Raw genomic sequence first — 63110 nt, 5'->3', positions numbered from 1 at the left:
CAATTCACTTAAATATCAAACATAAACATAATAATAGTTATAGGGCAGTAAATGTTGAAATAATACCTATTATATGAAGTGTATAAAATAACAGTGGCATTACATGGTACCGTGTATTACATATAGCTCAATTACACGACATAAATGAGTGAGGTAAACTGGAGTGAGATGTAATGAGCGCGGTGACTGTGGGTGCATATCTCTTTTGACACATGCATCCACACTCCTCATATAGAGGCGCAGCCATGCAGACAAAAGTCCAGTCATTCCTCCTCCGTTTCATCTCCTCCCTCCTGTGTCTGTCTCCTCTCTTTCTCGCTTCCCCTCCTTCCCTCCCTCTCCACAGAGCAGGGCCAATTAGAGAACATCCCATGTTTCTTCTTGGCTCAACCAAGACACTCTCCAGGGCTGCTAATTAAACACAAGCCTTCCCCCTTTCTGTCTCTTCCTTCCTTTCTCTCTCTCTCTCTCTTACTCTTTCTCCCGGCTCTGTCACCTCTCTCCATCTGCCTCACATCCCCTCTCTCCATCTCCCACCCGCCCTCCCTCCCTGCCAGCAACCTCTTTCCATCAATTTGCTCATGCTTGCCTCTTTTCACAACTCTCGCCCGGCTCTTCATCCCCTGCCCTCTTTGCCTATTTGTCATGGTCGAGGTTTGATATTCACATTGGGACAGTCCTCAGAGTCAATCTGTACAAAGCGCTGGACTTGTTATTCTCCTCTGCTGGTGTTAACCATGCGCCCTGTGACCTGGGCCGTGTACACTTTAGGAGAATGTCCAGATCTGACAGTGCTGCTGCCTCTTAACAATGTTCCTCTGCAGCATACTGCAGCCCGCTGTCCGCAGCTGAGCCCGCTGACTCTGACAACCCAGCCCTGTTAATGGGTCAGTCATAGTTACTCCCGGTACTCCTGCTTTCTCTTGCCGCCTCATTTTCTCCCCTCTGTCTCCCTGCACCACTTCCTGTCAGGGCGCAGCATGAAGGAAATATATGCAGCTTGATAGAAACATTCACCTGGCTTGGCAACATGTCAGCTATTCCTACAAATCCTGGCAAAGAAAAACAGGAAAATGTCCCAGCCACATTTTCATTCACGGGATTTCATCCAGGAAAACTTGATTAGTCGTAGGTATCATCCAGCCGTGATGTTTATTCCCATTACGTGCATCTATTTGTTCTTTTTTTGGCTGCCATGCAGATTCATGTAACGACCAGGGAGCTAGTTAGCAGTCTTTCTTGTTATCTCCTATTTTTTTTCCCTCTTATATCTACACAACTTTGAAGGAAACTTCAGAATACACAAATGCTTTGTTACTGCATCGTTTTCCTCCCCTCGATCACAGGAAATTAGACCCCGTTGAGCACTATTTCTGTGTTAAAGGCTCCCCTGATGGCATCAGTAAAGAGAAAAAATATCTCACAAGCATATCTTTCATTTCCAAGGCAAAATAGGAGCAACAAGAGATTCCTGCCAACTGAAAAAGGAACAGCTTTAGCTGCTCATTCTGAGTCATGTGCTGAAACTAGTGTCTTGTTTTGCACTGAAGGATCTATCAGGGTAATGTCTGAGGATAGACTGGCTCCAGGAAACAGGAAATATTAGAATACAAAAACAAGGTGGTGTGATCCATCTTCTGCTGTTTATACCCACTGGTTCACATGCAGATGCAGAATTAACATAATGGTGGCCAGCAGCAGGTGTTGCTCCATAGATCCGAGTGGTCATAAGATGGTTGTATCTGCTAGACAAGATTTGGCAAGAAGCTCTTCTGATGGAGTGAACGGGCAGCTTACGTTTCCACAGCCATGCAAGCAGCTTAGAGGCTGCACAGTAGTTGAGCCAAAAGCTAATCAGCATGTAAACATGCTCTCAGTGATAATGTGAACATGCTGATACTAAGAAGTTGTGATGTTTGTCATGATCACAGGCTTTGTTGCACAAATGAGTCATCATATATACAGGTTGGGAGTGGGATTCATCATTGGGATTCAACCACTGGGTACCATGGACGGCTTTAACACATTTAAGGGCACTCCATCCCAAAGTTGTCAAGATATTTCCCTAAATGCCCAAAATGTCAATCTTCTGCTGCTAAGAGTCGAGGAAACACTGTCAGTGTCTTAAATAAATGTGCAAATTTATACTTATTATATTTTTTTATATTGTTTAACAACTGCATCTTTAGTTATCAAAGTTTGCTGCCACTCTTGTCAAGTAGATAAACACATCCCAGAGGGCTGGGAGTGCAGGGGGAGTGGAGAGAGAGAGAGAGAGAGAGAGAGAGAGAGAGAGAGAGAGAGAGAGAGATTGCTTTGCGTCTCACTTTGTCAACAATTGATTGATAAGAGGTTTTGTTTTCATGACGCCACCCAGATCAGCCGACTCGCTCGCCCTCCCTTCAATCCCCAGTCCCTGGAGCAAAACTAATCCTAACTAAACTCCCGGGATTCCTCCCAGTTCCCATCCCACTCCGCTCGCTTTCTTACTCCCCCATGTTCCGTCATTCCTGAATTGGCACTAATCCTCCCCCCTTCTCTCTTTTTCATCTCCTCTTTCCTCCCCTTTGTGTTTTTATGATCTGTCGTTACCGGAGCAAAACTAATCTTCCCCCCCGCTCTTTCTCTTCATGCTATGGCTGGAGTCCTCCTTACGCCAGCTCCCACTTCTTCCCTCTGACACCCAGCTGTTATTCACCTCGGACCATAAATGTATTTACCTCTCTCCCCGCCACAGTGCATCTCTCCTACCCTCCACGGGCAGAGTCGTATTGACAGGTAAGCCTAAGGGGAAAAAAACGGCTCAGGTGAAATCGGCCGTCATGTATGTGATGGTCCTCCCAGAAAGCTCTTACAAATAGTCTTCATCTGACACTTTGTATTCAAAAGCTGTACCAGAAGGAGGAAGATGTACCATGTAATAGCGTTCCTCCACCTTTCAAAGAGGAGGCAGTGAGAGTGCAGCACGAATAAAAGCAGAAGCAAAGACTTTTTTTCGCAGAAGTACCTGAAGCCTCGCCGGATTCAGACATCTTCTGACGTCTCTTTCATACACCAAGGAACACTCATAGGGTCCTGTCATGTGCGCACACACACAAATACTCGTGTGCTTGTATTGAAAGAGGCCGTGCAATTTCCACTTTATCTCAACGTCCACCGAGGAGGAGTGGACGCACGGGGAGAGCGCGAGGCTGTCGGCTCATTCTTCGCGGCTCTGCCTCAAATGCGTATATCTGCTGTGGCCGCATAATTACAGAGTTATCAGAGCCTTTCTTGGGCTCTCGGCTGCCGACAGCATATGAAAAGACCCCAATTAAGCAATTATCTTTAAAGGTAGAGTCTAATTCAGTCATTTGAGCTGCAAAGAAGCATTGAGAAGGAGAACACAGCGGCTGACAGCTAATTCGGAGAGTGGGGCTGAAAACGTTGAGGTTCAGATAAAAAAACAAAAAAAAACGGAAGAGGGCTTGTCAACACGCAACGCTCGGATAAAAGCGAAATGTCACACTCTCTCAGTCCAGGAGAGATAACAGGTTTTATACGCATGCTGTGGACGTTCAAGCCACTTTATCGTACATGTGCATTCTTTGTCTTTTCACCACACTGCAGCGCTTAGTAGCAGAGTTCAGGTCACTTCAATCCCTGGATGTGCCACTGAGCAGCTGAGGACGTCTTCTGCTCTTTGCGATTTGCAGTAACGACTCAATAATACACCCTGTTCTCCGGCCGGGCACCTCCTGGCTCTGCTGTTTAACAGTGGCTAAATGCTGTTCTCATTAGTTCCTCACACTTTCACTCTCCGTCTTTGTCACTCAGGCTGATGTGAGAAGTCCTCCTACTAAACACCGGCCTCTCGCCGTTAATGATCCTCACAAATCACCACACCACTCCACACACACGCCACTCGACGCCCAGTGAATCAGAAGAATAAATTGCTGCCAATGGCCGCGTTTTTACACCCATCTGCCATTTTGGATGTAATGATTAAGGACGCAATAATTTGAACCCCTGAAAAATAGTCCCTCTGTATATTTCTGACATTTCTCTTTTGCTTGAATCTTTTGATTCTCAACTCAGTCGTGCTGAGATGTACTCGGTGAGAAAAACACATTTGCTGCTGTAGTCTGCTTTGTTATGTCCGGAGCTTTCCCGAGCGTCTCTGCGTCTGTATCAATCTCAATTGTCTGCATTATGCCGTTTGTCAATGTGTCTACACTACTGGGGCAAAGTGAAGTGATGGACGACTTAACTACCCGTCTTATCGCCTCTTGAGCTTGCGGTATGTGGAGAAGGTTGTGACAATTACAGTTCGGACTTTTTGGAACTTTCTGGTATCATGCTTCAGTTTTTTATCACTAGTGTAGTGCCCGTTCAAAGCCGGCTGTATTAGAACGGCCTGTGATAATTCTGTTTGCAGCAAATGAATAACTGACCTGCAGTAATTGAGATGTGGCTGCAGTAGTTACTCCATACAGTGTGTATAATATACTACATGGTGAAGAGACTGAATGTCTGTACCTTTCACTGCTGGACCTATAGAGCTTGAGCTGTACTGAATCTCCTCCTCAACAACAGAGCTCTAGCTCATTCTAACAATAATCAGCACAATGATACCCAGACATATTGTGATGCATTATTCATTTTTGTCTGTGTCTGATTACCCGCTACAATTTGACAACTATCACACCCAAATGTGTTTGGATTATAAAGAGTGAGGAGTGAAAAGGGGGAAACGGCTCATCCACTGCCCATCTATCATGCAGAGAGGGTCTTTTTGCAGCAGCGCGGGAAGGGGGGGTAAACATTCCTGATTCATCGGGGGTGTAGTTCATAAACACTAAGCTCCAGTTTGACACAATGTCTATCCCTCTGGGAGGATAAGTAGTCTCAGGAGTGGTCAATAAGTCAGACAGTGCCACATAATCCACGGAAATAAATGCACGGCGCCGAGGCAATTCATAACGTGTGAGTTGAGCGAGGTCATTTAACTATTTCCATTGATTGCTGTTGTTATTGAAGTGCATTGCTGTCAAGGGGTCTGAATGAAGAGGCTCCCTGAGACTCAACCTGCTGATCGATAGCACAGTCTCCAGGTCCAGACGGCATCTCACACATCAAGGCCATGTGGAAGTCCTGCCCCAGCCCCCCCCCCCCCCCCCTCCCGCCGGGTCGATACCCTGTGCACAATCACACGCACTCCATTGGCTCCCGACCTCTCATCAACAGGTGCACTTTAATATGCCTCATTTATAAGAGTGAGTCCCTGAATCGGCCCACATTGAGTCGCCTTGTTCTACATAAAGAGAGCAGTCAGACGCTTCGACCGCCACTCGCCGGCGCAAGAAATACACTAATGTTTAAAAGAGCCGTAAGAAGGATCTGCCAAGGTTGAAAATCAAGATAAAGTGCCCGGTCGATTCCCGAACTTGATTCATAACCTTCCTCTCGCGATGGAATATGCGAGTCGGGGCCACAGTCTTTGAGGCGGATTTCAATTTGAACGAAAGTCCCTTTAAATAGAGTCTCAGGACATAATCCAAAAATACTGTTGGATGATGTCTCCGTCGGCCTTGAGGTGAGCTCCGGGGAGTGATGGAGAGGAAACTGAGTGACTAAAACGCTGTGTCATGTGTTTACAGTGCAGCATTATAAGTACAGGCAGCTTGACCCCTGCGGCTCTTATCGACAGCCATTACTGATTTCTTTTCTGCTTTAGGCCCAAGCGTGCCGCGAGCAATCCCGACAGGGCCGACTCCTGAAAGAACTGCCAATCTCCACGTCCTCTTCAATAGACAGACTCACGGAACAACTCTTACACAAACTAAAGCCCAATGAGCGAGTGAGATCAATGCAGCACAGCGCCCCTGGACCAAACACCTTCAAAATCGGTATCGCCAGAGGTGCGAGTCCCTCCTGAGACCAGATCGATGGCTGCCCGGCTGACTCCATTAGAGGCCCCTTGTTATCAACAGAAGTGATTGGTAGGGGCGGATGAATTAATGGCCGTGCAGGCGCTGCCTCAGCCTTTCACCTTGTGCCGTAAGTTTCAGCTGCACTTAGGTGGATGAACTCATTTGAGATCTGAGATGGAACGGCTGCTTGTTTACTGACGAAGCTTTGACTCGGTGGAAACAAGGACACGGTGAGAATTTGAAGGTAAAGATGAGTAGCATTCAAAACACCACATCGAGCCGGAGAGACTGGAGCGTGGATACACCGGCCGGGTCCAGACTCAAATTCTAAAATGATACCCGGGTGCTGACATGTTGGCTGGGCTAATTATTAGATATTTTTACACTGCACATGCCTGAAATCAGGGAAACCAACTGGGCTCAGGTCGGGATAAGACACAAAAGAGAAGTATGCCTTTTGGATTCAGGTCGGCATCGTTTAGTTTTCCCTGATTTGGGCAGAGAATTTCATCCAGAGCCGAACTCAAGGAGAGACTCTGCAGTCGGCACAACCTCAACCATTTTCCACTTTTCTGCCAAATCGGCTGCCGTTTGACGAGCACTCTGATGGGGTGGGGGGGGGGGGGGGGGGGGGGATCACGTCTGATTAATTGCCTGAACAATCACCAATCTGGCTGTCGAACGCTCAGGTGGATCTTCCGGTAGGTTCCAAACATTTTAGCCGGCTGATTTCACACATGGCTGCTACAAAAACATCTCGAGTAAACTGTAGTGAGCTTGTGTTAGAATAAATAAAGCAGAATTGATTGTGCACGAATAAAAGAAAATTGTTGGATCAATTAAAAAAGTTAAGTTATACCAACAGGATCAATAATTTCCATTATTCAATTTGTGTTACCAATTGAAATAGTAGTTTCAGGTTTGTACAATAATCATTTATGTTTTCTGTGTTGTCTTGCTCGACTATGCAGGGACATAAAATGGAACAGTTGCAGAATGTCTGAAGCCCCTATTATTGTAATTTGACTTTCTATTCATAATAGAGAAAATAGTAATAATGATTTTTCTTTGGGTTTTATTTCTTCCTTCTTGTTGAGGACTCATTTATCATGTTTGACTAAACTTTATTGATCCTGTTACTAGCCAAAACAGACCCGAGGTTCAGAGCCGACTTTCAGCCACATCGTTCGGGCGCTCGTTGACTTTCGACTCTTGTTTTTTTTTTTTGTGGTTATCCCCTTCTCTCCATTTTATGACACCGCCACGGTTCAACAGCGTTAATGCGATATTAAACACGGCTCCTTGGAAGTTTAATTTATGTCCTCATTTGCTCTTGCAGAACTAATTACCTGTAAAATTGGAAACTGTTAAACACTCGACTGGATGTATGATTATTTTAAATCGTACCTGAGAAAAACAGTATGATTGATTGATTATAACAAAAGGTGTGTTAGTCTTACAAGCTATTTCAGACAGTAATTAACGGTGAAAGTTGAGCAATACTTTAAATCTGTAATTACGTAGCTTAATATAGATTACAAGTTGATTTATTATGTTCTTAGGAGACAGTGACCTGAACAGCCGACTCATATCATGTTTTAATACAGCACTTAATTACATTTAATAAAACTTGTCTTATTCTGTGAGACATTCGGACACTTACGTATATATTTTTCTCTCTTATACATCAAAGTACACCAAATGTACACAGTATTCAAGTCCATTGAGAAAAACTAAGCAGCGATAGTTCGTTACAACAAGCCGTCACAACGAGTGACATTCACTCTTCTTTCCGATCATTTTGCATGAGAACACATGACATGTCAGAAACACCCAGTGGGGAATTTTCATAGATTGTATTAGAAGTTGAAAGGGGTTATTTTCCACCTTCCTGTCGTCTGTAATGTGCTCAGCAGTGCGCCTCTGCCTCTGGACAGATCCCCACCAGCTTTAATTTAATATACGACGCTCGTTCTTGCCAGATTTGCCCTTGTGGCCTCAAGGTCTCACATCCTGCGTCTCAGTGGCCGGTGGATCATTTCATATTTTCCGTGACAGTATCAGTCTGAGGCAAATCAGTGAATCACATTAACTGAATTATACATTTTTCCCGAAATGTATTATTCAAAGATTAATTTATCACAGGCAGTTTGTTGTTTCACACAATATTAACCTCAGAATGAATCGCCGGGGTTTTGTATACTTTGATAGATTAGGTCAATAAATTATTTGGTCGCCCGTCCGGAGATGTATTTTTAGCACACGGGTCTCTGGACAGTCTAATGGAGCAATTTGGAGCTCTTTGTTCCATCAGCTGTCTTTCAAACAGCCGCTCCCTCTCCTCGCGCACTCTGGATCAAACTTGGCTTCCTTTTAGGAGGCGTCCCGCTGCGCCGGCGACACTAGACGTAAATACCCCCTCTCGCCAGAGCACTCTCCCATCTTTGTCTGACCTTCTTTCTCTCGCCTCTCTTATCCCTCTCGCTGGCTCTCCCTCATTTCTTTTCCATTCACATCTCTCTCCTACCTGCTCCTGTAAAGACCTTCTGCTCGGCTCGGCTCGGCTCTCTTTGAATCTCCACTCTTTTTATTCCCTGAAATGTAAAACTTTCCTCTTATTTCTCTCCTCTCTGAGCACATCTTCACACCACCACCATCATCATTCTCCATCACACTTTCCTCTCACGGCTTCTACTTTGGCTTTATTCATATACATGGTTAAACTCTAATGACACTTTTGGAGATAGAATGTCAATTTCCATTGGCAATATTGAAAAGGTAATACAGATCCAAACCATGATTCGATGGCATGTTGCATACATTTACATAATGTACTGCATGTTCTGGGTCCAGACCATTAAACTAACCGTCACGTCTCAAAGTCAAATGTCTTTTTAGGCTATTCACTTTTAAATCTGAACGTGAATTTTATTTTGCATTTAGAACATTGTATTCATCAGTAAATTCAAAGAGAACGGTCAAAAATTTAAGTATATTTTTGGTTTTGTTCTTTGGGTGGATGGAGCGATGGAAGGGGGGGGGGGATATTGTTTCTATTGCTTTTATTGTGTAAAGCACTTTAACTTCAAAACTGTCACATTTATTGATCGGGGGGGAATTAGGTCATCTCCTATCAACACTAACCACAGTAGACATCACACTAAAAGGCCAGCAAGGCTCAGGTTAATTCAGACAATAGAATTTGACGTGTGAATATAAAGAAAAGAAAAATGAGATGTCATCACACATTCTCCAGCAGGTGTGTTTTGTTTGAATCTTCAAAAGAATTTATGAGAATTACGCATAGAAGTGACCTCAGAGGGATTCAGTTCATTCTCAACTAAAAGTCTCATCCTTCCTCAGCAGAACTGAAGATTCATCTTTGATGAACTGGATGACTGGGAAACCTCAGACATGCAGGATATGATCTGGCTTTTCACCGCCAGGTTAAATCAATGAGTGGTTCTGAAACCAGTTGTTTGTCATGAGACCAGTATTATATAGTATTTCAAAAGGAAAGCAATGATTGTAGAAAAGAGACATAAAAGTTATTTTTTATCTTCCAACCCCGATGTGACAGGAACTGGGACGGGAACCAATAATCTCTGGGTAATGTTATTTCCAAAGCTCAACTTTACCAGTGTTGCTACAGTTCCCTCAGAGTTTGATATTTTTACAATGGTGCACATGGGGAGAAATACTTGTCAGTTGTCAAAGGGGGCAATGACCGAGGTGGTAGGACAACCATTAACATTATTATTTGTGTAACCCTTTAAGAGATTGAAAACCCTGTTTGACAGCAGAAATACAGAAACATATAAGCAAGCATTTAAACTCAGGCTTAAAAGTTAACTCAAGCAAACATGTCAAATATTCCCAAATTCACCGCATTGATTCTTTGTTTCAGCAAAATAAGCCATTTGAAGTCTGGAATCTGGCAGTTTCACCATTATCTACATTTTATTGGCCAAATAAAATGAATGGTTTGTTTAAGACAATGATCCAGATCTTAATAATGAAAATAAGTGAGTTTCAGCTCAAACCTCGACCACACTTCCCCCTTAAACTTGCGGTCATCTGATCTCTGAACACCATTAAACCTCTTCTTTGAAACTGAGCACTGATGTTGGTAATAACATTATAAGCGAAGAATGCTGACTGGTAGATATTCAATAGAAGGTCATCGCCCTGATAAACTGGTTCAGCATCTTGCTGCAATAAGCTATTCTGTAAATACTGTTCCAGATTCAGGCTCATTTACCTTGAGGATTCCTATAGGAACCAACATTTCAGCACAATTCATAAGATTCTTCTGGCAGATGCTCAAGCAATTGCTTTTCTTATTCCACCTTAAGGCATCTTTCTCTGCCCGAGGCACAGATCTCTGGATCTCAGCAGGAAGCTCAGATTGCTGACCATCACAGACTTGTGATTATACCTGGGCAACGTTTTCCAGAAATTGTCAAGAAACCTCCCTGTGACTTGCAGATTATTTTCTTTCCTCCATTACCAATGACTTTCCAAAGTTGTGTGGATAATATCTACGAAGCCGACTGTTGCAACGAGCTGTTTGCAGCGATTCGGTCTGAATGCATGTGGGACACAGACTAACAGATACAGATCAGAGCAGCAAAACATCACAGAAATGTGACAAACAGAAGCTGCTGATTCTGTCGTAATAACACTCAGCGAGCAGCCTCTGTGTTTACATTGTGATCAATGCAGCATATATGAAAAAAAAGGAAAAAAGAGCCAGTTGAATTATTGTAGTCTCCCTGTTTATCCTAGTTGTGCTGCACTGCCCTCCACAGTCCGATGTGTGAAACTGCATCACAGCGGATCCATCGTTGAGGCTCCGTTTGTCACATCCTGCTCTTTGGAGAATTTCATTATTGCGTTGAATCTGTGATGGATTAATTTAGTCTCAATTTGATTATTATGCACTGACCAGGAGAATTAGGTCTAATGAAACTCAGCATGATGATAATTAAAAGTTCTTTGATTTTAATTTAATATGAACATAAAAGACAACAATCCCTTCCAGGGTTTGGCTGCTTAAATGAAAACGACTGATTGCTAAACATTTGTGTAACAAGGTCATTTTCATTATACGAGGATTTCGTCATGACTGCGGTCATATTTCTGTCAGTTCAGGATTTAAAATTCTTACAAGGGAATAGACTTCTTTTTATCAGAGGCTCTTAGGGAAGAAAAGTCAATTTAGGAAGAGCTGAATCCTCTTAAAATGAACAACAAATCCTCTGAATGATCCGGTCTGTTCATTAAAACCTCTGTTCAGCAATAATCCACAGCATGTATAAATGCTAAATTGGTGGCAGATGCTGCGTCTGCCTCTCCCATTATGACATCCCAGTGTAACGACTCGCCCATTCAGTAAAATATTGTGTCCATTGCGCTCACAAAGACGTTTACCCGTAAACGAGACCCAGATTACACATGGAGGAATAGGAATTGAATTACAGGCGACTAATAAAGTAAAACAAGAGGCCGGTCACAGTGCCAGACAACAGATGCCATATCGCTGAGCCACTGGAAAACCACCAACTGTACACACCATAATATCACATATTCACAGAGTGTGCCATCTGGCCCAGACGCCTGCACATTTTGTCAGATCACAGCTTTATAGCAGCAGGGCTCATCCCATTATACTACAATAGGTAGAGTGAGGAGATGTGTGTGTCCCAACACCCGATTATCATACACATGGAAACTTTACAGCAGTTAGAGCCGACACTTATTCCTCTAACACACGTTGAGTCAAACAGAAGCTTTGAATTAACTGGAAGTCGTTGACAGAAAACCATGTCAGTGTAGATATATAACAGGGCTTATGCAGGTTTCAATAACCTTTTAATATAATAAATGGAATTCAAGATTTATGTAAAGTTCAACAGATATTAATGAATAGAGCCCCAGAATTACACTTCCCCATAATTGAAGATGCAGTGAGTTAGTAGAGAATAAGCCTGAAATGCCACATTATCCCTCAAACTGCAGGCAGAGACAGTGGAGTAGGTATCGAGTCCTTCCCACAGCTAGGCTCAGTGTTATCAGGTCAATTCAGACTCAGTTTGTAGACTCAGTTCCACGTGAGTCTTGTTTGTAGTTTTACAGCGTTCAAATATCTGGATAGTTTAAAGCATGGATTGGAGTAGCATTAAAGAAATACCTCCCTAAACATATTTAAGACCTAATATCCTAACGTACTTAAACAGTTGTATTAGAAAACATTTAGCATTTAAACAAGGTTTAAATTAAATTTCTGAGCGGTATAAGCACAAAAAGATGTTAAATGAGCCTGATTGATTTCCCTCCGCGTTTGCCTTGTGCACATCACATTTGCATGAAATGAAAGCCATACAACAATGTGACAGGTTTCAACTGGCGGAGGAGGTGCACATCATTGTCTTTGTGGTTTTATCAAATGTCTGGTGTGACACCGTTACGTGCAGTTAACAGGAGGTTTGTCGTCGGCTGTTGGAAAGGACATTAAAATCACCTGATGCTACCCAAATGTGAGCTTCCTTTATTTTACATTTGACAGAGACAGGAAACAGATGAGAAATAAGAGCGTAGTCAGAAGAAGTTCATGTTGTTTTCTGGTTGATTTTTTTTTTTTTTACCAAAACACGACATGATTGGATAAAAGCTAAGAGAGTAAAGTGAAGATATGTGTAGATATTCCAGCACCGACTATTCAAGAAACATTTAGCAAAAACAGACGAGTACATTTTTTTTTTTTTTTTCATTTCAATGCAGCTGCAACATGTTACAAAGCAAAGTGAGGCATGATCAACTCTACACTTCATCTGTAGTAATCCAGTAGTCTGGTGTTAACAGACCGGGTCATTCCTCTTTGTACACACTAAATCCAAAGATATCAGATTTCAGTTGTTTTAGAGAATACATCACGACTTTGCCCATATATAGATTTTATGACCCTGAAATAGAAAAGCAGCTCTTGGGCTACACGTGTCTCAGACTCAACAAAATGTACAACGTCACTGAAGAACTTTAAGGCAAAAATCATCACATGACAGCAGAGCAGCTCAGTGAGTGGAAGTAAGGCATCAGTACTTACAGGTGGGTGCAAGTATTCAAAAGGAGGAATGTCACAGACAAAGTGCCTCAAACGATCTCATACAACACCAGACAAATAAATGCGGCAGCATTTCCAACATCTGTGATCTCCACTTATTCTATAAGAGCATTGTAGGGTCGCGTTTGCCATTAGAGCCGCCAACTGCCGGTATGTTTTCTTTTTAAGTATTTATCTTATGAGTCGAGTGGACCGGCGTAACCACACAGTAGCAGTGAACTCCAAATACTGTCGAGACACACGTCTGCACTTAGGAGATTTTAAAGGTTTACATTTATTTCAGAGTTGTCAAAACATTCATAAATACCGAGCAGCTGACAATCACCCATCAACTAAAGTGTGTTTTTCATAGGCCTCAATCTGATGAACGCTCTTCCGGAAAAAGTGATCAGAACTAGTTTCTAGGTGACAACTATAGATTCAGCCTTTCATGTGTATTACAAATTGTTAAATGCTGATTGACAGCGTCATTTAAACGGAGCAGCAATATGTAAAACCCCAGTTTGACATTTCAAAAGATGAGTGAAACTGAATTTAGGATCCAACTTTCCTACCTGGCTTGTGCTGTGACCGGAGCTTTACCCAGAATGCACTCTGTTAGAATAACTCACATGTTTGATTCCCCACATCTTTTAACAATTGTTCTAAAAAGCTCAAATGTCCAGGCAGGTTTGGCAAGTTGGACAGACAGATTCAGTCGAAGGGACAGTGTTGGCTGATCTGAATGGTTCAGGCAAACAGTGTGTTGCTGTTAACACGTGCAAAAGTCTTTTCCCCCACGAGAATGGTGATGATTTTGTTCCTTCAAGGCAAACTCCGTTCCACAGCCATTGTTCATAAGTGTGAAAGTCCTTATCCAGGTCCACCGTGATCAGGCCCATATTACAAGTCACCTACCACAAGAGACCTTGGTAGTCTGACAGCATGATCCCTATTTTGATGCGTTGATCTGTAGCACTTAAGTGGGGCTGATCTTCTGAGGACCCAGAGCATCGCTCACTTATGCCTTTTGGTTGGGCAGAGGGCGCCGGAACAGCAAGATGTGCGGCTCTGGAGGCGGAAGAAAAAGAGAGAGGCAATATGTCAGCAGAGATAATCATACTCGTAACATCTGTGATGCTCTCTCAGTGGGGAAACTCGACTCTTGGAACGGCCAGTACACTTTTTTTGGTTTTAATGGAAGGTGTGACTTCACATCTGTTGTCCATATGCTTGTGGGTTCCAAACCTATTCAAATGTTATCCAATAACTGACACACCTCTTCAACAAGGTGTAAAAGTGCACGTTTGAATGCAAGACACCCGACATGAGTCATTAAAGGATTTATTTTTTCATAAAACAAAAAAGCCAATCATTTGCTCAGCTGATCAAACTAGACAAAATAGTCCTCCAGCCAACGTGACAAATATAAATAGCAATGTTAGGATCTTGGAACTGTGGCATTCATTTCCTTTTTTCCTGAGTAGCCTAAAGATCAGTTGAATAAAAAACACATTATCAAACATAATGAATAGCTCTAGTCTTCTATACTGTGTCATGTGCCTAGTTTCAGTTTATAATAAGTCAACTATATCTCTTAGAACATACAGAAACATTGTATAGATATGTGACAGAAGAAACTTTAACCCTGTGTCATCCTTTACTTTGGTAAAGATTAAAATCCATTTTCACATATTATTGGAGCCAAAAAACTAGTGACAACTCATTTATTACAGTATTATACTTTAGGGAAATTATATTAAAACACTTTTAATCCTACAGTTTCAGATTACAGGTTGAACCCTTCAGGTCTCTTTGCAGTTTGTTGATGTTGTAACTTGTTAAAACTTTAGTGCAAAACAAATCACGATGATATTTACCAACAACACCACAAACATTCTGGTGATGTCTGCTACTAGCTCCAGAATTATAATAATCTTTATTTTTAAAGCACCTTTTAAAAACACAATAACTAGGTGCTTTACATGTTAAAAATGGGAGGAAGACAATTGGAGGCGGAAAATACTAACCGAATTAACGGGTATGAGCAAAATTAAATCAGTCCATGTCCCTAAATTTATCAAACATTATTTAAAGTTAAAAAATAAACTAATATTAGGGTTAGGAAAAATCAGACCTATAAAAAGGCATTTGAAAAGAGATTTTCTCATTGAGATTGTTCCAAAGCGGTGGGGGCTCTAACAGGAAATGCAGCCTGGTCAAAAGTTGACCTACAAACTCAGTTTCATATCAAAATGAAATATTATGGGGAGCTTATTATTCCTGGTACATCTTCAGCTAGGTTGTTATGATGCGCTCGGTGTCCCAGCATCGAGAGGACATACCTGGCTGGTGAATCATGTAGTGCACCCATCCTTGGCTCTGTTGGACACCCAGGTTCCTCCACTCGGTCTCAGACATCAAGTGGGTTTTGGGAACACGCTTTGCGATGTCTTTGGGCAGCATTACATGTCTGTGGAGGGATCACACAGATATTTAACAGAAATGTAAAAGCAGTGAATCATAAACCATGACAGTTTGAGTACAATGTTACCTCGGATGTACTTATATTTGTTGTGGAATAACAGTGACACACCGACAAGGATAAAGTACATGTGGTACTCACCTGTACTCATATTTCTCATCGTCGTACTTGTCCGAGTAGTAGATCTGTTTGTAAGACATGATGGAATCTGGTGGAGAGGGTTGTATTCAGCGTTAGTCAACGTTCACAGTCACACACGTAAAACACACATTAGCTACACAGTTTAGCGTGACAGCGAGCTTCAGGTCGTCATGCTAGGCGAGTTGTGCTAAGCTAACGTCGCTAAAGTTAGCCCGAGAAGAACGAGAGTTTTTATCTCGTGACAACTTCGGCGGGTGTAAACAGTTAAATCGGACGTTTTCCGCGGACGCGCGACACGAACACGCTTGTGGAGAAGTTACCTGGTGAGTTGACAGCTTCTCCCGGCGCGGTTACAGTGAAGTTATTCCAGCTTTTTGACGCGCTGCAGATGCGGGACGTTTCCGCCTCCTTTGTTTCCCTCTCGAATGTCGGCGAGCCCGCTTCTCACCGTTCAAATACACTCTGCCTCACCCCATTGGCCAATGGAAGTCAGACGCTCTCCTGCCATTGGTCAGTACGGTCAGTCGCAGGAAATTTACGCCATCGCCACACCGCCTTGCGATTGGCTGGAGAAATAATCCACAGGTTTTTTGATATGGAGCCACGAGGCCAAAATCGAATAGGACACAGTTGAATGTTATTGCACCAGTCAAACAGATAGATGGATAAACAGACAGAGAGAGAGAGAGAGAGAGAAAGAGAAAGAGAAAGAGACAGACAGACAGATAGATAAACAGACAAACATAGAGAGAGAGAGGGAAACTGACAGGGCTGTGGATAGATATACAGACAGACAGGCAGAGATAGAGAGCGAAAGAGACAGACAGACAGATAGATAAACAGACAAACAGAGAGTGAGAAAAAGTCAAAGAGATGGATAGATAAACAGACAGACAAACAGGCAGAGAGAGAGAGAAAGAGACAGACAGACAGACAGATAGATAAACAGACAAACAGAGAGAGAAACAGACAGAGAGATGGATAGATAAACAGACAAACAGAGAGAGAGAAACAGACAGAGAGATGGATAGATAGACAGACAGACGGGGAGAGAGAGAGATATAGATACTTTAGATAGATAGACATGAAAAACCCGAACAACAAGTATGCACTAGTTGTTTGCATTTAAAGACAATGTAAGGAGGTAGGAAGGAACATGACATTCAAAATACAATATGTATATTACATGTGCAAATTCACAGTTACTGCAGGAGTGAGCTGAGAGTTTCGTTGTGGGGAGGAACTCTATATCAGGGTTTTAAGAGTTCACCTTTTGACAGAGGTGAAGAGTTGCGGCCTGTTATTGTTATTGAAAGTTTAACAAAAAAGTTAGTGTCATGTTGATTCATTTTGACCTCAGGCATTTTCCTTGTTGCAACACCTAGTCTGCAACACTATAATGTCCTACCTTATTTTTTAATTTAAGTATATTAACCTGATTAAACTTTACTAAATGTATGTATTTATTCATATATTAACTTGCCTATTTATTTATTTTAATCAAATAGTGTTGTCACTTATATTTAAAAGAAAATAACCAACTGAAACCTTCTGGTTAAGCACATCATTTTAATGGCAGTGATTTGTGTGGGTTGTCATTGCATACATGTAGAGACATGAGAGTATTCACCCCTCATGCGCCTGTAAAAAAAAGTTGCTGGGCACCTCTACACCTCCATCATGACAGTTTCAGTTCATTAAACATGGTGCTCTTGGGGCCCCAGCGAAGTTGCCTGCTACATCTGATTGCTGTCAGCGTATCCAGTCATGTGCGGACATGTAGGTTTCAAGTCTCAAGGTGTATTTGTCATATGCAGTTAACACAGAGTCGACAGTACACAATGTGAGGTAGTTGGACAAGAAGAAACCACTCAGCTCAGCAGTGGAATAGTTACATTAAAATCAAGGTAGAAAGAGCTTACTATAACAAAGAAAGTCAAATACAATACAATTCAAAACTCAAGGTGCAGTGTGACATTCGTTGCAAAAGAAGCAACAACTTGAACTGTATTGAGTGTGTGTGGATAGTAAATGCACATGTGTATGTACAGTTATTATGTCTCAATTGTTTGTCCAAAGAAAGTGCAAACAGGCAGGAAACAGGTGGTTGTCCGTCTTGTGAGTTTAGGAACACGGTGGCCTGAAGGTAAAGAAACGTGTACATGTGAATATCAAAGAACAGACTAATAATAGAGAAGGAGTCAGGTGATGAAATGGACGTCCACACAGGAGCAACAGGAGCGGAGGGGATGTCCATGTGGTAAAGTCCCTCAGTGTAAATATAACTCTGCGGACGTGTCAGTGTGTGGCTGGTGCAGGCTGCCTCTCCCTGCAGTATATATATAACATGTGTGTCTGTGTGTGTCTGTGTGTGTGTGTGTGTGTGTGCATGGGTCACACATGAAGCTGCATTATCAACACACGCAGGCCTCCGTCACCTGCAGCTGTCAATCAACCAGAGCCTTGGTCTCTTTACCCTGACGCGACACTTCTCCCCCGATTGGTCCAGCCTCGCTGCGGGGGCGGGCGCCGCGGGGGCTTCGCCGAGCTCCCATTGGACGAGACGGCGCATTGGTCGACGTGACGCAGCGTGGAATTCCCAAAGTTCCCAAGTTCAGCGGAAGAGAGAAGCGGAGAAATAACCCAAACAAGAAAGAGGCGACGCGGAGGGAAACGAAGGGCGAAGCAGCTCCGGTAAATAGAACCGTGTGTGTTGTGCATGTGACGCGAGGGGGAGCGGTTGTTGTTTGGGGTCGAGGTGCTGGCGGCGGGGGCCCGAGTGGGAACGCGGAAGAGTGGGAGTGCGAGATCGAGCCCCGTCCACCATCCTTTGTTTACCATCACGTCTCAGCTTTGAACACCCACCACAGACCATCATATCTGACCCTTCTCGCTGCAGTCGAACAGACGAGCGTCAGGTGAGTGAGACTCGTCCCCGCATCACGGGGCTTCTCGCCATGTTTTGGTGGTTTGAACGAACAACGGGGCTCTGGATCAATGGAGGATCCCTTTTGGGGGCTGGAAGTGAATGTGATCAGCTGGTGTCTGGTTCAATCTGACCGGAGCTGCTGTGTAACTGCGCAGCTCGATCGTGTGGGCGCCACCATATTGTTGCATAACACAGGCAGTCTGCTCCTAATTCCGTGGGTGCGACGATTCACTTCCCAAATTGTCCCTCGAATGCATAATCCCTTCCTCCTAGACTGTCTTCTATGTAACAACCAGCAACATACTGCAGGTGAGAAGACAGAATGTGACTCTCGCGTGTAAGACAATGCATATGCTGCTTGTTTTGTCTATAATAACCAAGCTACTGTCAGATGAATGCATGCAGGAGATAGTTGTGTTCCCAACTATGCATGTGTCGTATGCATCAGGCGTGTTCACCCTGTTTCTGTCTGCAGAATATCACTGAGCCGGATCTGCAACCGTGCTGTGCCGAAGTGAGCCTGCAGGCGGCGATGTCTGACCACAGCAGCAGCACAGGGAGCAGTTCGTCCTCCACCAACAGCTGGACGCTCCTCTCCCCCGAGGTAAGACCCCAGATCCAGGGCACACATCAGAGGGGAGATCCGTGGGTCTGGATGTAGCTGTGGAGCGTTGGTTGTATGACCCTGTCTCGTGTAACATGTCTGAACCTGCAGCCTTGAGACTCCCCCACGCTGATGACATCACAGCAAAAGTTGTGGCCGATTGATTAGACTCTGTCTAGGTCCAATGTACAATCATGATATGTGTGTGTATTCATTAATCTGAAAGCCACTGACTTTTTGTTGTTGTTGTTAATTTATGGTGTATGTGTTAAATCAAATGATTCAGGACAAATTTATTGATATTAACCAAAAGATCCTCCTCAGAATATATATTAAAAGATTATTTCAAAATGAGGCTAATACAGCAGACCTTCAAGAAACTTCTACCCTCAAGGTGGTTATAGTGCTCAGTTTTTGTTGTAATATGTGGTGCGGTCGCATTTCGATATGTAAGACAGAGGGTTAATAGTTTCTATGAGTTCCATTTTTTAGAGTAAAGGACTCAACAAGAAACATTTGAATCCAGTAATATGAGTGTTTACTTCACAATGTAGAATTATATAGGAGCATGTATAGCGTTTCATTTGACAGTAAGTCAAACAAACTGTAGTTTGTAGCAGAAGTTGACAGAAATCCTTGTGAAGGTAATCTGATTACCTATCGTTAATCAAGACAACAACATGACACGTCACAAGTTACAAAATAAAACTGTGATCTACTAGAATTATCACTACATCCCTCAGTCCGGGCATTTATGTGCGTAGGCGAGCTCGCGCCCTTTTAACGGTTGTGCTGGTAAATGTCAAGGTCAGCATTGCCAATACGTGTGTACTATAGGTGTTAATGTTAATGCTTGTAGGAAGCCTGACCTTTCTGGGTCGTCTTTCTCCACAGGATGCTGCTGTTGAGAATGTCGGGCCAGTGGACGACGGCACCGAGAGCCTGGGCGACGTCGCCAGTCTGTCCGAGGAGCTGGCAGGTAACTGACAGCGAACAGAGCTGGAGCCAGATCTGCGGTTTATGGGTTGTGACATCATGCATTTCATATTATAGCCTGACACTGTGTTGATCTTGGTTCAGGAGCTGCTGTGGAGTTCAGACCAATTGACATTCTGGTCGAGACTGTCCTGTCAGAGGAAGGCCATCAGGTTAGTACACAATGAAACAACGTAATCATCTTATTTAGTACAGATGTTCATTTGTTTTTTATTATCATGCCAATACCCAAAACATTTATCAAGAACAAATCCTAGCCCAGAGCATATTTGCATATACAATTGTGAGGTTGTTTTCCCAGTGTAAATTCTTGTTTGATTGTGTAATCTGACCTAATTTACATACTTACTCTGCAGTAGAGTTTTAACAGTTGAGCACAGGCCAGATCTTTAATATAATTACATTGAAACTCAGTAGAGCGTTTATCTCCACCAGAGCCCAATAGTCCTCTTAAGTTCAATCAAGCCACACTAATTTAAACGTATTTATAGAAACCAGTCTAATGGAATGTTTTCAGTCATGCTCGGTGCTCAATTGAGTGTGAAGCTCGATCAAATGCTGGTTTTTAACTTGGTTAACTTTCTCAGTCGTATATGCAACTGCCTTTGTTCAATATACATTTAACACTTGGGAACTTTTCTCTTGAAATTGTCACTGGGGGCAAAATAGGAATCCATTAAATGATACAGACATACCTTATACAATGTGTGGTTAAGGAGACAGGTGCACGAAAAACTAAATCACATGACTTTATTGCAGAATAGACACCTTGGTGGCAACGAATGTCTCTCTCTCTACTTGTAGGTTTGTCAGGAGACGTCTCCAGAGTCCAGTGAAGGTCCCATCCCTTCTAGTCCGGTCCAGATGAGTCCTCTTCCACACGACCCCCTGGACCCCCTTCCAGACCTCGACATGGAGAGCCAGGCTCCAGTTATTCATGAGATTGACACCAGCTCGCCCTGCAGTGACAATGAACTCCTCGGAGCCACACCCTTTGTCACCAGCATGGATATGGAGGCTCAACTTGATATTATTGCTGCTGAACTACCCCCATCTGAGTTTGAGGAGTCCTGCTCTGCCGCCGTGACGGATCTCCCTGTCTCTGCAAACCCAACGTTTGACACGCCTGCTGATGTAGAGCAGGATCTTGTGAGCCCCGCTGAGGAGAGTCCAGACTTCGACGTTGAACCCGAGGTTAACTTTGCCACAGAGACCATCACAGCCATCAATCCTCCCTCTCATGTCCATGCTGATGTTAGCTTTGCTCCAGTAAGCACGGAGCTGCCAAGCCCTGCCCCAGAGAGCCTTGTGCCAGAGGAGCCCGTCGATGAAAGTCCTGCACCAGAGACTGTTGGTTCTGTAGAGGCCGAGGAGCCCGTCGATGAAAGTCCTGTAACAGAGACTGTTGGTTCAGTAGAGGCCGAGGAGCCCGTCGATGAAAGTCCTGCACCAGAGACCGTTGGTTCAGTAGAGGCAGAGGAGGAGGCCGCGGTAGAGGAAGAGGCAACAGAGACGTGGGAGACGGGGGAGCAGGAGGGGGGAGAAGAAGAGGAAGAAGATGGTATGGAATGGATGCTGCTTGAAAGATATGTCAAGGCTAGAATAACCTGAGGTCTTTGTGTACAGTTTGTCCATGCTGGAATATCTCTGTTTGCTGTGGGATACTTTTAAACACTAGCTAATGTAAAAAAAACATGCACAATATGAAACCAGATTGTGACTCATCTTAAGGTCGATGACACGTCAGTTCATTGTGTAGTTTACAAAGTCGTATAAACAAGTTATATGATGTTTGGTTCCATCTCTGTAAACCAGCTGCCACACAGACAACATGGGGCCTTCATTTGAGAGATGAAAAGAGAGTCTTCATGCAGATTTGATTAGCGTGTTTCTTCTCTGTGTCACACCAACAGCTGGAGAGAGATTTATCAGTATTACAGAGAGGCATACACCCAGCTAAGATAATAAGAAACTCCCATGCATGAAATTACTGTTGTTGTAGTTCAGGGGCTAAATGTCATCCACATCCACGAGCAGCACTAACTTTTCTTCTTTTTTACACAGTGCTTACACACTGTTGAATTTTACAGCACTTGTGTTTTGTGTGAGACAGCCTGTCTGTAGATAATTATGATTTTGGAAATAAGTCTAGTTTTTCTTCTGCTGCTGCCAAATACGTGGAGATGATTTGCTGAAGTCACTCATTGCTTCCTCTTTGTCGTGTTCCTACTTCTCTCAGAGCCATCCACTAGTTTTGGCGACACAAGCGGCTTCGATGATGGCGTGAGGAGGAGGAACATCCCGACGTTTGAGGGGCCGAGGTCAAGAACGTCAGACGAGGACGACGAGGACGAGGAAGTGGAGTTCAAGCTGCCTGTGAAGGAGGAGAAGCCATGGTTGTCCATGAACAAGTGCATTGTGGGAGCCCTGATCCTGCTCTTTTTAGGTTCCCTCTTCCTCTCAGGTGAGTTCCTCTTACGTCCAACAAAGCTTGCCATTGTGTTTCTGCTTTTATGGTCAGATAAAGGGAAAGTTGCTACCGCATCAACAATAAAAACACATGGTTGTGATATTTATTACCCAATCTCTTTTATTGCACAAATCTCTTATTACCTAACCCTTTATAATGCTTCTTGACAGTTTTGACTTTCTGTGTATCACCTGCTTGTACCTGCTGCAAGAGATTTGACAGTTTTAGGATTTATTGTAGTTTATTTTTTATCACATTACCTTTTTTGACAATGCCAGTATTTAAAAAATACATGAGCATGTGTTCAGGAGCGGTGTGGTGTCTGTTCTCAGACCTTGTGGACTAAAATGAACTGTGTCAACAGGTTTGCCCTCTGACCTGGATTATGGTACGTCCAGTACTAGATTAGTCAGCAGTGTAAGCTTCTGCACCAGCTGGCTGATACTCAGTAGCTTCTCTGAGCACTTATCCAGCCTAACAGTTCATGCAGTGGTTAATAACGCGTGTTTCTAACTGTACCACAACACTCCTTGTCACTTTGGAAAGGCTCAGTGGATGATACGAGTGCTTAAATTGAGGTGCAGGCCATTAGCTTGGTAAAGTAAACTATCACACCATTCAAAAGTAATTTCAAATAATCGGTCTAAATAAATAGTTTCTGTGTAGCTTTGGCCTGGCCCCAGAAAATGCACGTCACAACAAAAGAAGCTCATGTTGCTGTCCGACTGCCTGGGAGCTGTGTCAATAAGTCAGTCTGTTGTCAGACTTGTGTGAAAGATGTGTTTTCTTATCTGACAGGTGACTTTGACGCCTCTGACCTGAGCGATGGAGAACAAAGCCAGGTCTGTTCCACTGTCTCTCTTTCCATTGCTCAACCTCAGTGTTATGTGCTGTCCGTGTGTGTCCACACAGTGAGGCCTTTAAGGAAAACTCACAACTTTCAGACAAATGATAAGATAAAAAAAGACGGGATTATTTTTGAAATATTTGTATTATTCATTTGCCAATGATTTTCCATCCAGGACTGGCTTAGCGGTGATCCACAGGATATGAAAGAGTTATTGGATAAACTGACACAGGAAAACCAACACATTGCTCTGCTAGAGGCTCAACTGCAGGTCAGTGTACAGTCATATTCATGCAAATGATGTTGTTTTAAGTGGCCAAGATGTCCCAATGCGTGGCCATTAATTTACATGTATATGTGTCATGTTTACATTTTAATACTTGTCCAAAGTGTGTCCAGCCTGGATGTGATTAACCGTCTATTTTGGTTTCTCTTTCAGTCTCAGAAAGAAGAAATGGACTCAGCGCTTAAATCAGTGTCAGAAAGCGGAGATGAGCAAGGTAAAGCAGATCTGGAACAAGAAAATGCAAATTTGAAGGAGGAGCTGTCGTCTCTGCCTGAACTGAAGAAAGAGCTGGAGAGTCTGAGGGCCAGAGTGACAGAACTCAACCAGCTCACAGGTATGATGTGAAGTAAATCAAGTGATTTAGTCGTCTATTCCGCTGCATTTATAAGTTATTTGATATTTGTTCAAATGAAAATGAATATGCAAAAGCAAAAAGGAGGGTATTGTGCAATAAAAACTGTTCTCTGATATATTTTTTCACTTTAAATTTAAAATCTTATGCTTACTTTACAGTTGATCAAAAAATGCCTCCAGCAACTCCTGGTCCAGCTCCTCAGCCCGGTGTCAAAGATGGTCAGAGTGACCAGAAAGCAGCTGAGCCGGAGAGGAGAAATGAAAAGAACGAGGGAGGCAAGCTGAAGCAGGAACTCCAGAGACAGAAGGTGCTTTTGGAGGAGAGCAGAAAGAGACTGGAGGGGATGAAAAAACATGGCGGCGGCAGGAAACACGTCACCGACAGTTTGGAGGAGATCCAGAAGAAGCTCTCTGAACAAGTCGAGAGGTGGGGGAAGAAGAAGCCACAGGATTCCAAATGGAAAGGGAACAAAGGTAAAAACGTAGAGCGGGACCACTGGAAGAAAGAAGAAAAGAAGGAGTGGAGAGGAGAGAAAGAGTGGAAGCAAGGCAAAGAGGGAGGATGGAAGGAGAAAGACGAGAAGAAGAAGGAGGAGTGGAAGCCTCAGAAGCAAAACTCTCACAAAGAGGCCTGGAGGAAGCACCAGGACGAGTGGGAGAAGAAGAAGGACGAGCGCAGAGTGGACAGAGAGGACAGGAGGAAGGAGAAGCCGTGGCACACCCAGCCAAGTAAAAAATCCCACAACCACAACCATAACCACCATAATCCTCAGCACCAGCATCACCAGTCCCGCCAGACTCACCAGTACAACCAGAACGAATTCTGGAGAGACCAGGAGCAGAAGCTCAGACGAAACTTCAAACCCCAGCTGGGCTGCACCTCTGTGGACAACTGCGCCAGCAAGGAGGGGCTCTATGCCGTGGAGCTGCCCGAGTTCGAGGAACTGCTGGAGGGCTACCTGAGCAAGCTCGAAGGGTCTGTGCCCGAGAACAAGGACAAGATCCGAAAGCTGACCGCGGAGTTCTTCGAGGACGGCGTGTTTGTCCACGACAGGGTTCGCTTCAGCGACTTTGCTGAGGACGTAGCGGACGTTCTGGAGGACATGGTGGACGTCCTGGAAGGCGACGGGCAGAAGGACAATGACTCCTTGGAGGAGGAGATGGAGGAGTTTGAACGAGAAGCCCTCTGGAAGTTTGCCGCCACAGCTTGAATTGAGTGTCGTTTGGGAAAAGAACACTAGGATGCAGCACAAGTGGTGGTTTGGTAGGACTTCTCTCGCCTGCCCTCTCCTCTTCAGAGCTGTAATTGTAGTAGCTTCTGGCGTAGAGTGGTTGTGCCTCTCATAAATGTGACCCTCCGAGTCTTTAATTATAAGGTAGACTCGTACGTGTCATTCTGGACTTAGGTGTTGTCAGCTACCTCCGTCAGGTCTTGCTTTCCTAAGTCTTTCAGTCACGTGTTGTGTGGGTTTTCCTCTGCTATATAGTGTTTTCTCAGTAACTAGTGCATGTTGCAGCTCATAATGTAAATTCAAACTGATAATATTCACATCAGACTAAAACCTAGGGTTGAAAGGAGATGGTATTTGCAATTAATTCTGTTCAGCACCAGTGGAAAAGGGTTGAATCTATTCATGCAGTTCACATCATATTAGATCAGTTGTCAAATACAGAAGGTCGTGTTAAATTGACCCTGAAATTTGACGTTCTCTCCCTTATCAGGTGATCTCTACTCCAAACAGGTTCAGACAAAGGCTCAGAGGTTTTGTGTTGATACTATCTGTGTGTAGTCAAGTTGGGCGTAACTGTTTGATCCCAGAGGATGAGATCCCGGTTCTTTCAGTGATAGGAATAAGATCAAGTCAGACCTGTTTTGTGAGAGTAGCACACAGCACACAGACACACACACACGCACACACACACACACACACACACACACACACACACACACACACACACACACACACACACACACACACACACACACACACACAGACAAAGAGCACTGTCTTAGAGCCCTAAGTGTTTGCCCTCTAGATTTTTTGGAGGTTTTTCCAACTTCCAACTGCCAGTTGACAGCAGCTGCTTGGGAAACCAGCAATAGGATAAACCGATTTAGAAATGTACACCCACGGATGAAGTGCAGACTGCTAAACCGCTTGAGCACTTTTCTCAAACATTCATATTTACAGATTTCTCACGATTTACATTTCATATACTTTTTTTTTAGTCCACCGGTTTTCTTTAATACTCTCTTTGCATTGTAGCCATGAGGACGTCCATCCCAAGATCTGTTACAGTATTTTAATTTCCTATTCCTTTTTTTGTTGATGCAAATTGCCATTTAGTCAAAAGAAAATGAAGGAAGCTGCTACATTTTATTTTGAATGAGTTGAATAAAGGTGGCCAAGGTAGAAGAATGGTACACAACATTGTCTATAAGGTATCGTAGCATTATACTTTAACAGAAATATTTTTTTTTCTTTCTTGTTCTTTCGTAGTAATGTTTGATGTCCTGAAAGTTTCCCTCTTTGGGGGGATGTGAAGTGAAAAGCGACAGATTGTGATTGTTAGGTCTAATTTCTCGGCTATTTTTTTTAGATTGAAGGAAGCTTTGAAGAGTAAAATGTTTATTTATTCTGTCAACTACACTGCAACACTTTTCCGTATTCGACAGAATCGCCACACTCTGTTGCAGATCACAAACTTTTAATGTGAAAATGTTGACGTTTTCCTTTTAGTTTACAGAAGTTTAGTTTGCCAGCTACTGCGTATGTGCCTTTATCATCACAAATAAGGTTAGACTGAAAAAGGTCTTTGATTTATTTTTGCTTCTGCGAGGATGAGAAGAAAACGGGTTTACACTACTTGCAATTATAGGGCAGAGAATGAATGTCAAAGGCTTTATTTATGATGTGTTGAACAGATTTTTATTTTATCTGCTGTGAGGAGTGTTTTTTCTTTTCCTTTTTTTTTTTTTAGACCGAAAGGGATCAAGAGAAAGTTTAACCAGAACAGATGAATCCTTTAATGAAACACATTTATGAAAGCAATATTTAAGACGTATGTTTGTCTTTGTGGGACAACAGTAGGTCTGTGTGTTTACTGACAATGTGGTCCATGATGTGCATGTTATTGATCACTGGACAGATGTATTGTTCAATTTGGATCATTTCTAGTTTTCCTCATCATGAGTCTTGTCCTCTTTTAGGAAGTCAGTGTTAAGTTCAATAAAAAAAAATCACCATCATGTTAACAGTGTCTGTTGTTTTATTGAATTCATCCATTATGTGTTGGGGGAGGTTAAAAAATGACAATACAGAATAAATCGTCTGCCTCTGAGTCAGAGAGAGTTGTGGTTATGCAGCTGTGTTTTAGTTGTGAAAGATTTACGATGATACTCAACAATAGGTGACGTGTGACATCGCACTCAGTGTCAACTAGAAAGTGAAAGTGACGGTATGACGAGTATTTATTATCACAGCTATGATCACAAACTAATTGAAGAGCATCAGAGGTTATGTACAGGTTGTACATAACCCCATCAGGCAAAGCTACGTTGTTTACATTGAACTCAATTCATAATTACGTCATTTTATAACATAGGATACATTGATAGAATGATTGGTTAATATAAACCTGCAGTAGATTGTGTCTCTAATCTTATTGGTGGCATAATTGTGTGCACTATATGACATATTTTTCTGACTTTAGAGTGACGCCCTACTTCTGTCATTCCAAACATATGATCAGATTATTTTAGGATATAAATAGGATTCAGGTCATGCCGTTCAGCCCTATAAGTTCTGAAAAATGCATTATACCATTTTCTGATCTTATTTATCACTTCATATTCAATAATTTGCGGAGAATCTTGGAAAATGTGTTTCTCCGACCATATTTTTGTTGACCTTTGACCAATCAGCTCCAAACGGTAATCATCTGGAGAACCCCTCTCAAGTAATATTCCCACCAAGTTTGGTGTAAATCCGCCCATGTGTTGTTGAGTTATCTTGTACACTCACACACATACACGGGGGCGAAAATAACACCTTGTTCACAGCTATGCTAGCACACGAGGGGAAATATTTACAACCATATTAAATCCTCTGAACAGGAACTGACACATTCACAGACACCACCTCACTTCCAGCCCGTGGCCACACAGGAACAGAGATCCAGATGAAGGAGAATGTGAACAATGATTGAGAACGAGTCAGTTTCTTTGAGCGTGCGTGGGGATTCTTGTCATTCTTCAACTTCTTCAAACAAGTCATCATGCAGGCGTCTCTGCATGTTTCTGTACTTTATTCTCTCCTCTAATTCTTCGAGGGAGAGCATGTTCTCTCAATGATCTCCAGGTACTTGGATGAAGAGGAAACTGAACTACGTACACCTCGATCTCCAACTGCTAAATATCATACAGACAATATATAGAGGAGACATGAGAGAGGGGTTTAACGCTTACACTCACATTTCCTCCTGACCGATGTAGCCTATATGTCACAGTGCGTGTTCCTCCTGTCGTGTTTTGTATAAACTAATTCCTGCTGAGGCGTACACGATTCTGTCACTTGATTGCAATGGCCTGACAAGGATGAAATCACCAAATCCTTTGCTCTGTAAACACACTCAAATGGGTTTTGTGCCACCATCAGTACAAATTTGTCCTTTGCAGGTCGAAGTGGCAGTTTTGTGATGTGTGCCCCCGAGGCCAGTGGAAATCAGGCAGATGAGGGCGGGCGGCTGGATGAGGGACAAGAGGGAAGGTCGAGGGTTTTTTCCGCTGATGTGAGCATCAGCACGAAGCATATATATTCAGAGAGGTGATCTGAGAGTGGAGTGGACGAGGTTCTTGGCATCTGCAGTAACACACCAGACCGTATCTCAACACAACAGGTGAGATCTCAGCCGCCGGCTTACGACAATATTTGACTTGTTTCTTGTGTGATCTGATTGTTTCACTCCTTCATTTATCTCAGGCCTTCGCACACAATCCACCATGGAAGCTGCCATCTGCACCCTGGTCACCCAGTTCAAGGCTTTCGCTGGGAAGGATGGATCCGCCAGCACCCTGAGCAAAGATGAATTTGAGAAACTGCTGGCCTCCCAGCTTCCGAACTACGCCAAGGTACAACCCAGATAGATCTCAAACGATCTTCCCGCTGATTTATTGTCCTCTTTGCCTCCTGGTCACAGACAAACAAAAAGAAACAGGTTTATTAAGCAGCATTCAGGTGACGTCACTCAACTGTTATTCAGACTTATTGCTTTTCCATGTAACTGTACTTTTATCTTTCTTCAGAAATGCATTAGCAGCCCACAGGAATTAAATGTTTGCAATTGCGCAATGTAGCATTTCTCTTTTATGACTTTTCACTGTTTTCTTAAGTAACACATTTCTTATAGGTTTTGCACAAACTGAGTAGATGCTTTTAGTACTAGATGATTATGTGTAACCATATGAGGGACTCTGCCGCAATTTAATTTAATTTTCTTCTAGTAAACTAAAATTTTTGTCATATATAATCAGTGAATAACTTTTTATTGAAATAAATATTAGCATCTCCTCCGTAAGATGATACAATTGGGTGATGTCTTACAAAGGTTCACTTTCTCTGGCTGACAGAATAAAGATTTTCAGTTTGAAAAGTATGTTGATAAAGATTTACTTGAGAACTGCTTGAATGATTAATCACCGATAATCAAATTTGTCACCAGCTATATCCAAATTTGTGTAAAGTGTCATTTGAACCTACATCAAGTTGAGCACTGTTTATCCACACATTTGAAAAATACTGCAAAATATATTGATTTCCATCTCTTACTGCAGTCTACCAATATATACAGAATATGTACAAAAAAATGCACTACAACAGATTAAATATAATTATGAGGATTTCATTATGAGGAAACTTGTTTGTTTCTTGTTTTTGCTTCATCAGTTGTATTTGTTCCTTCACTCCACCATTAGGTGGCAGGACAGTCTTCCAGAGGAGCTGATGCTGCAGCTCACTTTGCATTAACCCAAGTCTCTCTGATCCCTCACAGAACTACAGCAGCCCGGCGGCCGTGGAGCAGCTCATGGGCTCGCTGGACGAGAACAACGACGGCGAGCTGACCTTCTCCGAGTTCTGGCAGCTGCTTGGGAAACTAGCGAGCCAACAGGGCGGCTTCGGCCAGTAGAGATCCGATTGTGCAACAACCAATCAACCCAACCGAAGCTGTCCAGCTGTAAACTCAAGAGGCATTTGAACTCATTTATCTCGTGTGTGACTCTTCAGTCAACCATTTGGCAACCATGAATTAAAGGCTTCATTGTCTTGAACCCGAGGCCACCAACACTCCGTCTCCTGTCAGTCATTCACCACACTGCATGATGTTCAGCCGCACAGTGAATTACAGCCTTGATTTAGAGGCCTGTAACCCTATACGTGTCACTGCTGCAAGCATGCGGACAATATCCTGTTCCATAGAGGGTCATAATGCCTCTAGAAAGTTACCCATCCATGCATCACAGCAGCAGGGATGCTAAGACTCCTGGCTGTCATGGACACGAGGGAACCCAATGCATCCCGTCATGTTTGGGAGGACATCTTGTGTCTTGAATTTAAAATTGCATTTTTGCTTGTTTCACTGGTAATTCTGGGAGTTAGGGTCACTTTGTATTAATGCTGATGTCTAGACAGAGTTATGTGTGCTGGCACGCTCCCCAGCTGTTTTATGGCCCATAGGCCTGTTTTAATTTTACAAAAATAGAAAAGGAAAAAAATGCTGCTTAGTGAGAATGTAGATCCTTCGGCGAGATAAGAAAATGTGACCTTTGTCTCCAAACTGCACACGGTGAGGTGCCAGTCTGGGAGGAGTGGTGACGGGCAGATGAGTCAGCAGCAGCATAGTGAGGGACTAAATGAGCAGGGCACCCGTCCACTGGGCTCTGTGTGTGTGTCTGTGGCAGAGACTGTATGTGCCCGGTGGCTTCTAGGTAAGGCCTCTTGGTCAGGAGCGCTCCCACAGCACGGAGACTTCCACAGAAAGACACAGTGAGATGTAATCTGGGCTGGGGCTTAAAAACAATACGTAGTTCTCCAAAGAACTGTTAAGAATCTGGCAAGGCTGCTTTAGGTCTTGCACCACTTTTCTTACCACCCACATCGGCTCTCCAGTGAAGAATACTTTGTTTTCTGACATTGCCAAAGTGACCTTTGGGAAAGGATCATGGCCACAAACTAATTCTGATGATAAAATATGGATTTGTTCATGTTTAAAAAAGGGGGGATATTTCCAATCTGTGTCCCAACTAATAATAATAATATAATAATAATAATAATAATAATACATTTTATTTATAAGGCGCCTTTCAAGATACTCAAGGTCACCGTAACTAGTGACATAAGAGAAGAGGCACCTCCTCCATAGCAGGATTGTAAGGGTCTGATAACTAAAGGAGCAGGGCACCCATCTCCTGGGTCCTCTGTGTATATCAGTGGCACACACTAGTGTCTGTGGCTATAGGGAAGGCCTCTTAGTCAGGAGGATTATATCTCATCCATCCATAGAAAGAATCCGGGTTCTAGTATCTGTGTGGGTAATCTACAAACAACACAAAGTTCTTGAAAACACTGTTAACAATCTGGCAAGGTTGCTTGAGGTCTTGAACCACTTCTGACACCCACACGGTCTCTCCGGTGAAGAGTCCTTTTATTCTCACATTTCCCGAAGTGACGCTTCAGCTGTCACCTGTGGTTGAAAATGCGGTTTTGTTCATGTTGGGAAGTTTTGGTGCCAAACTAATTTGTCATGACATAGAAGAACAGGCACCTCCTTCATAAACAGGATAGTAAATATGTGTAATATCTTCACTTTTTCTACTTTTAATAAGTGAAATAGTTTTGCGTGAGACTGAGACTCTGTGCAGATGAAGTAATCCGCCCCGTCTCCTCGTCCCTGCAGACGACGCCGCTCCACAGCCACAAGCCTGGCGAGCAGGCGTGTAACTGCGCAATTCACGCATGACGTGCCACAGCTGGCCACACGAGCCAAAGACAAATCCAGTTTTAAAAAAAAAATAAAAACGAGTTAAATAAGTTTCTGATCCCACTTTTTTCTCTGCGTTTTGGCTGAAGCGTAAAACAAAAAAGGCTCCTCCACATTCCCAGCTCTGCCTCTCACTCACTCGCTCTTCCAGGTACACGCCCTTTGACTTGTCAGGGGGAAAAGTTTTAAGGAAAGAAAAAAAAAAAGAAAAGCCAAATCACGGAAGAGGTTCTGTAGTCCTACTAGTTTGGCAAGTTTCTGTGCGCGCAAAGCAGCGTTTGAAAGGCGGAGAAGGCAGAAACTCACAACTGTGCGCATTTATTACACTGCTCTTGTCCCGCAGACGAGTTTACGGTGAGTTGAATGCGTCTTTCCTGGATTTCAATTTTTTTGGGGGGGAAGTTTCTCCTCCGCTGGGTTTGCTCGCGGGGTGTTTTGCCACGTTTCGGTGGAGGCGGCTTTGCAGAGAGCCGTCCCATGAAACTCGGTGTGGCCGCGGCAGGGTTTCACTGTGGCAGGGCTCACGTTGCACTTTGGGAAAATAAGTAAATTATGATAGTTTCCTGGTGGATTTTGTGCTTTTAACGCACTGATCCGCACAGTGTTTGATCACCATATGCTCCCTCTCTCTGCCATCCCGGAAAGATATTTGATATTTTGATGTAGATCCGTTGTCAAGTTGCCGATCAAATGTGAGGCGCTTATCAAACATTGAAGTGGCTGCACTGGAGGTGACAGAATGCGCGAACACAGTCTTTCCAGTTGGCATCCGGGCCGCGCGTAAAAGCCACATTTTGCGCTAAATGAGCCTTTTGCGCACAGTATTCTTTTTATTAAGGGGCCCACCGGAGTGACAGCTTGGCTCTCAGACCGGGTGGATTTATTTATTCATTTAATTTATTAGCACGGCGATGTCACTTGTGTCGGCTTTCTTTCAATAGTGCCTTTCAATATTGATCTACGCGTCCTGGCACACCTTGTGGATGGGGTGGCGCACGCGTCCCCGCCAGCGTCCAGTCGTCTGCGCGTTGAAACCCAGCTGGATGAGAGACAGCCAGCCCGCTCGTCTGCTCACCGCAATCTACAGCCACAACTTAACTTGTTCCTCTGTTAATATTTCATGACACACGAGCTTTAGTATTGTCATTACTCTGCGCACGTACCGTATCGCATTCTCCCATTTGGTAACGGAACACTCAATCTTCTCCGGGCTCTGGAGGGAAACGGGAAACCTCTGGTTGTAGGCCTGTATGTTTAATTATTTGCGCAGGGTGTTTTTTTTTGGGTGGAGGGGCTTTAAGACAAATACCGGTGATTAGTTTGTGTCCTAAGTGGGACAAGACGAAGATCTGACGTGGGACGCATGTCTTGAACACTTTTGTCAAAATTAGGACATATGCCTTGGCTCCAAACGAGCACCTTGAGGCAGCTGACAGAGTAAATAATGGATGTGAGAATGGACAGAACGTCTTTGCTGGGTGTGTTTTTTTTAGTCGGGACGCACAGAGAGCCGTTAAGGCCCCTGTGTAGGCTTCTACTGCTGCAGAGGGAGTGTCCCTAGGTCAGGAATAAGTGAAGAAGTCCCCTAAAGCTCCTGCAAACTGTGTCCATAACATGATCTATCAAAGGACATGGTCCAGGGACGGGTTTTTAATATAAACTGTGCTCAATTTATCAGTTTTATACTCAAAACATGATTATTCCTCAATAGCAGCTGCATCGACAATCAGATGAGATTGGCTCACTTTACATATTTGCAAACTTGTGGTGTGTATGATGTTAACGTGGGGTCAGACAGTTAGAGATCGTTATGTCACGTTGAAGAATCTAGAAAGGGGTCGAGTGAAATTGTAGATGTTAATGGCCCCGTGTACGCCACACCTATCAGCGGTGTCTCGTGTGATAATGAGACTAGCAGGCACATGCTCTCGGCCTCTGTATGCTCCTGGGGACTGCTCGAGTGGGACATGCACTCCAGCGGAGACATAAATTTGCACTTTACAAATGACCATTTAGCTGATGCGAGCAGGAAGCCGCCGGAGTCCTCGGAGTGTGTGTTCTGTGTCACCCGCTGTGTGCTCTGCTGACAGACCAGTACTGTCAGCTTTAACGTGTCGTGTCCCTGCTCGGTGTTAGCCTGTAAATTCCTGTCTAAGTGAGCTCCTCAGACAGCAATGAATGGAATTCCTGCAAAGTTGTGTCACCCCCTGGCATGTAACGTCTGTAGATTATCTCTACATCTGTCGAAACCCACATTTCTGATTGTTTGTTTTTATCTTAGTCAGGTATCGTCTAAGTTCACCTTTAAATGGCTGCGTGTTTACAGCTGCGGATGTGTAATCCATTCCGGGCCCCGACTGTCTAATTCATTAGGGTTGTGTATTTGTGCAAAACAGTCTGAAGGCTCAGAAGCTTGAGGAGAAAAAAGGGCCGACAGAGTGAAAACAAGGATGAGCTAGTGCCACTGAACGAGAGAGGCAGGTACAGCTGGCAAGAGAGGGAGAGAGAGACAGAAGGACGGAGAGAGAGAGAGAGAGAGCGGAACAGACAGGGACTAGGTAATCCCTCAGGTAATCTGAAGCCCAGTCCCCTCGGTTACTTCACTAGATCAGATGACCTATCAAAGATCAGACCTTCCATTGTGCAACAGAACCTGTCTCTCGGTCAGACTCCGTCTCTCCCTCTCCACGTATCTCACGTCACCATCACGCCGTCATCGCCGCTCTGGGGACACGAGGATATCCTCTGTTTCATTTTCCACTAGATGTGTCCATAGTCTGAATGTGGTTAATACGACAATCAACAGCAGTCAAATGAACTATCTATCTATCTATCTATCTATCTATCTATCTATCTATCTATCTATCTATCTATCTATCTATCTATCTATCTATCTATCTATCTATCTATCTTTATGTGTATAAGTATATTTCTGATATCAGTGTCTTCCCCACAGAGAGGAGTCATGGAGGATGCTATTCAGACCATAGTGAAGGTCTTCCTGAAGTCGAGCAAAGGAAAGGAGAACCTAGGGAAGAAAGAATTCCATGGCCTCGTCAAGTCCCAGTTCAGCAACATCCTGTCGGTTAGGAAATCTTCATTCTACTATTCTGAAACTTTACCAGCACTTACATTATGTAACCTGTTCACAGTATTCATCACAAGGGGAGAGTCTGAACCTTTTTAACATGAGCATTAAGACCAAATTGGGGTGAAATACACAGTAGATGAATTGGAACAATATGATAGAATAACACTAATCAGCATGATAATGTAAAGAGAGCCACTGATACTGATAGAGAGACATTTATTAAAAGTGTATTGTGATTTCACCATCGAGTGTCCAGGTAGAATTACCCATCATCATGCCTGGTTGTCTCATGGTTGTTTGTGTGCCACCACCCAGGACGCAGGGAGCAAGGAGGCGGTCAGCAACATGGGTCAGGGTCTGGATGAAAACCAAGACGGCAAGGTCGGCTTCGAGGAGTACCTGAAGCTGGTCGGCTACCTGGCGGTCGCGCTCAGTGACCAGCGAACCCTCGCCAAAGAGGAACCCGCCCCAAGTGCTGCTTCCGGACAAGTGGCACAAAGCTCCCCCGACAAAGTGGAGGAGAAGCCGGAGGCGACCCCAGAGGCTGCGGAGGAGCCCAAGCCTGTAGCAAATGAAGAGGCAAAAGCAGACGCAGTTGCTGAAGTGAAGGTAGAAGCAAAGGCGGATGCAAACCTAGAAGTAAAGGTAGCAGTAAAAGAAGAGGGAGAGACGCAGCCTGATGTCGCAAAGAAGGAGCCAGCGGCGGCGGCTGAGGTACCGGCGGCGGCTGAGGTACCGGCGGCAGCGGTGGCGGCAGCGGTGACAGAAGCAGCAGAGGCTCCAGCTGCAGAGGTGGCAGCAGCGGCCGTGGAGGTGGTGGTGAAGGAAGAGGGCGAGGTGGTGGAAACGGTGAAGGTGGAGGAGGTTGTAGAAAAGGTGGCTGCAGCAGTGGAGGAGGAGGTGGAGAAGAAGACAGAGGAGGCGACCTCATAGGGGACAATCCACAACAAAAAACACAACACACACACAAAACATAGCATTAACGTTGCCAAAAATAAGTTTGTAAGCCACTAAAGTTTGTTTTTTTTAAACTCACAACTTTGAAATACAAAAGTTGTTGTTCAAACACTACCCACCCAACTCTGAAGAAACCCCCTCCCTAGACATGATAAATAACACGTGTCCATGAAATAGTAGAATTATTGCTTTATATTCCTAGTTACCACTATGTTCATATGTACAGCATGTGCATCCCACTATATTAAAGCACATTTACCTCATCATGACAATATACTATGATTGCATGCAGACGTACATGATCTTGTGCATGCCAGATCCCTGTGAAAACTTTACTGAAAGAATGAATTCCCCTGCACATGAACGCACCGCTGCAGACTGTTCTTCCACAGTTGTGTCATGCAGCCCTACATCAATTACAGTTCAGTCTTCCGGGTATAATATCACAAGTATACATCTTGCTAGGTACTAATGGCTTAAAGAAATAGTTTGACATATTTGGGAGTGGTGCTTATTAGCTTTCCTACCCAGGCTATTGAATTACGGAGCTACAGCCAGCAGGTGCTTAGCTTAGCCTAGCATACAGGCTGGAAACAGAGGGAATCCGCTACTGAATAGATAAATCTTTCTTATACTTTGGGTTTTCTATGATTAACCAAACACGATATTTTGAGCTCCGAAGCTGCTCGAGTGCACTTTCTTCCCCCTTTAGACACAGCTGGGTAAGCTGTTTCCCACTGTTTCCATTCTTTATGCTAAGCTAAGCTATCTAGCTACTGAGCACAGTTTCCTATCTACTGGACAGATATGAGTGTGAGGTATCAATCTTCTCGTCTAACTCTGGGCAAGAACGCAAACCCCCAAATCTTAAACTATTCTCATATTGGTTGCATGAATATCTGTCAGTAACGCTTAATCATTTTTTAACGTTCTCCTCTATTAACTCACAGTGCTATGGAACTGATTTGGCATGACAATAAACATATTGTTTTGCTGAAGCTTTGCTCATCCTAATTTTGTACTCCATCACACCCTCTTCTTTCTCTCTCTCTTTTATTCTACTTTACGGGCTCTTTGTCTCTTTGGTTTTTACTCTATAAGAGATGGGATTCATCTGGAGCCTACAGTATATTCCCCTCACTCGTAGTCGGCCATCAATTAGGAACTGGAAGATCAGGCGTGGCCCCCTGGCTAAATGATTTAGGTCCGAGGGATAGAATACACATCAAAGAACCATTAGGGTCAAAAAGGAGCCTGAACTGGTCTAGTGGGAGTGAGCTGGTCACTGGAGGAGCAGGTCATGCAACTTAATCCACGTTGTTTAGAGCTGGTGGAGAAGAAAAAGATAACAAACACCAAGTAGAAAAGAAACCCTTATCAGCTGTCACCTATTGGCACTTTTTACCCAGTCCTTTATGATATAGTGCATATGTGGTTATTGTAGCGCTATTATGGTCATATTATACTTCCTGACCCGTAAAGGTGCAGGTCTGGATCGGAGTCTTCTCTTTAGGCTCTGTTCAAAATAGTAGCTGCTTGTTTTCCACTGTGTGTTTATCAGCCACGCCCTGCGACAGTGTAGAGACCCCGTCTGACAAAAGCAACTGGATCCTTTAGTCTGATATGTTGGGAAACTGCTGGATTAGGCATTTGATGTGAAACACACCCTGTGACACAATAATTTCTCCACTGATCCTGCCCATTAGACGAGGTGCTGAGTGTCAGAGGTGGTGCTGTTTGTGGGAGTAAAGCAGAATACTGAGCCAATCGGTCTGATTCTATGTGGTGTTATCTTTTGTACGGCAGCCCAATGATAAGATGTTGCATGCTATCAGAAAACTAAATGTTAGCATTGTGTTTAGCATTACTGGGGCCATTATTTAAGTTCTACATGGCCGCTTTATATTTAACTCTTTAACCTAATTGTTTCTTGTTTGGACCACTATGGAGATCACTGGAAACATTGATCTATGTCACATTACAATGCAATTTGTTAATTACAATTTAATGATCTGTAAATTGTCCCCTCATCAATAATGCAGTCATGAGAAAAAGGCTCGGGTTGCAGGATTGCTATTTCATAGGTCTACCTGGCCAGCCACACACACACACACAGCCACACACACACACATACACACACACACACACACACATGTTTTTGGCACACCAACAAATGTGGTAACAGCAGCAGACGTTTCAAACTGTTCGGCAGCAAAATGGTCAAGACAAATAAAGCGAGTCATGTGATTTGCCTGCTCCGCTGCGACACTCCCATTGTAAATACTCTTTCGTTTACCCTCGCTCTGCTCAGCCTGTATACACTCATGCTGTAGTTTGCTATGTTTCCTGCATGATCTGCTACTAACAAACTTATTAAGACATTTGGGGGCAATTTAGTCTTTATCATTAGTTTTTTTTAATAAAAAGCTATAGTCCTTTTTTATATAAAAACATTTTCTAATAATGGTACTTCCTGTGAATTATGGAGACATATCACTCTCTTGCACCATCTACAGCCAGTTTCCTGTTCAGCATGTATATGGTCCTCGGCCCTTGCATCTTTAAGTCGCACATGTGTGTAGACACATTGCCAAGCTGCACACATTGTTTTCTGCTTCCCAGCTCAGGCTAGTTTAAAACTCAGATTGTATCACTTCTCTACTAGTTTTAAAATGTGATCTTCGCCTTCCTTCTAAGCCAAAACCATGATAAGACGAAACTGGATCAAGCGAAATTCACTTGACTATTGACTTGCACTTTCCAACAGACCTGGGTTAAACATCATCTGGAAATTGTTTTATGTCGGCGAATGTTTTCTTTGAGTCGGAGACGGACTGAGCCCTGAGCGCCGCAGCTCTGATCCGTCTCCACTGGCAGTTTTCGCTGCTTGTCCCTTAGTGTAAACCGCACCCAGCTTTAACTCCATGCAGATTAAAAACATGCTGGAACCAAACACAGCAGACTATCGGCAGGGAGTGTTCGCAGCCAGATTTCTCATCGCTGCACAATAAGTCCCATTCATCCACACACAGTAGATGAACATAAAAGCCTGTGCTGATAATCCCCCCCCCCCATTGGATATAATAAGTGTACATACAAGTATATTGATGTGCTCTTCAGGCTCATTTTCTTGGAATGTTTGTGACTATGGGACAATTCCCAGGATGTAGTGCAGGCTTTCATCATTGTACTTCGATGTACTCATGTTTATTTGCCGCCAAGCACGAGAGGGCGTGTGTGTTCAGCAGCTGGACTCGTTCCAGTCCACTTCGCAATTCCAGCAAAGTCCACTCTGCTCGTATTTCAACTTCACATGTAACGCTGTATCATTTTTTTGCTTATTCTCTGTAAACATGTAATGGCTCAAATTGAATAAAAAAACTGTGACGACAATATACTTTCCATCCGTGGCCTCCTATGTTTGTGCTCGCATCCCGTTATTGTGTGTGTGCATGTTTGTGTGAGTGTGATGGAGAGAAAGCACCTTGAGAGAGAGGTGGAGAGGGCGGGGCGAGGGGGGGGAGGCAGAGACACAAATTTGGCGGGTGTGTACGTTGAGAGGGTGAGGGAGTTGGAGGGGGGAGACGGAGGGGGGGAGGAGGGAGGGAGGGAGGCAGGTGATATTTAAGCCCCAGGCAAACTCTCTCCCACATCCATCTCTAGCTTGGCTCCGTCCCCTGCACCTCTTCAGAGACAAAGGAGGCCCTCCATCAACACTCAGGTGAGACACACACACATTGCTTCACTGTACTTTCTCCTGTGTATCTGACGATGGCTGCCATGTAAAGAAGTGTATCATCTGCGTAATATGAAAACCCTCCTAGAGCATTAAGATGCTGGGACGTGGACGCTCATCGAGAGACATCGAGAAGCCGAACTGTGCGATTCATTTTGTAGACTTTTTGTGTTACTTTTTTGTAGCTCATGCTCACTGGGTTTTTTGAGACATGCACGACAAGAAATACAGATCAATGAAATGTGTAAACAAGCAAAGCCAATAGGGATTTGTTGCAAAGTCATATCATGAAATAACAATATAATGGCGTTAATGGCACATTATTATTATTCACGAAAGAAAAGATAATAAAAGCATGACATGGACTTAGCCTTTGTTTACATGTAATGTCATTGCGCATCTCTCTTTTGTTCATTGACATAGTGCATATGCATTATAACCCTGTTCAATATTGTGTTACTGTTGGCATTTTCGGTCTCCATGGTTTCCCATTGTGTTGTGTCAGCCAGTGAGACTAATGACCCCTATAGATTTCCCAGTTATCCAGCTTTGGTGTCCACTCGCAGCCTCTTTTGTTTCGGCCGCCTACATCTCTGACCTCCGCGGCACAATGCACGGCCGCATGACAAGAGGCAATAACCGGTGACTGGCATGAGCATCCCTGTCTCCCTTTGTAACAGCTGATTGGTTAATAAATCATGCACGGAGGGAAGGAGGGGATTGATTGACAGATTGGATGACTCCCTCTGTTTATGTTTCGTGTGTGTGGTTGGGGATTAAACTCCAAATAATACCACAGACTTTTAATTTGGAACTTGGGGTTTTAAGTTGAAGTTTTGTGGGTTTATTGAGCGTGGCAGCAAATGAGCGCACTCATCCGAACGCACAAAGCTTTTGTTGAATCATACAGAGAAGATTCTTACACTGAGGAAACCTCTCACCGATGCACAATGCTCATCAGAACCATCAAAACAGCTCAACTGTTCAGAGTGCAGTTTTCATGCAGCACGTGAGGTGATACAAACCAAAATAGGGACGAGAAGTGTCCCATCTCAAACTCTGCATTGTTGACTGTGCCTTGTCTGTGTCTGTGTGTGCACAGTCTCTCCACCAGTCCAGCAGAGAAGCCGCACCATGCCGGACACAATGTGTGTAAGATTGTTTCGAAACAAAAAACCTTCCCAACGCTATCCTCTGACCTATCTATCCAAACCTCTGAAATGTAGCACCCAGTAAGGTTACACACACACACACACACAGGCACGCACACACACACAGTGACTTCCCAAATTAGGGTCAGTAATAGCCTCTGCATTACCCGCAGAGTGTTATTCAACCCCTTTCTCTGTGGAAATGGGACAATCTCTCTGTTTTATGTTTCCTTCCACCCTTCTGCCTTTCCAACTATCACTTTGTCTCGGAGGTGGCTTCAGCCCCGGTTTGCTATGTGGCCGCACATGCAGCTGGGGCCTGGAGCGGGCGTTTTGTGAAGGAGTCTGACCTTTTGACCCGATCCCCTCCCCAGCATGTCCAAGGAGCCCAGTTCCAACCTGGAGAGCGCCATGCAGATCCTCATAAAGACCTTCCACAAGTACTCAGGGAAGGAGGGCGACAAGTACACGCTGAGTCGGGGCGAGCTGAAGGAGCTGCTGGTGGAGGAGCTGGGGAGCTACTTGGGGGTAAGAGGAGAAGTGTGTGAAGAGGCGCATATTTGGTTGCACACTAACACACTGATGCAGTTTGCAGATACGTGACACAGAAGTGAAGGTATGCGCTCAAATACACTGACGGCACAAGCTGGAACAAGCCTGTGCAGTGATGTATGCCCCCCCGACACACACGCACACACACACATGACAGGGAACACATTCTTAACTCTCTCTTCCTCTGTGTTCCCAACTGACAGAGCTCCAAAGATAATGAAGGAGTCGAGAAGGTGATGAACGACTTGGACGCCAACAACGACGGGGAGGTGGACTTCACCGAGTTCATCATCCTGATGGGTGCCCTCACGGTCGCCTGCAACGACTTCTTCCTGGAGTACAAAACAGACGAGAAGCCGAAAGATGGAAGCAAATCCGAGTCGGCGGAGAAGAAAGATTGAAGCCGTGCAAGAGGAGAAGAGTGGAGGGAGGGAGAGGGGTGGAAAGGGAAGTGGGGGAGAAGAAGAGAGGGAGGTAGATGAGGAGGAGGGGAGAGAGCTGTAAATCAGGAGACAGAGAGGACAGAGCTGGAATGGATATTTGTCTTGTGCAATTCGTAAACACTCCGGCTACACATAAGGGAAGCGTTCCAGCAGATAGTTTGTGGGTTCACAGGGCACGGGGGCATTCAGCAGGAGTCCAGTGTTTTCCCTGCAACACTTTTTCATTCCAAAAGCACATCCGGAGCTTGTTTCACAAACAGGACGAGGAATCTTCCAACTTCTTCCAGCTCACATCCAGCAGCAGTTTAGACAGTTTCTTGCAAGTTCTGAATAAAGGCACTGGGGGGGGGGAGAGAGAGGAAGTTTTGTTGCAGGACGCACACTGGGCTTGTTTGAGCATTTCTTGCACATGAATAACTTCTGATCACATATAAATATAAATGAAAGATGATCGTATCATTGTATGTACTCAGTGTTTTAACAACAGAATATGAATTACCCGCTTTCCTGCACCTATTTTGTAATCGTTTTTTGGGGTAATAACTAATGCATTCTTCAACGATATTAAACATTGCATTTAACCAACAACCAACTGTGGTGTGTTTGTGTGTGTGTGTGTGTGTGTGTGTGTGTGTGTGTGTGTGTGTGTGTGTGTGTGTGTGTGTGTGTGTGTGTGTGTGTGTGTGTGTGTGTGTGTGTGTGTGTTTGGGTTTGGTTTCACATTCACTTCCTTTCAATGCTGCACAAATATTCCTCAACATGTCGGGAATGAATCGCCGCACCTGGAAATCAAGTTGAGTGGTGCACAGATAAACTCTGTCAGCAAAAAAGCAAGTGTGTTCCTGTGTGTGAGCGTCCATCAGTGTTAGTGTGTGTGTGTGTGTGTGTTTGTGTGTGTGTGTGTGTGTGTGTGTGTGTGTGTGTGTGTGTGTGTGTATTGGGGATTCCCACAGAGTAAACTGCTCCAGTTCATGCATCCTGCCAACAATATCCTGCAAGTCTTGTTCCACTAGATATAAGCTGAGCCAGATGTTTGACTTGGATCTGCATGGAAAACTTCTTCAAAAGAGAGGAGGAAAGAAAGAGAGAGACGGGCTGAGGGTGTGTGTAACTGTGCGTCTCGTCGATTGTGTGTGTGTGTGTGTGTGTGTGTGTGTGTGTGTGTTTGTGAATGAAGGAAGAGCAGCGCAGGCGGGGAGTGAATCCAATTTATGGAGTACATCAGTCAAGTATGTAACTTGGAAAGTGGTGGTATAATCACAGAGGAATGTTGGAGTTGCTGTGACTGTTAGCACACATGTCCCTCAGTGTCTCAAACACACAAACACACACACACACACACAGACACACACAGATAAGTAAATCAACATGTCCTCTTCCACCCTGTTGGCTTTTTACCGCAGCTTGTCATTTAGAAAACTTCAGCAGCTGAAGGAGATCTTAATGTTTTGGGGATGTAATGTGCTTAAACGTTTTATGAGCTCAACCGCCTCCTCTTACCTAGAATTGAAAAAAAAAACAGGTCAGTTAGTGTCGACGGGCGGAGCTCACCCTATTTGCTTTCATTCCTCGAGTGAGGGCGCCCTCTGATTGGCTGGTTTGAATGTTTGAGCTCAACATGCACGGCCCCGCAGATAGGTAAACAATAAAAAAAACAAGAGGGCGTTCACTGTTAACCCTGCTGCAGCCCGGCTCCTTCCACAGGACCAATTAATCAACTGCTTTTAAAGGGGGTGGACAGAATAAGCTGACCTGGAGTCAGGTCATCTGTTCCCTAATGTGCAGGTGCATGGGTGGGAAAAGGGAGAATTATTTAATATGCCAAGAGGATGAGTGTCCGTGTGCACAGATCCTTTAAAGCACCAATGAAACAATACAACAAGTATTATCAGCAATATTTAGACTTAATACATTCTAACATTTGACTTTTGTATCAGGTCAAAGTGGAGCTTAAATGCAGCAGTGGTTTCCAGTCTGGGGGTTGGGGCCTTTCCAAAGGGTCACAGGATAAATCTCAGGGGTCGTGAAGTCGTCAGTTGGACAAGAAAGAAGAAAATACAACTAATTCATACTTTGACACAATATTCTCCTGAGCCACAACCCTAAAGCCTCCAACCATCACGTATGCTGTTTAATCCTAGCCAATCCCAGCTATTGGCCAAGAGACACACCGAGAAAAAAACAACACGTAGACATGGGGACAACGTACAAACTCCCAACAGGGATTCCAACTGTTGGGAGGAACCCCCTGTCTGTGTGAGAGCTAACCATTGTACCACCGCGCTTCCCCCTAAGTTGAACCAATGACAAGTCATAGTCATCTGAAAAGGGACAAGGGCCCAACAACACTGGGTATTGTGTTTTAAATGCAGTAAATGTACACGTAAATGCACTTGGTTAGATTCCGACACAGTAAATGAGGTTTCTATATGATGTTAACTGGTTTGAATTTAAAAGGAGCAGCAGTGGCAACAGGAATGATGTGGGTCTTTCATAGGGAACAAGAGCTATTTAGTGTTTGAGACTGAACTCTTCTTCTGGCGTCAGGTTGAGAGCAAAGGGGAATTTCAACATGTTCGTAGGCGGATGAATATGGGAATTATGTGCTTGTAGAAGTGTTGCATCAGTTGGGATCCACAGTGAGACATGAGTGATTCCAGTGACTTAACACTCGATCAAATGGCCCTTTCAACCGTACTCAGTCGTACAATGGCTGGAAGACGTCCCACAAACAGTATCTAAAAACACGGCTGACCTCTCCAGACGATTCAAACGGAAAGACAAACGTCTCCGCTGATGGATCACACGTGGCAGGCGTCACCTCCGCGGGGGAAAGGAGATGAGCAGCACAGAGCCAGGGCCGTGTCACTGCCGCCGAGTCTGAGGCATCTGATAACGATGGCAGGGGCACTTCGATTACCAGCGGAGCAGGTCAAGCGACACCCTGGATTCCAGTCGCACCGTCCATCAGGCGCAGTCAGCCGGGCGATCATGTCAGACTGCCACGAGAAGCCTGAGAGGCCGGCTGTTGTGAGAGTAGGATGTCACACACACACACACACACACACACACACACGGGAACAAAATGAGATTATTCATTCAAGTATGCAGCAGCGTAGGTGGATCCAGGTTTATAATCATCTGATGAGTTATTCCTCTCCAGGTGGAGCTCACTCCCTCTCGGGGAGAACTTGAGAAGGCCCCTCTTCCTCAGCTTCATGAAATCCATCTCGACGGAGGGCCTCAGGGAAACCTTATGGCTGCAGCTGGCTGCCAAGGAGGAGCCGGGACACTTATGAATTACAAAGTTTCATACGCTACACTCGTACTGTACTACATTTCACAGGGAAATACTGCACTTTGTACTCTGACAGGGGAGGTTTCCAGTTACTGTCCAGTGCAGGATTCTCAGATTCTTTGAGCTTAGACATACAACCGACTGTCAAAGAACCATTCGACCATTAGTTTCCAATCTTTTTGTGGCCACTAACAATAAAGCACTTGTTGTTGGGGCCCCGTGTCACATGTCAATTGTTTGTGTCATTAGCAGCTTCAGGAAAGAGCCAAAAATAGTCAAGTAAATAATTTAAGATAATGGAATAATTCAATTTTAATGACAAACCAGTCACATGGACCATTGTTTTGCTGGGAGAGCAATTTGACTTATGACCCTTTCAGTATATTTGTATTTCTGTATTTCTATCTCTACCAAGGAGGTACATTTTCACCACTAGAGTTTCTTTGTGTGCTTGTGAGTAAGATAACACAAAAACTACTGGACGGATTAACACAAAACTTGGGGGCGAAGGATGTGGTATGGGTCAGGAAAGAATCTATTAAATTCTGGTGAGGATCCACAATTTAACACTTTCTGTAACATGATGAGATGTGGGATTTATTTGACATTTTAACTATTCTTGCTTGGAATAATTCATGGATCTTGATGCAAATAATCATGCATAATTAGTGTACTGATATCTGTGAGTGTGTGTGATTGGATGCAGCTAGATCTAGATATAAAGGGATAAAAACAAATCCACATTCGGTGGAAGGGAGGGACATAGGTCTCTGAATAAACCATTAAATGTTTTTGGCCATTGTCATTGATGTTTCAGAGAAGAATTCATGGATCTTGATCTAGAATATCTAACAGTGTTTGTAATTTGGTATAAATCCAAATAAAAATTCAGATCTATTACATTTTAAAAGTGTTTTTTTGGAGGAACAGTTGAGCCTTGGCCGAGTCATGTGCTCTACTGAAATGTTTAACTGAATGTAATAATGCAATTTTTTAATGATAAACCAGTCACATGGACAATGTTGTTGTTGACACTTATGTATTAATACTAAAGAAACCTTTGAGAGACATCGGTACTTTTACTTTATTTCCACTTCAGTCTGCCTCAGAAGGAAACAGCAAACAGTTATTTATGAGGTAACGCTACGTTGATGGGACGACTTAACGTTATCTCTGGTTTTGGAGGAAACGAGACGCCTTCCTGAATTTAAGCCCGAACTCTTGGCACCAAGCGGCGATGGCGTCCCGTCTCGGTGAGTCAAGGACAAACAGTTGAGCGACAGATATCAGCCTCGGATGACACCGACAGTGAGGAAGGTAAAGGAGAGGGGCGAATGATATGTGAGAAAAGGAGGGAAGGAGAGAGGGATGGTGTCAATTGCTTCTTCTTTTTTCCCCCTCCTTGACATTAAGCGTCCTTGACATGGGTGTAATGATACTATACTATTTATCCTATTTTTAGAACCGCCTTTACCTTAGACGTACACACTGCACAAACTGCAGTGCTCATTACAGGTGATCCATTTGTGCTCAACACGATCCTCGGCTTAAACCTAATCTCCTCCACTGGACCTTTTCCCCCTCAACCTGGTATATTCATTGACCCCCCCCCCCCCTCCCTTTAAGAAGCATGTCAATCTAAACTTCCAGACAAATGAGCAAACTGCTGAAAGCACAATCAAACTCTCGCAGTTAAAAGATTCATCAAGCTCAACAACATGCCCCCATTCAGTCATCCCAGGATGTGCGAGGAGGCCGGTTCCTCTGGGAGGAGTCAGCACTTTGATCATTCACACAATCACACTCACATTCTGCTGTTTACGCTGTTGATTTATTTGGGGTCAGAGAGAAGCTGCACCGGGGATCTCCAGCACCGAGACTCGGGATCTTTTTATTTCTTATTAGCGTTTCCTTTACAAAGTCTGAACATCAGGTCTCCACATATCAAAAGACAACGGTGAAAAATGTATATAACAGGTGTGTCTCCTTGGATTACTTCTTTGTGAGCGCGCTGCCAAGAACCACAAACCGGCTTCCTTAAATCACAGAGAAGACACAGAGGTGTCAGGCTGCCAGGAAAAATGGGATACAAGTCAAAACTAGGACCTTATTTATGGCACTTAGGGTTTGAATCCCTCTGTGTTGCAGAGCAAAGGATTTCCAGCATATCACCAAACAAGACAAACCATGTCAGGTGTTTGCTTTATAATTAGAAAACACAAAGAAAAAGAAGACAGGGAATATAACACATTCACAAATTTTCATTTTGCTGTTCGGCTTAATTTTCTTTGAAGGCGAGAAACAACCGGGGCCTGATACATAATTGTAAAAAAAAAATCTTGTTTCCATTATTTCAATATCTGCTAATTTCTTGTCTATAAATCCTACAGAAGTTTGACATTCACTCATCACTGTGTATCTCGTCATTTGTTCCACTGGCATTTGCGGTGTTATTTATCCAAAAATCTCAAATGAAACACAGCCACAGTCCTTGTCCTAGAAAGCTCCAACTATATCTTGCAGTGCATTTTTTCCTTCCTGCACATTACATCAGGGTGAATCACTCACTCTTCACAGTTCAGAGTAGAAGCAACTCCCTCATTCACAGTAAGACGGAGGAAAACCTCAGGGGGCAGCGGTTGCAGAAAACTAACAAGTATAAGGAGCGTGAATTTGAAATCTGCTGCACCTATTAAGATCAAGTAGCTGGTGTTTGTCTACATCTTGATAAGTGGAAAGATACGCATGATACGTGTGCATGGTATTTATCAACTGGGAAGTTCAAGAAAAGACTTATTGTGCTGGTGAAGCTGGTGTAGTGTACCAGCACATCCACCAGAGAGAGGCAGAGAGACACAACACAGTGATCTAAGTCTGAAGCACTTCCTGCATCATAATACATTTTAATTTGCAGAAATTAGCACATGTATCTTTTAATAAGGATTAAAACAATGCAGCTGTGTACGAGTCACTTTTAAAAAAAAAACTTCAAGTCACATTTAATCAATAAAAGTGCCTCCTGGTCTCCACTGAGCCTTCACATGCAAAACATCAGCCTGTGTGTTTTGCATCAATAAAACAAAGAAAGGTGAAGACGTCCAGAGATTCAAGACTGAGGCGGAGCTGCAAAAATGTGTTCAAAATCACACAGTTCAAATAAAAAACACACGTAAAGTCTGGTGATACAGTCGGGTCACACAGTGGGACGTGTAGAAAAGGGACATGGCAACAGAAGTACACGTGGAGCTTCACTGTGACTGATGTCAGGAGACGTTGCGTCCGAGCAGGCCCAGAGGTGTGTTTGTTTTTGTATACCTAACGTGGTGCTCGGGCGGAGTCCTCAGTGGACGCGAGGCACCGGGTGCAGCAGGGTCATGTGCTCGGCCCCGTTGAAAGGCAGACGCTGAGTGCAGTAATAGTGCACCACCTCCGGGATGCTGGGGAACACACAGCTGCTCTGGTCCAGGGTGTAGCCGCTCTCTTTGGTCTGAGCAACCATGATGTGAACGCAGCCCTGGCTCGTCCTGAGGAGAGTTCAACCAGAATAAATGTTATTGATTCATACATCATTCATGCATGTTTTTAAGCTTTCATTGGCAAGTATGCAACGTTTCTACTCATGTAACATCTCGTGATACCCTCTGACATGTGTGTGATACTCAGCTCAACACAGTCACGACAAATGAGGATGTAAATATTAAAAAAATGCTTTATTAATGTTTTATTAAAGTGTAAATATTTCCACAACAGCTCGTCTCTCTGTAGAATATATTCTCAAACAGGAGTAAACTTTATCAGGGAATACTTTTAGCAGCAGATTAATATTTTTTTTACTGCAATGATGATGGAGTTGTATAAAACTGAAGAATATGCTGTATCAGGCTTTGAATACATGGCACTCTCCTTTTGAGAAAACCTTAAGAAAACACATTTAAATTCACAAGATTCTAAGTTCTATTTTGGTCTGCAGTCATAAATATCAGAATCCTAAACATGTCTGGTATTTTCACAAAGATCCTCGAACTATTCTCTATGAAAAAAACGTCCTATCTTGCATGTTAACGAATGAGAAAAAGAAATTCCCAGCAGTTTTTACGTATTCCTGCTAACTAACAAATTAACAAATGAGGAAAAACACATAAACTTCCTGTTAGATATATTATTTGTTACTGGTACAGATTTATCGTTGATTTTAGTTTTTTTTATATGTTTTTATATGTTTATTTATTTTGCACCAAAATGTGCGCAGCCTTGTTGGGCTTTCTAAGACACTTTGAACAAAACAAGCTCAGTAGCCAAATCCCTACTTCACTGAATCACTACAAAAGAGCAGATACACCTTTATACATGCAATCACCATCTGCATAATAAAAGTACTGAATAGTAATAGCCGTAAAATCTAAAATGTTAAACTAAATTTTTCCGGACCTATGTTATTCCTTTGATACGCTGCAGGATGAGACCAATATGAGTTCACAGAGTTATTCTCTCAGCCCTTTGGACACTCCCCATGCACTGTCCTCTTACACTCACTTGAGGGCGATGGAGTACTTGCTGTTGTCCGACTCGCTGTTCCTGACCAGGAAGCTGGCCTCTTTGCAGGACTGCAGCTGAGACTCGGCCTCCTGGCGGGTCACGCAGCCGTGGTACCAGCTGAGACAGGAGGGAGGGGGGGGGGATGAAGTTACATTTAATTTGCTTTTGATCAAGTGCAGAAAATGACACTTAAATCAACACTAAGTAATGTTTTAAACTTAAAACAGTAGCTTTAAAATGAGTTTGATGGTTCAGTGTAGGGGGAATGGAGTCACTTCCATCCCACTACTCACCCTGAATGCCTGTAACTTTGGTGAGTGGGTACAGATCTCCTGATAGTCGCAGCTTTGTTACTTATAAATCTATTTATTTCCAATAGTAAGTGAAGAATTCTCAACAGAGTTTGTGGAATTTGTTTCAGTGGCAGATCTTGTGGTCCAGGAAGCTGGGGATTATGGGTAATATCCACCCTCCAGCTTTTTTTTTTCTCTACATGAAAACTACTTAATAGCTGGGACATGGAGCCAAACAGGTTTAATAACCATGTGTGGCTGCAGGGGGCGCTGTAAAAGTTACATAGTGATACTTTAATGTTACTAAATCACATGATTATTAATATTCAGGAGTGAGTTTAATTGCAAAAAGGAAAAATACATTGAGGTACAATCAATAAAAAAAATTTGTCTTTTGCCCATAATCTGGATTATTCTATATACAACATTGTAGAACTGATACCTCTGCTTTTCCAGGGGCAGTGAGGGGTCCAACCGGCAGACCTCGGCGTCAGGGCCGCTGCCCGGCGGGGAGGACGGCGTCAGGGTCGGCGGCGACGATCGCAGGATCTTCTGGGTCCAGCTTTTCTGCCTCAGATGCTGATGCTGAGCCAGCGGCTGGGTGGGCGGATGCTGCGGCTGCCTGGTGAGTGTCGGGTGAGGCGTCTCATCTTTGGCCGGGCGCTCAGGGCTGTCAAACTGTGCTGGGGGAAGAAGAGTCAGGAGAGAAGATATGAATTCATGTAGAGAAATAACAGATTCCCTTCTGCCCAAGATTGAACTGGATGCCGGCGCCTCCAGTAAATATAGAATAAGAAGACATCACTTTGATGTCTCATGGAAAATATTATTTAGTATGCTGTTGGTCTGTGCGGGATATGAAATATAAATGTGAGCGCAGGCCTGACTTGTTTTTTGACCAAATATTTTTCATATGGATCAAGGGCAGAGAAGAGGCAGGGTTGGTGCTGCAGTGGATGATCCAGTATCACAATTGAAAAAGTGACAGCCTGGAATCAGCAATTCACTTTTGTTACGTCTGCCAAGGAGGTAATAAATATTATCATGAACTTGGTGGAAGGATGGAACAAGGGCCAACAAAGAACCCATTGAAGTCTGGCATGGATCCGCACGAAGGGATGGATCCAGGAATTTATTTATCACTTTCTTTAACTTTGCAAGATTTGCAGGAGCTTTTTGACTTTTTCACCAATTCTCCAGATCTCGGATCTTGGTGAAAAAAGGTGGGAAATGATAAATGAGTGTGAGCAATTTGGTGCAGCTTGATTTAATTTAAGGAGACTGTTGGGAATAAGCCCTCTTTTTGGTTTCTTGTAATAACTAATGCAAAGAAGTGGATTGTTGATTTAAAAATGTGCAGGAAGTTCAGTTCAGGTGTCTTCAGAAGAAAACTCCCTCACTTTCAAAGTAAAAGTATTCGGTTATCAGTCTGTGTTCGATCTACTTACCGGACAGCGTTCTGACGATATGATCCTTCTTCCACTCCCACGGCAGCTCGTACTCGGTGGAGGGACGAGGATCCAGCTCCGGCCGTGTGACCACCGGCTTGTCACCATCACCTCCCCCCTCATAAGGGACGTCATAGATCTGAAGGGGCGCGGTCTGGCCCTCCTCTGCTATCCCCTCACTCAGCACGCAGACCTTCAGCAGGTCCTTGGAGCCCCGACGTCTGATCTCTGGCAGGTGGAACACATGAGATTAAAGATTAAGATTGAGTCCTCAGATAACCAACAGTAAAATGATGGATGGTCGGGTGGAGCCAGTCTGCGCCCCACTCAAATCCCTTCTGTATGATTCTTCAGTTGTTGTTTTTATATTAATTTCACAGAGAAAACTTTGGATTTCATGTGCAACAAACTCATGTACATCATGAATCTTCATGTCACATGTTTTGTGCACACTTTTTTTGTATGATTTAAAAAAGTCTGTACCTCTTTAATATACCATGGATCTAAAAAAAAATATTCCTCACACAGTGGACAACCTTGGTCATCTATGGAACTAGAATTTTGGATTTAAAATAAATTGATTTTTTCTGTCCTTCCTGTCAGTGGGAATATCAATTTCAACTACCAGTCGTGATGAATTTATTTCAGAGTTAAACACCCATTAAATATAAGTTTAGTTTCTGGTATCTGATGTTAAAGTGTTAATAATGATCTCACGGCTTTGCTTATTGAATCACAGTGACATCGGACCCCTGCCGACTTCCTCGCTGTGATTTAAACCTCTTAAATTGACTGAGTCACATCATCACATCCTCTGCAGACTTCTTTGAGGAGGCCTGGAAGTGGCACTGATTGAAGTGACAGCTACTCGAAAGCACCGCGATAAAGCATTCTCACATTCACAGCAGGCTATTGTGTAACCCTCTTTTTAGTTAAAACAATGGAGCGATGGAAGGAAAGGTCGGGGGAGGGGGGGGGGGCAAATGCGATTGGACGACTGACCACCAGTCATCCTGGATGCTGGGAAGTTTTGATAAATGGGCAGACGGGTCCATGTAGGGGTTTACACAGAGCTGTATCCGAGAGGAGGGGGGGCACCGAGGGCCAACTTCCTTTTTAGAGAATAGTACCAGGAAACAGAGACAGGAAAGAGGAAGCAGGGGCAGGAAGCTGCACCCATTGTCCGAATGCAGCGGAGTTGCTGTGGCAAACCCATGGGGTGCAGAGAGCACTGGGGGAGCGGGTTCACATTCTCACTGCTTCGGCCCGGAGAGACTGAGAAGGAGAATCCTGTGGTTGAGGATACGTGGTCGGACGCAGATTGTCTTCCTAGTGTTACTGGAACAACAAGGCAGTGAGATCATATCAGTGTTAAACGTGAGTCTCACCAGTGATCATCTGCTGGGCATCATAAGGCTCCATGTATCCATCATTCTCCCCGACACGCTCTGCCTCTCTCTGCTCTCTGGTCTTCTGAGCGTCAAATGGATCGGCGTAATCCTCAAGAATTATCACCTGCAAAAACAAAACACACACACACACACACACACACACACACAGGGAAATCAATAGGATCCATGCATAGTTTAGACACTAGATTCACAATAATTGATGATTCCAGCAAAAATACAATGGCAGGTAGAAATTTATACATTTGAATTTATTTGATTACGATTGTTTATTAAATAATATATATAAAATGGCATTAAGTATTTTTGTATGTGCAACAGTCAAAAAAACGAAAATGCATTAAATAAAGTTCCATGTTTGAAACAAGGAGTCAATTTTCACATTTGAGGTTGAAACTGAAAAATATTTGACATTTTACATGAAAAATGAATTGCAATTGGAAGATGAGGTGTTTATGAAGAGGTGGAAGACTGAGGCTGATCCGACAGGGATGAAGGGTTTTCTCAGACAAAAATGTTTACTTCAATAAAGTACATGTCAGACTTCGGTGAGAAGAATATCTTGTCTCCTCATACACATTGTTTTCTGAAGAGCGTCTCTTTGCTTAAAAGCCCATTCTCTTCACATTCATATCTTTATGTTAACATCCTTTTTTCCAGTTAAGCTCCTCTGTCCCGTCATCATATCAGCGTCACATCGTTTCTTGTTTGTTTAAACCAGCCAGAGATAAGACCAGGCCGTAAAGTGAAGCCGTCTCTCTCACACATTTGTTTGCCTTTACAATAAACTAGCAGATGTTTCACAGGTAATAACTCAGTGTTGTTTACATTCTTATTTTATAGAGGTTTAATCTGACAAATGCAGACACATGTTTTTTTGCTTTAACATTCAGTAAGGGCCATTAAACAAGTGGTTGCTACATGGATTTGAGATGGAGAATGGAGATTTACTCCCTTTTTGAAACATAAAACCCCCCATTTCATTCTCTTTTATCTGTCTTTTTTCACACCTTCTCTCCACCACCACCTTCTCTCTTCCTCCTCTTTTTTTTCAAAGCCAAGCTGGAGGGAACCTGGGATAGCACCTGAGTGTCAAATGACACAATGCTTTTTATAATATGATAGCCTTCACCAGGGGGCCTGATTTCTAGTGAAAGAGAGGGACGGGGCAGAGGGAGGGCGGGTGAGAGAAGGGGAATACTGAGCCAGAGGAGGTGAAGGCCTCATGTCTGACCGCAGCTTTGTATTCGAGGCAGCGGGAAGGTGGGTGTGAGGGCGAGGGGTGGGGAGGAAGAGAAAGAGAGATAGACAGAGTGACTGGGAGGAGTGGACACAATGGAGTGTTGCTGAGACAAAGGGGAGGAAGACGCAGAACCATTAATATCAATTTTCAGAGCTTGGACTGGAGCCGGGCCACTTCATTGTCACTAATATTGATGACAACACTTTTTATTTTTGTTGCACTGCTGCAAGAATCAGAGGAAGGGGCCACTGATTCTGTTTTTTTATTTACGCTGATCATCATATCAACACTGGAGACGCATTTGCACCTTATACTTAGTAAATACTACAAAAGCTACAACAAGTACTACTATTAATACCACATTGCAGAAAAACTTATTTACAGTAGTTTTACTTGAGCAACGTACAGACAAGTAACTGTAAAGCATCAAAATGCAGAAAACTGTTGATATTATTATTTACGAATATTGTTGATCAATATTTGAATTGCTGTAATAACACGTTGTTTGTTTTAACCATAGGTTTGAGAGTTGTTTCCACTCAAAGGCTATTCTGTTCGGTAGGTTCATCATATTGTTTTTTAATCCATCGGGGGTTTCCTGCATAAAATCTTAATCTAAGCGACAAATAGTAACCAAAGCCATCAGATAGGTGTGTTTATCTTGTTAAATTTCCTCTGAAATGTGGTGAAATGGGAATGTAAAGGGGCATAAACTGGAAATATTAATACTAAAGTAAAAGACGTACCTGACAGTTATTGGAGTGCAATACTAGAGTAAATGTACTAAGTTAGTCTTTAGTTCTGGGATATTTAAGTTATCTTTGACTGAAAATGTTTCAGAACAGAAATACAGCATCTTTACTTCGAGAAAATATAACAGGTTAAATAAAGTCCTGTAAGATCTTTATATTTGATATTTGAACTCATTCATCACAAAAAAGATGAGATATTATTTAATAAAAAACGTCTATAAACAAGACAAACAGCACAGATATCACGAGCCTCTCAACGTATTTCCATCAGGATATTTTAGGTGTATTGACAGGTTTTGGTGTCAGATGGTTACTCACTGGTTCTGATTTGCTCTGGGCTGGTTTCTCTGCCTCACTTCCCACTGTGTTGCTGATGGTACCGCTGTTGAAGTTGGGGCTCTTGTCCTGTTTGTCCAGGCGGATCAGCCGGCTGATGTAGGAGGCATTGGCTGGGGGGGAGCTCTTCGGGCCCCGGTGCTGCTCCTCAAACACCGGCTCTGCTTTGGAGTTTTTCCAGCTCTTCCCGGACAACAGGTTGTCCCATACTTTCCCATCTTTACTCGGGGAGCTCCCACCGGTTCTGCCCAGCTCCACCGCCGAGTTTTTCCGGTTCCTCCCGGTCAGGAGAGACCCAACTCCCCCGCCGGTGCTGTCAGAGGAGGAGTTCTTGCGCTGGCTCGTTTTGGAACCGGAGGTTTTGGTGCCTATGCCGGCGACCAGGCCGCCCTTACCGGCTCTCGGTTGTGACTCGGAGGCTGAGCGGATCCTGTCGGCACCATTTTTCAGGTTGATGGGAAACTCCTTGAACCACTTGGCCATTGCAGCTCAGATGGAAACCAGTGAAACCTCTGTGTGCCTGCTCCGACACCTCTCAGCTCCATGCAGGGCCCCAGAGACGCACCTTTAGAAATCACAGCCCTTTCCCACAATAGACTTCCGCTGCTTTATTCTAGGACAGACTGCAGGAGCTCCACTCTGCACTTCAGAGAATATCATAAATGCTCTTAAAAGCCCATCGCTCTCTGCTCAAATACCCAACTATAGGATAAAACACCCACAACCTTCATGCCTGTTTGGCAAAGGGAGGAAAAATACAACTTTGTCCCATTTGTGGTTTTCTGACACCTGCTCCAGAGAAGAAGTGTATTCCCTTTGGAGGAAAAGGAGTCTTCAGAGTGGGATGAAAGATGAAAGAAGGTAAAGTTTGTCCTACTTCTGTTGTATGGTCCTATTCCCAGAGAGGCTGATGTGTGACAGCCGTCCACCATCTCAACGAGCCTGTGACTGAGGCTGGAGCGAAGAGAGGGGAGGGGGTGTGTGAAGTTGAGAGGATGGGGGAGGCAGAGCTGGGTGGGCGGTCATGTTTAATTCTACATGCCATGATGGAGGTTTGCAGAATCAGTAACATCTTTGAAATCATTATTAATTTATATTGTTTGTTTCTAGTACACAATTATTATTACCTACACGTCTTGTCTGTTTCATTATTATTTTATCAATCTAAATGTTTTGTTCTTGTATTTTGTTTAACTTTTTACTTCTACTTTTGTCGTATCAAGCACTTTGTGTGTAAATAAAGTTCATATTAATATAAATATTGTTTTTGTCGTTGTTGTTGTTATAGTCTAACCCCTAACTTTGGTTTGGAAAATTCTGTAAACAGTATTTTAATAGTAGTAGTAGTAATAGTCGCAGCAGCAGTTGCAGAAGTAGTTGTTGTTGTTTTATTCATATTATTTTAGATAACCCGCTATATACACATGTATGGGTTTTCTTTGTAAGATCTTAATTTGTGAAGCAAATAATAACCATAACAACCAGATAAGTGTGTTTTTGTTAGTCCATATCTTCTGAAATATCAATACTGAAGTAAAAGAATTACCTCAAAGTTTTACCTGAAAGCAACATCTTAGTAAATGTACTATGTTACTCTCCAGTTGTGGGAGTTCTGACAAAAAAAACAGCTAAATTAACATGGTTGTTGATAGCAAAATAACAGCATAAACACCTTCTAATATAAATCAACGTAATGTTAGTATTGGTTCTGCTCTGATGCATTTACATTACACAGCAGCCTACCTACATTCATGCATTATATTTGTTAATAAAAGACACATGATGAGTTGACAACTATGCTAATAGATGTTGGGCATTAATTGTATATTAATCATTATGTCACATGATAATGTGCTTAATTGGCTGTTTGATTAAAAGCCACCTCTGATTTCATTTCATTTCATATAATAAGGAAATGGTTCGTTCTGAGCTGCTCCATGTGCACCAGTGAAAGGTATGACGCCAATTCTAAAAGTCAAAACACAAACACTATGAACCACTAAGACTCAATCGGGTCATTAATTATATAAATTGGATGTTACATGAATCACACAGTGTGTCGGTGGTTTTGTAAATGCTCTGAAAATCGTTTTCGAGTCGCGGATCGCACCTCCCGACACCCCCGGTTTCCCGACGGAATGAGACGCTCCGCGATGCGCGATACTCCTGTTTGTCCCTCTTTGTCCGGTGGCGACAGAAGGCCACGATAATTATGGCAAAATTTGCGTTTTTGAATGAATTATAGCCGAATGGTGGATCATCAAGCACACGCCGCGTGAGGACCGCTTTGCCTGGCAATGACGCACCAGAGAGTCTCAGTTTAACGGGACCGCAGAGCACGCAGCGGAGAAAGGGTACAGTTTGCTTCCCAGACAGCCTGCAAGATGGCTAGCTATCTTCAGTGGCATGCTAACGTTAGCTAGCAAGCTAACGCTAGCATAGTGGACCACAGCTCCCGGAGACGTGGTCGACTGCTTTGCCTCATACATGCTGTGATGAGTGTATCCGAGGGCACGTGGTCGATTTGTGGCGATAAACTCGCAGTTTCGCGTCGATGAGCCAGTTGTTGCGGCCACTCGGCGCGGCTAGCTAGCCACATTGAGTAACGTGGCTAGCTAGTTAGCCAGGGCAGTCACTAGCTCGCGTTAGCTAGCTGCTTGTTAGCCACACATCTGTAAGTGATCATTTCTTAGAGAGAGAGAGAGAAGGGGGGGTGCTGTGTAACATTGCCTGTACCGGCACACGAGCCAGGTGGCGAGCGACCAGGTTCACCCAGCTAGCCCAGGAAAATACAAGCTAGCAACCAGGCGAACTTGTGCTAAATAGCGAGAACCAGCTCAGGGTTACCTGACGCCTGTTTGGTGACCAAATCCCGGCGTGACAGACACCGAGGCGGACTATTTGCAGCTGGAAAGGAGTTTGCAGACCTGGGCCCGACGTTGTTAAAACTCAAATCTAGCAGCCGACCCCCCAAAAAACAACAACCCGTGTTAGCTTCTGCTGCGATGACATCCATTTGATCGTTATTGTCATGACCTGACGGCGCATTCCACCTCCTCGGCACATACGCCTTTTCCAGACGTCGTCATTTTTAACTTTTTTTTTTCTTGTATATGAACGGTGACATGCCACTTCACCGACAGTCATATTAGCTAATGGCTGCCGAATCGGGGAGACTACAGGCGGGACAAGGAAAACGGAGCAAAGGTAGGAATTTACTTCACCCATCTCCCCCCCACCCACCCCCCAGTCAGATCGGGATCATCCATTACTGCGCTGCACTGGGCTTCACTGGTGCTGTTAGAAAAAAAACCTTCTCGCCTACCCTCCCCTCCCCACATGTAAACTTCACGACTGTCTCCGGTGGTGGCTGTTTCTCTCAGAATGGACCTGTGGACGGGGTTGATGTCTATCTTGCTGTCAATGTACCTCCAACTGCGTCTCCTCGTCCTCATGTCTTCGTCTCTTTTTTTCCCCTGTGTCCCCCATTGACCTTACCTCTTCTGCCTCTGTTTGCGGCCTCTCTCTCCCCCTCGCCTGGGTCATTTTGCGATTCAAGGCTTCATAACAACCTCGGGGGGTGATGGTAACGCCTGGATGTTCAAGCATCTTGTCCTCATGCCAGTCTATGTCCCATCATTGATTCCCATCTCAACTGTTGGACTTGGAGACAAAAAAGGGGCCCTAGGTCTAAAGCTGCTCCACTCTGTCACTCAGGGGTATTGGCCAATCCAAATGTGATGCCACACTCGATTGGTGGTTGTTTTGTCTAATATTATATCTACCCCTCTCCTCCTTGTTTTAATCTTTCAGCTTCTCAGATGAAGAGCCCGGAGAAGAAGAAGGCGAGGAAATCAACGGCTCAGGTAATAATTGAGAGGACTCTTAAAGTGCTTTTCCAGTCACTTTACAGAACAAGTCACGGCCACCCATTCACAGACATGCATCGGTCACGGCTATACAAAATGCTTTTATTTTTTAGAGGACTCGACTTCCTGAGTCACAGCTGCCCTGATTTGACTTGATTTTAGAAATTTGAATACTTTGCTTCGTGAAGGAAACACAGAAAGGGCCTTTCAGACTGATGCAGAGAGAAAATAACTGTTGCTTAATTTCTTCTCCTTCGTTTTAGGCTGCGGGTTTCTCCCACCTCACTGAGTTTGCGCCTCCTCCTACCCCCATGGTGGACCACCTGGTCGCTTCCAACCCCTTTGACGATGACTTTGGGCCCCCATCCCGACCAACTGGGACAGGTGGACCAGGTGGTGCTCCTCCGTTTCTTCCAAGCCCAGGTGCAAGTGGAGGAGGTGGGTATGGTGGTGGAGGACGAATGGGTGGAGGCATGGGCTTCATGGGAGGCCCAGGAGGACCAGGCGGCGGTCAGCCTGTGCGGAGGCCACCGTTTGGCCCTTCACCTAATGCTGGGCCTCACCACCAGCTAGGTTTTGGAGGAATGCCTGGCTTTGGAGGTGGCGGCGGCGGAGGGAGTGCAGGAGGAGGAGGTGGCGGAGGATTCCCCCCTGGTGGACCCTCTCAGTTCAATATGCCACCTAACTTCAGTCCACCCATGCACCCCGGACCAGGATTCAATCCCATGTTGTCACCGGGGGGTATGGGAGGTCCTGGTGGAGGGGGGCCGCCCCATCCTCGGTTTGGCATGCCTCCACAGCAGCAGCACGGACAGGGTGGACATCCATTTAACAGTCCACCACTACCTGGCGGTGGAGGCCCCAGAGGCCCCCCCCATGGCCCCCTGCCTTCCATGGGAGGGGGCATGGGTCCTGGGATGAATATGATGGGTGGGATGGGTGGTGGCCCTGGAGGAAACATGGTAGGAGGCTTACCAGGTATGCCCCCTCAAGGACAGTTCCCTACCTCACAGGATGGTCCCTACCCAGGCCCCAGTCCGCCAGGGCCAGGTAACGAGGATGGAAAAAACTTTGGTGGAGGAGGGGCGCCGTCTGGGCCTCAGCAGCAGCACCAGCAGCAGCAGCAACAACAACAACAACAACAGCAGCAGCAACAACAACAGCAGCAACAACAACAACAACAGCAGCAGCAGCAACAACAACAGCAACAGCAGCAGCAGCAGCAACAACAACATAACCTAAATCCTAACGGCCCCCCTCCTAATAACTCCACTCCTGGCCCTCCTCCTAACTCTGGCCCACCACAGCCTGGGGGCGGCTTCCCTGGCCACCCTGACGCTCAGCAGCCCAACGCCAATACACCTGGTCAGCCTCCCTCGGCACAGCCACAGTCTAACCCTAACTCTTCCCCCACTGGTCCCCTGAATGGATCAGGGCAGCCCCAGCATCCACCTTCCTCCCAGCTACAGCCCCCCAGCAATTCAAACACACCAAACTCTAATAACTCTTCCCAGCAGCAACAATCTACTCCACCAAACTCTGCCCCCGGCTCCACACCTTACAACCAGCAGAACAACACTCCAGGTTCTGGTGGTTCGATGCCAAATGCAGCCTCCAATTCAGGTCAGAACAGCATGACCAATAACAATGGGGGCAACACTCCTGGCAGCAACCCCAACCCCCCTTCTAACTCCACCTCAACTCCGAACACCCAGTCTCCCCTGCCCCCCGGCCCTGCTGCCCCCTCGACCGGGCCCGGTTCTGGCCCCGGAAAACTCGGTGGCCCCGGTATGGTCTTCCCTTGCGGCCTCTGTATGGCGGAAGTCCACGACGACCAGGACGCCATCCTGTGCGAGGCCTCGTGCCAACGCTGGTTCCACCGTGACTGTACAGGCCTGACAGAGCCAGCGTACGGACTGCTGACTCGTGAGAGCTCTGCTGTCTGGGCCTGTGACTTCTGTATCAAGACCAAGGACATCCAGGCTGTGTTTGTGCGCCAGGGATTAGGCCAGCTGGTGGCAGCTAATGAGAGTTGAGGAGTGGGTGACAAAAGAGCAGCGTGGAGGTGCGACACGTAAGGACACAAAAAGACATCTTTGTTCTAATCTCACTGAATGACGTGTGTGTCATGTCAGCTTCTTGCCCAGTTTTCTCTTGACTAGCCCTTTACTCGTTCACTACACAGACGAACACACTCATTGACATTCATGCTTACAAATAGAACTTTGAGTGACTCTAGGCAAACGATTTTTCTTCTCCCCAGCCCACAGGAGTGAAATCATGATGAATGTTAAAACTACACAGTCCTCCAGACATCTAGCCTGCCAACCAGCAAAGCACTGACACCAACACACTACCTCACACACTTTGTAACCGACTGGCACGGAAGCTCCCGCACTGACTGACTGGGATTGACTTGGCACACTTGCACACCACAAGAGTGTGATGCTATTTCAAACACACTCACACAAACACCACACACACACACACACACACACACACACAAACCCACATTAGATGGGGAGAGAAATGTTGGATAATGGCCAGACTGTGTTTTGACCCAAAGTACGAACAGTATTCATTGATTATTCTTGGCTTTAAATTAGAGTACATAATTTATATATTCTTTAAAAATGAAAAAGTTTAATAATGAAGAGTCCATCAAACTCAAAGGCACTGGAGTTTTATTCATTGATTGAATCACAGCTTTATTCTAGGACATCACAACTTATTTTCCTGGAATCAAGGGCAAGAAAACAGAATAATACATCCGTATATTTCAGTGTAAACAGTATCATGTGTATTGTGAAACATAAATGTCAAGTGAGGGGGAGGGGGGGTCAATTTCTAAGTTCTTTTGATAATTCCTACACACACACACTTTGACCCTGTACTCATTTTGTACCTTGTGCTGATAAATCCAAAGGAGACCCAGGCCGAGATCTCACCCACACTTCACATCGAGGGTTAAGTCCGTGTAGTTGTAAATATTAGGACGAAATTTGTCTGGAACTCCCCCCCCATCCATTGTGAACATGCCGCAGAGTTGACCAATGAACAAAGATAATGAGTTGAACCTATGTGTCTTGGTTGTAAACAATATGGCGTTTTGGTTTTTTATATACAGTACATTTGAGTCAACAGTTTGTTTTTATCTCTGCAGTACACATGAAATCGTGACATCAGTGCTTTTGAATGGTGTGGCATAGCAAGTCGTGACATCATGTCATATCAAATGTTCATAGTTCCTTTTTTAACAAAACACAAAAATATAGAAAAAAAGGGGGCGGGGGGGGTGCATGTGAACCAATGCAGTAAGTGTCCGACCTGTTTATATTCTGGCCTCAGAGCAGCGAGAGGCCTTGAAGTAGACCAAATAACTAATGAGCGAAAAATACCCATTTCCCCACTTCTGTCACAGTATAAGGTGTTTATAACTATTTACTTCCTTCGATTGCCTTTTTCTTGCTCTCTCAGCTGTTCCCTTTTAATTTTGTACTGGTATTTGTGCTGTGCTTTTGCTCTGTTCTGGCGCCTCCTGGTGAAACTTGGAGGAACCACTGTGTCCCACACCAGGTGGGAAAGGGAAAGGTACTGAACTCTGAAGTAAAGAGATTTTTTTGTACTCGTCTGTCTGTTTTTTTTATTCCTTTTTTTTTTTTGTGATAAAAATTGTATTAAAATGAGGGTTGGAAATCTCATTAAAACATTTGAGAAAATAATTGGTCGTTTAGAAGCAGTTATCTCTGGTGATTTGTGAATCAAGAACATATAAGAAAAAAATATTGTTAAACTTTGTTTTAGGGGTCTGTCAATTTTTTATGTTCTAATAA

At 44.1% G+C, this 63110-nt stretch overlaps 7 protein-coding genes and 1 long non-coding RNA gene across 14 annotated transcripts; 6 read left to right on the top strand and 2 right to left on the bottom strand.

Annotated features, from left to right (window-relative positions):
• Positions 1-12436: 12436 nt before the first annotated feature.
• On the bottom strand, positions 12437-16107 carry LOC128461338 (cyclin-dependent kinases regulatory subunit 1). The gene is made up of 4 exons (XM_053446205.1): positions 15961-16107; positions 15641-15707; positions 15360-15487; positions 12437-14085 (listed from the first exon to the last, which is right to left on the bottom strand). Exons 2-4 carry the CDS (start codon positions 15697-15699, stop codon positions 14036-14038), a joined length of 237 nt encoding a protein of 78 aa, XP_053302180.1. The 5' UTR covers positions 15700-15707; positions 15961-16107; the 3' UTR covers positions 12437-14035.
• Positions 16108-18203: 2096 nt separating this feature from the next.
• Positions 18204-27376, top strand: pbxip1a (pre-B-cell leukemia homeobox interacting protein 1a). Of its 4 annotated transcripts, none has more exons than XM_053446202.1 (11): positions 18204-18334; positions 19045-19173; positions 20068-20152; positions 20254-20321; positions 20974-21730; positions 22409-22633; positions 23004-23027; positions 23438-23481; positions 23662-23757; positions 23926-24106; positions 24286-27376. In XM_053446202.1, the coding sequence occupies exons 2-11, from the start codon at positions 19102-19104 to the stop codon at positions 25335-25337; spliced, it is 2604 nt and encodes an 867-aa protein (XP_053302177.1). In that variant the 5' UTR covers positions 18204-18334; positions 19045-19101; the 3' UTR covers positions 25338-27376. The 4 variants fall into 4 exon arrangements, with proteins under 4 accessions (XP_053302177.1, XP_053302176.1, XP_053302178.1 ...); XM_053446201.1 differs by having other exon boundaries at positions 18264-18558; XM_053446203.1 differs by having other exon boundaries at positions 18264-18878.
• A 1489-nt stretch (positions 27377-28865) lies between these two features.
• On the top strand, positions 28866-30470 carry s100a11 (S100 calcium binding protein A11). The gene is made up of 3 exons (XM_053446985.1): positions 28866-29025; positions 29109-29257; positions 30178-30470. The coding sequence occupies exons 2-3, from the start codon at positions 29129-29131 to the stop codon at positions 30310-30312; spliced, it is 264 nt and encodes an 87-aa protein (XP_053302960.1). The 5' UTR covers positions 28866-29025; positions 29109-29128; the 3' UTR covers positions 30313-30470.
• Positions 30471-32356: 1886 nt separating this feature from the next.
• s100u (S100 calcium binding protein U) lies at positions 32357-39608 on the top strand. Its single transcript, XM_053446647.1, has 3 exons — positions 32357-32517; positions 35120-35248; positions 35570-39608. The coding sequence occupies exons 2-3, from the start codon at positions 35129-35131 to the stop codon at positions 36185-36187; spliced, it is 738 nt and encodes a 245-aa protein (XP_053302622.1). The 5' UTR covers positions 32357-32517; positions 35120-35128; the 3' UTR covers positions 36188-39608.
• Positions 39609-39840: 232 nt separating this feature from the next.
• Positions 39841-42622, top strand: s100s (S100 calcium binding protein S). Of its 2 annotated transcripts, none has more exons than XM_053446648.1 (4): positions 39841-39932; positions 41050-41095; positions 41473-41626; positions 41854-42622. In XM_053446648.1, exons 2-4 carry the CDS (start codon positions 41082-41084, stop codon positions 42049-42051), a joined length of 366 nt encoding a protein of 121 aa, XP_053302623.1. In that variant the 5' UTR covers positions 39841-39932; positions 41050-41081; the 3' UTR covers positions 42052-42622. The 2 variants fall into 2 exon arrangements, with proteins under 2 accessions (XP_053302623.1, XP_053302624.1); XM_053446649.1 differs by having other exon boundaries at positions 39858-39932; positions 41050-41099.
• A 4633-nt stretch (positions 42623-47255) lies between these two features.
• LOC128461823 (SH2 domain-containing adapter protein E) lies at positions 47256-56357 on the bottom strand. Its single transcript, XM_053446957.1, has 6 exons — positions 55391-56357; positions 53057-53183; positions 51669-51896; positions 50663-50903; positions 49925-50044; positions 47256-48915 (listed from the first exon to the last, which is right to left on the bottom strand). Exons 1-6 carry the CDS (start codon positions 55889-55891, stop codon positions 48732-48734), a joined length of 1401 nt encoding a protein of 466 aa, XP_053302932.1. The 5' UTR covers positions 55892-56357; the 3' UTR covers positions 47256-48731.
• On the top strand, positions 52919-55771 carry LOC128461824 (uncharacterized). Its single transcript, XR_008342297.1, has 3 exons — positions 52919-53045; positions 54841-54878; positions 55490-55771. It is a non-coding gene; the product is annotated as an uncharacterized LOC128461824 (long non-coding RNA).
• Positions 56358-57559: 1202 nt separating the features above from the next.
• pygo2 (pygopus homolog 2 (Drosophila)) lies at positions 57560-62902 on the top strand. Of its 3 annotated transcripts, XM_053446954.1 has the most exons (4): positions 57560-57762; positions 58552-58615; positions 59222-59274; positions 59541-62902. In XM_053446954.1, the coding sequence occupies exons 2-4, from the start codon at positions 58564-58566 to the stop codon at positions 61311-61313; spliced, it is 1878 nt and encodes a 625-aa protein (XP_053302929.1). In that variant the 5' UTR covers positions 57560-57762; positions 58552-58563; the 3' UTR covers positions 61314-62902. The 3 variants fall into 3 exon arrangements, with proteins under 3 accessions (XP_053302929.1, XP_053302930.1, XP_053302931.1); XM_053446955.1 differs by lacking the exon at positions 58552-58615; XM_053446956.1 differs by lacking the exons at positions 57560-57762; positions 58552-58615 and adding an exon at positions 58648-59127.
• The last annotated feature ends 208 nt before the right edge of the window (positions 62903-63110 follow it).

The sequence above is a fragment of the Pleuronectes platessa genome, chromosome 18 (genome assembly GCF_947347685.1).
Source record: "Pleuronectes platessa chromosome 18, fPlePla1.1, whole genome shotgun sequence".
Taxonomy (NCBI): domain Eukaryota; kingdom Metazoa; phylum Chordata; class Actinopteri; order Pleuronectiformes; family Pleuronectidae; genus Pleuronectes; species Pleuronectes platessa.
The sequence above is the reverse complement of the archived record's forward strand: the minus strand, read 5'-3'. Positions and strand labels throughout refer to the sequence as shown.

What these genes read in the sequence shown, in the direction of transcription:
- LOC128461338 (XM_053446205.1), bottom strand. Translation starts at nt 15,699, where the DNA reads ATGTCTTACAAACAGATCTACTACTCGGACAAGTACGACGATGAGAAA. An exon ending in GATGAGAAATATGAGTACAG is followed by an intron (nt 15,488 to 15,640) that starts GTGAGTACCACA and finishes ATCCCTCCACAG; the next exon opens with ACATGTAATGCTGCCCAAAG. An exon ending in CTACATGATTCACCAGCCAG is followed by an intron (nt 14,086 to 15,359) that starts GTATGTCCTCTC and finishes TTCCGCCTCCAG; the next exon opens with AGCCGCACATCTTGCTGTTC.
- pbxip1a (XM_053446202.1), top strand. Translation starts at nt 19,102, where the DNA reads ATGTCTGACCACAGCAGCAGCACAGGGAGCAGTTCGTCCTCCACCAAC. An exon ending in TGTCAGAGGAAGGCCATCAG is followed by an intron (nt 20,322 to 20,973) that starts GTTAGTACACAA and finishes CTCTACTTGTAG; the next exon opens with GTTTGTCAGGAGACGTCTCC. An exon ending in TGCTAGAGGCTCAACTGCAG is followed by an intron (nt 23,758 to 23,925) that starts GTCAGTGTACAG and finishes TTTCTCTTTCAG; the next exon opens with TCTCAGAAAGAAGAAATGGA.
- s100a11 (XM_053446985.1), top strand. Translation starts at nt 29,129, where the DNA reads ATGGAAGCTGCCATCTGCACCCTGGTCACCCAGTTCAAGGCTTTCGCT. An exon ending in AGCTTCCGAACTACGCCAAG is followed by an intron (nt 29,258 to 30,177) that starts GTACAACCCAGA and finishes GATCCCTCACAG; the next exon opens with AACTACAGCAGCCCGGCGGC.
- s100u (XM_053446647.1), top strand. Translation starts at nt 35,129, where the DNA reads ATGGAGGATGCTATTCAGACCATAGTGAAGGTCTTCCTGAAGTCGAGC. An exon ending in AGTTCAGCAACATCCTGTCG is followed by an intron (nt 35,249 to 35,569) that starts GTTAGGAAATCT and finishes GCCACCACCCAG; the next exon opens with GACGCAGGGAGCAAGGAGGC.
- s100s (XM_053446648.1), top strand. An exon ending in AGCTGGGGAGCTACTTGGGG is followed by an intron (nt 41,627 to 41,853) that starts GTAAGAGGAGAA and finishes CCCAACTGACAG; the next exon opens with AGCTCCAAAGATAATGAAGG.
- LOC128461823 (XM_053446957.1), bottom strand. Translation starts at nt 55,891, where the DNA reads ATGGCCAAGTGGTTCAAGGAGTTTCCCATCAACCTGAAAAATGGTGCC. An exon ending in CCCAGAGCAAATCAGAACCA is followed by an intron (nt 53,184 to 55,390) that starts GTGAGTAACCAT and finishes TTGTTTTTGCAG; the next exon opens with GTGATAATTCTTGAGGATTA. An exon ending in TATCGTCAGAACGCTGTCCG is followed by an intron (nt 50,904 to 51,668) that starts GTAAGTAGATCG and finishes TTCTTCCCCCAG; the next exon opens with CACAGTTTGACAGCCCTGAG.
- pygo2 (XM_053446954.1), top strand. Translation starts at nt 58,564, where the DNA reads ATGGCTGCCGAATCGGGGAGACTACAGGCGGGACAAGGAAAACGGAGC. An exon ending in ACAAGGAAAACGGAGCAAAG is followed by an intron (nt 58,616 to 59,221) that starts GTAGGAATTTAC and finishes TTAATCTTTCAG; the next exon opens with CTTCTCAGATGAAGAGCCCG. An exon ending in CGAGGAAATCAACGGCTCAG is followed by an intron (nt 59,275 to 59,540) that starts GTAATAATTGAG and finishes CCTTCGTTTTAG; the next exon opens with GCTGCGGGTTTCTCCCACCT.